General features: G+C 31.4%; 3 protein-coding genes across 3 annotated transcripts; all 3 read right to left on the bottom strand.

Moving 5' to 3' along the window:
* Window positions 1–23,871: 23,871 nt before the first annotated feature.
* Window positions 23,872–24,603, bottom strand: LOC110651363 (zinc finger protein ZAT11-like). Its single transcript, XM_021806672.2, has one exon. It carries the CDS (start codon window positions 24,572–24,574, stop codon window positions 24,026–24,028), a length of 549 nt encoding a protein of 182 aa, XP_021662364.2. The 5' UTR covers window positions 24,575–24,603; the 3' UTR covers window positions 23,872–24,025.
* A 9,834-nt stretch (window positions 24,604–34,437) lies between these two features.
* LOC110663290 (kinesin-like protein KIN-5B) lies at window positions 34,438–41,816 on the bottom strand. The gene is made up of 24 exons (XM_058147129.1): window positions 41,668–41,816; window positions 41,327–41,548; window positions 40,978–41,107; window positions 40,716–40,871; window positions 40,279–40,616; window positions 40,032–40,170; window positions 39,158–39,255; window positions 38,897–39,053; window positions 38,744–38,813; window positions 38,545–38,621; window positions 38,303–38,356; window positions 37,972–38,052; window positions 37,748–37,859; window positions 37,568–37,654; window positions 37,013–37,188; window positions 36,771–36,932; window positions 36,575–36,682; window positions 36,340–36,498; window positions 36,174–36,257; window positions 35,884–36,089; window positions 35,540–35,641; window positions 35,297–35,406; window positions 35,058–35,209; window positions 34,438–34,852 (listed from the first exon to the last, which is right to left on the bottom strand). Exons 2-24 carry the CDS (start codon window positions 41,503–41,505, stop codon window positions 34,649–34,651), a joined length of 3,141 nt encoding a protein of 1,046 aa, XP_058003112.1. The 5' UTR covers window positions 41,506–41,548; window positions 41,668–41,816; the 3' UTR covers window positions 34,438–34,648.
* A 15,742-nt stretch (window positions 41,817–57,558) lies between these two features.
* LOC110663289 (diaminopimelate epimerase, chloroplastic) lies at window positions 57,559–61,834 on the bottom strand. Its single transcript, XM_021822547.2, has 6 exons — window positions 61,488–61,834; window positions 60,833–61,309; window positions 59,612–59,696; window positions 58,563–58,622; window positions 58,337–58,410; window positions 57,559–57,836 (listed from the first exon to the last, which is right to left on the bottom strand). The coding sequence occupies exons 1-6, from the start codon at window positions 61,794–61,796 to the stop codon at window positions 57,720–57,722; spliced, it is 1,122 nt and encodes a 373-aa protein (XP_021678239.2). The 5' UTR covers window positions 61,797–61,834; the 3' UTR covers window positions 57,559–57,719.
* Window positions 61,835–72,089: the final 10,255 nt, after the last annotated feature.

The following is a 72,089-nucleotide window of genomic DNA, read 5'->3' on the forward strand; positions in this document are numbered from 1 at the left end:
AGAAATAAGCTAAGAAGATTAAGGGGAACTTTCCAAAAATCAATTAGAGCATTAATTGGGTTTTTGTTAGATTTGAAATACCGTGAAAACAGGGTTTGATTTAATGAAAACCAATTTTGAGATGCTTGAAAAAGGTTTCAAAAATTTAAGAATTGATTTCCCTCAAAATTGCAATTCTCATGTGTTTGGCTAAATTAGGGAAAAATCACATGCAAACAATATTGAAAATCCAATCTCTAGAATCAATTTATTTTTCATTGAAATTAGATATAAATTCTCCAAACCTCATAAATAGCAATTTCAATTTAAATCCAATTTAAATTTAATTCCAATTTAAATCCAATATCTAGAATTACTTTATTTTTTTTTAGATTTAATTCTTCTTAATTTCATAAATAGAAATTTCAAATTAATTTTTGGTAATCTAGTTTAATTAATTTTAGTTAATTGATTGATCTAGTTTTAATTCCTCAAATACCAATTTTAATTCCAAATTTCATTTTACATCTTTAATTTTTGTCTTAATTTTAATTTTTAGATTTTATTTTTAATATCTTTTAATTTTTGTCATTCTAATTAGCTTATACTTTTATTTCCAATTTAAGCACAATTCCCTGTGGGATCGATATCATTTTTTTAAAACTATACTACTGTGACCCGTGCACTTGCGGACACACCGTATCAAGTTTTTGGCGCCGTTGCCGGGGAATTGTTTGTTTTAAATTGGATTTTAATTGTTTTAAGCTAATTAGAATTTTTATTTTCTTTTATTTTCACTATTGTTCCTTGTGTTTTTCAGGTACTTTTCTTGTTTATGAGACGATCGAAAAGCACAAGTGACACTGAATTGTTGTTCAATCCTGAAATTGAAAAATTCTGTCGAGCCAACAAAAAGGAATACAAAAGAAGAAAAGAAGCAGAAAAAGAAGAACAACAAAGATTTGAGCAAGAGGTGACCATTGAAAATATGGAGAATCAAAATAGAGCTATTGGTGGAAACAATGGAGGAAATGAGCAAAACGGGCAAAATGTAGTTGTTAATCAAAATGATCCTCAAAGAAGATCCATGTTAGATTATGCTTTTCCTAGATGTACTGATGTGAGAGATAACAGACCTATTATTGGAGCTAATCAATTTGAATTAAAAACTGGTCTTATTCAAATGGTTCAGAATTCACAATTTGGAGGTAGCCCACTTGAAAATCCTCATTCTCATTTGAAGAAATTTTTGATGATATGTGGTACACAAAGACAACCTGGAGTTTCTGATGAAGTTATTCGGCTCACCTTATTTCCATTCTCTCTTGATTCAAAGATTGGAGTGGTATGACTCACTTCCACAAGCTATTATAGCTACTTGGGAGCAGCCTATCTCAAGCTTTTCTATCTCAATTTTTCCCACAGGAAAACTACTCAGTTGAGGAATTTGATGGTAGATTTTAAAACAAGAGATTATGAAACTTTGTATGAATACTTGATTAGATTTAAGGAGCTATAAATGCAATGTCCTCATCATGAAATAACGAAATGGATGATTGTTCATAATTTCTACACTGAGTTACTCCACCATAAGAAACACAATTGATTCACACGCAGGAGGAGATTTCATGAGAATGACAAGTGAAGAATGCTATGATCTATTAGAGAAGATTGCTCATAATACCCATTTATGGGGAAATCCTAGAGCACTTGAGCCAAAGAAAGCTGGGATCTATGAACTAGACTCAGTTAGCTACATGAATGCAAGATTTGATCAGTTGACTCAGCTTCTTAGTGATTTTTGCACAAAGGCAACAAACTCAACTCCTACAACTATGCAACAAGTTGCCTTCACAGATGGAACCCAAAGTTGTGGAGTTGATTACTCTTCTTATGGTGATGATTATTTGCAGGAGCAAGCTGCTTATGCAGGAGGTTATCAACAAAAACCTATGGGAAATTCTTATTCTAATGTGAACAACTCAACATGGAGGCCACAAGCAACTTTTGCTCAACAAGGCCAAAGCTCAAATTATCCTCATAACCAGCAGTATGTGCAGCAGAATAGACCTCAATTTCAGCCTCAATTTCAGCCCACAAGGCAGCCACCTCCTGGATATCAAGCAAGAGCACAACAATCCCTTCCACCTCATGAACCGAAGCCAACCTTGGAGAGCATGATGGAGAAATTTTTTGCTGAACAAAGCAAGATGAATAACAAATTGGAGGAAGAAATGCAACACATGAGACAAACCATGGATCAATTACAAGTCCACAACCGCATGTTGGAGACTCAATTGGCGCAACAAGCAAGCTTATCAGGAAGCAATTCCTATGGGAAACTACCTAGCCAACCACAAAACCCTCATGAACAATGTAAGGCTGTAACCTTGAGAAGTGGTAAAAAAGTTGGTCAAGAGAGTGAAAACAAGAGAGAAGAAAAAGAGAGCACAAAAGAAGAAAATTCAGTCGAGAGCAAGAAAAATGAAAAAGAAGAAGAAAGCAAAAGTGAGCAAGATGAAGGAGAGAAACCATACATCCCACCTGAACCTTACAAACCCACCCTTCCCTACCCTCAAAGATTCATCAAGCATAAGCTAGACAAACAATTTGGCAAATTCCTTGAAGTGCTAAAGAAATTGTATATCAATGTGCCATTCACTGAGGCACTATCCCAAATGCCAAGTTATGCCAAGTTTTTGAAGGAGATTCTTTCCAACAAGAGAAGGCTAGAAGATTATGACACCATCAATTTGGGAGAGCAATGCAGTGCTATAATTCGAAAAAGTTACCTCCCAAACTCAAAGATCCGGTGTGTTTTCCATCCCTTGTCATATTGGTGATAATTGTGTGGCAAATGCTTTATGTGACCTTGGAGCTAGCGTCGACCTAATGCCTCTTTCAATATATGAGAAGTTGAATATGGGAGAGTTGAAGCCCACAAACATGTATCTTTCATTGGTGACTGCTCAATTAAGTATCCTAAGGCATTCTTGAAAATGTGCCTATCAAGGTTGGGAAATTTTACATTCAGTGGACTTTGTCATTTTGGATATGGAAGAAGACACAAAAGTTCCTATCTTATTGGGAAGACCCTTTTTGGCAACAATGGTGCATTAATTGATGTAAAGGGTGAGCAATTGACACTTAGAGTGGGAGATGATCAAATGATATTCAACATCAATCCAGCCATGAAAAGGAAACATGAAGAAGTTGAGTCTTGTTTGCGGGTAGACATTATTGATGAGATTGTTCAAGAGCATTTCAGACAAAGCTATCCACAAGACCCACTTGAAAATTGCTTAGTCCATGGTGGGAGCATTGATGATGACAATCACAACATAGCTGCTTTTGCACAACACTTGGAGAGCTCTCCACCACATCCTGAAGCCACAATTTTTCAACTTGAAGGAGTGCAAAATTTGGAGATCAAACCACCATCATTAAAGGTAGAGGATGCCCCAAAGGTAGATCTTAAACCTCTTCCTTCCAACCTCAGGTATGCTTTTCTTGGACCCAATGAAACATATCCTGTTATAATTAATGCATGTTTGACTGATATTGAGATTGACAAATTGTTGAGAGTTTTGAGAAAATATAGGAGAGTTTTGGGTTATGCAATTGATGATATAAAGGGAATTAGTCCAACAGTTTGTATGCATAGGATTTTCCTTGAGCCAAATAGTAAACCTTCCATTGAACACCAAAGAAGATTGAATCCTACAATGAAGGATGTTGTGAAAAAGGAAATCCTAAAATTACTAGCTGCTGGAATTATTTACCCTATTTCTGACAGTGAGTGGGTTAGTCCTGTGCATGTTGTACCAAAGAAAGGTGGGGTGACAGTTGTTAAAAATGAGAATAATGAATTGATACCCACTAGAACTGTTACAGGTTGGAGAATGTGCATAGACTATAGGAAGTTGAACAATGCTACAAGAAAAGACCATTTTCCCCTTCCTTTTATGGATCAAATGTTAGAGAGATTAGCCAAGCATTCATTCTTTTGTTACTTAGATGGATATTCTGGTTTCTTTCAAATTCCAATACATCCTGATGACCAAGAGAAAACTACCTTTACCTGTCCCTATGGCACCTTTGCCTATCGAAGGATGCCATTCGGATTGTGTAATGCACCTGGCACATTTCAAAGATGCATGATGGCCATTTTTTCTGATTTTATTGAAGAAATTATGGAGGTCTTCATGGATGACTTTTCAGTTTATGGTACTAATTTTGATTCATGCTTGACTAATTTGTCTAAAATCTTGCAGAGATGTGCTGATAATGATTTGGTGTTGAATTGGGAGAAATGCCACTTTATGGTCCAAGAGGGAATCGTTTTAGGGCATTTAATCTCAAATAGGGGAATTGAAGTGGATAGAGCTAAAATAGAAATTATTGAAAAAATGCCCCCTCCAACCACTGTCAAAGGAGTGCGGAGTTTCCTTGGACATGCCGGGTTTTACCGGCGATTTATTCAGGATTTTTCTAAACTTGCTAAACCCTTAACAAATCTTTTGAATCATGATGTTAAATTTGATTTTAATCAAGATTGTATGGTTGCTTTTTGCAGGTTAAAGACGGCATTAACAACAGCTCCTATCATGCAACCCCCGGATTGGACTTTGCCATTCGAAATCATGTGTGATGCAAGCGAGTTTGCTGTTGGAGCTGTCCTTGGCCAGCGAAAAGATAGAAAACCTTATGCCATTTACTATGCAAGCCGAACCCTTGATGAAGCCCAAGTCAATTACGCTACAACTGAAAAGGAGTTCCTTGCGGTAGTATTTGCACTCAATAAATTTCGTTCTTATTTGGTCAACTCAAAGGTAATTGTTTTCACTGATCATGCAGCAATAAAGTATTTAATGAGCAAGAAAGAAGCTAAATCTAGGTTGATTAGATGGATATTGTTACTTCAAGAATTTGATTTGGAAATAAGAGATAAAAAGGGTGTTGAGAATGTGGTGGCTGATCACCTTTCTAGGATGAAAACTGAAAATAAAGATGATGAAATTGTGCCAATTGATGAGTTTTTCATGAATGAGCAGTTGTATGTGTTGAATTCTGCACTTCCATGGTTTGCTGATATTGTGAATTTCTTGTCTTGTGGTGTCTTGCCACCTGATTTATCTTGGCAGCAAAAGAAAAGATTCTTGCATGATGTTAAATTTTATTCTTGGGAAGAACCTCTTTTGTTTAGGAGATGCAATGATGGAATAATTAGAAGATGTATACCAGAGGAAGAAATAAATGATGTTATTTACCATTGTCATTCCTCTGAATATGGTGGTCATTTTAGTGTCTCAAAAACTGTTTAAAAAGTCTTTACATCGGTTTTCTATTGGCCTAATATGTTTAAACATGTGAGAGACTTTGTAAGCAAGTGTGATAGGTGCCAAAGGGTAGGCAACATTTCCAAAAGAGATGAGATGCCCCAACAGTCCATATTAGAAGTTGAATTGTTTGATGTATGGGGAATTGATTTCATGGGGCCATTTCCATCTTCTTATGGGAATAAATATATCTTGGTAGGGGTGGACTATGTATCTAAATGGGTAGAAGCTATTGCTACACCTACCAATGATGCAAAAGTTGTGGTGAAATTTCTAAAAAAATTTGTTTTGACCAGGTTTGGTGCCCCACATGCCATAATTAGTGATGGTGGTAGCCATTTTTGTAACCACCAATTTGAAAAATTGATGAGAAAATATGGGGTAAAGCATAGAATTGCCACACCATATCATCCTCAAACAAATGGCCAAGTAGAAATCACAAATAGAGAAATCAAGCAAATCTTGGAGAAAACTGTCAATAAGTCCAGAAAAGATTGGTCCCTTAAATTAGATGACACTCTTTGGGCATATAGAACAGCATTTAAAACCCCCATAGGAACTACACCTTATAGGTTAGTTTTTGGGAAATCATGCCACTTGCCCGTAGAGTTAGAACATAAAGCTTATTGGGCCATTAGAACAATCAATTTTGATTTACAAGCTGCTGGACACAAAAGACTTTTGCAACTTGATGAATTAGAAGAATTGAGACTTGATGCTTATGAAAATGCTAGGATCTATAAAGAAAGAACTAAAAAATGGCATGATAAGCATATCAAGAAAAAGGACTTTAAAGAAGGAGATTTGGTTCTCTTATTCAATTCAAGGTTAAAATTTTTTCCAGGAAAATTAAAATCAAGGTGGTCAGGTCCATTCAAAATTGTGAAAGTTTTACCTCATGGTACTGTTGAAATTTTTAGTGAAAAATCGGGTAATTTCAAGGTAAATGGGCAAAGGTTGAGGCACTATTCAGTTGGTGAGCCAATTGAGAAAATAGCAACTTGCTATCTTTCTCATTCTCCATAACATTTTGAGTGAGTATGGTCAAGCTAAAGACCTAAACTTAGCATTTTTGGGCATAACTCATAATTTTTCATTGATTCTTTATTTCTTTCATATATATATTTGTTTTAAGTTTTTCTATACTCCTTATTCAGAGTTTAACATTGTTCTAATTTCCTTGTGCAGATGGGATGCAATTCATTGCAAGCAAATGAGCATAAAAAAAAATAAAAAAATAAAAAAAAAAACATTTCATGTCTTTAATTTCGTTGCTTAATTAATTAGTATTTTGAACTTATTTAGTTAATATTTTGTTTGTGTTGTTTTTCTTGAACTGTTTACTTATTCAGTTTTTTTTTAGTTCCTCATAACGTACATTTTTCTTTTATATCTTTAGTACAATTGCTCACTTGCTTTGATTTGCTATTTCGAATTTACACTAGATGGCTATATTTTTGAGCTTAACTCTTTATTTCAACTTTTTGAGTTTAATTGATTTAATGGCTTCCATTGCACTGTTTCTTTTGCAATGAGTGCAGCAGCTGTCCAAATTTTACTTAATTAAATTGGCTGCACTTCAATGAGGTAACAATTCTCATCTCAGCTTGTGTCACTTTCAACACAAGTTGTGCTATCGCTTATACAACAGGGTAATAATTCTTTATGCACATATGAGCTACCCATTTCTTTATGCACATAATTATCCCATTCCTTGCACTCTTTTAACATTGAGGACAATGTTCATTCTGAGTATGGGGGAGAGGGTAAATTTTTTGCAAAAATTATTTTATTTTATTTTTTTTTTCCTTTTTCATTTGCATATAGTGACATACTCATTCATTACTTCATACTTGTACATATTCACTTATATACACTGCATATAGCTTCATTATGCATACTTAGTTACATATAGGTTGACTATACATTTATACACTCATGCATTTCATTCATTCATTCACAATTTTTGGATTTTTAAACCAGTCTTTGGATTCCATAAGCCACTTATTCAAGCAATCCAACTTGCCTTTAGATGGTTAGTGGAATGAAAGTTCCAGCTGGGTACAAAGTCTTAAGCATTATTCTTTCTCTTACTTAATAGCTGAAAATTAATATATCAATCTAGGTATGCAGTGCAAGTTAGTTATTTTGAGTTTTGAGTGTCTGGATAAGCCTTTAAGGAAGAAAATGGTCCTTGTCGTCTCACCATTCCTAGAACAAGCATCTTAGATCTTTCAAAGCGAAATTTTTAACTTGCATTTGATAAGAATATGATTTAGGCATTTCTTCATATTTTAAACCTCACATTTAGCCTTAACCTACCTTAATTTCATTTTAACCCTTGCAAACCCCCTTGAACCTTAATTCCCTAATTTCTTTGGAACCCAAATCATTTACCAAGTCATTAAACCTAAACACTACCACCTATCTATGAGAATAATATTTTAGCAATTAAGTGCATAAAAAAATAAAATAAATAATGATATATAAAAAAAAAAAAAAAATCTCGGAGGATTGAAACATCTTGAAAAGTGCTAGAGTAATTGTGAAAAGTTGAAAAGGTCACCAAAATATCCCAAAGGTAATTTTGGGTGTGACATGAAATAGGGACACATACAAAATAAAAAATATATTATAAAAGTAGTCCCTTTATTGTGTTAGCACTTAAGATTCATTGTGAATTTCTTTCCTCTTGATAAAAAAAATTAGTATTATATAAAAAAAAAAAAAATGGATGCACTTTGAGTTTCATGGTTAATATTATTCTCATATTTTGTTTACCTTATTCCCTTTCTTTGTTAACCACAATCTTACCCTATTTGACCCCATTACAACCCTTAAAAAGACCTAATGATTCTTTGAAAAATGCTTGTTACATTAGTAGAGTTAGATCTTTTATGCTTGCATATGGGTTTGGCAATATAATCTTTCATACATTACTCACCATCTATTTGAGACACATTGGCTATCTATTTCATTTAGGTTTGTTTTGGCACAATTGACTCTTGTAGCTGGTTGGTATTTGTTGCTTGGGTTGATTGGTTAATTCTTAGCTATTCTGTAATAGTTGAGAGTGCTTGCTTCATTCTTTGTGCTTCGTTGGTGGGAATTTGGAATGTTGGTGGCTAGAGGTAAGTTGGTAGTTTGGATTAGTGAATTTTGTGTTTTCAAAGACTGATTCTATTCCCTTCCAAATGAGTTTTAATGAAATTTTGCTTGAGGACAAGCAAGAGTTTGAGTATGGGGGAATTTGATGCATGCATTTTAGATCATCATTTAGGAGTAATTTTTGCACATAATTTACCCTTATTCATAGCTATTATTTTAGATATTAGTATATATTTAGTCAATTTTGCAATTTTCACTTTTCTTAGTTTAATTTTTGGAATTCATTTGTTTTGTAGGATAAATTTGGAGAAATTTGATGTATTTTGATCAGAGTAGCCATTTGGAGGAGATTAAAATCGAATTGCAAAAATTTTGAAGTTGAGTAAAAAAATGGCCGAGAGCGACACAACTGCAAAGACAACCGAATTAGCTTATGTCGCAGTTGTGTCGATCGTCGATATTCACGCCGAGAGCGACACAACCGCGACACAACCGACTCGGCTTATGTCGTTTTCTTGGAAAATTGTTGACGTGGCATTTCCGTTACTCCACCTTTTTACCTCACTTTCTCTGGATCCTTCCCCCTTTTACCCATTCTAGAACAGTCCCCTTGCCTATATAAAGTGCCCTTTATCACTTTCTTTCCATAGAGAGCAAGGGAGGCATTTTTAGAAAGATAGAAAGAGGGAAAGGGAGGAGCATCTTCTGCATCTTTTTCCAGCAGCTGCAGATCACGTTTTCTGCACTTTTGTGCGTGAGAATCTCTTTGCAAATTTCTTTGGGTTTTTCTACCCCTTTTAGCTTACATTTCCATTATTTCTTCATTTCTTCATTTGGGTTTGTCTTTAAACAATGATTTGTGAGTAGTTTATTGAGATTCTAGAGATGGGTTTGTAAATATTGATTTGTTTTGTGGTTTTGAACTGATTTAGCCATTTAAATGAAGATTGTTATATTTTGATTTATTGCTTGTGTGCTTATTTCCTTGCTTGATGAATGGGCCCTCATTAAGTTAAGTTTTAATCCTTAATAGATGGACTGAAAAGTGAATATTGGGGATGGATAATCTTGCAATAAACTTTATTTTCTTGGTGTTAGAAATAAGCTAAGAAGATTAAGGGGAACTTTACAAAAATCAATTAGAGCATTACTTGTGTTTTTTTTAGATTTCCAATCCCGTTTAATCATGGTTTGATTTAATGAAAACCAATTTTGATATGCTTGAAAAAGTTTTATAAAATTTAAGAATTGATTTCGCTCAATATTGCAATTCTCATGTGTTTGGCTAAATTAGGAAAAAAATCACATGCAAACAATATTGAAAATCCAATCTCTAGAATCAATTTATTTTTCATTGAAATTAGATATAAATTCTCCAAACCTCATAAATAGCAATTTCAATTTAAATCCAATTTAAATTTAATTCCAATTTAAATCCAATATCTAGAATTACTTTATTTTTTTTTAGATTTAATTCTTCTTAATTTCATAAATAGAAATTTCAAATTAATTTTTGGTAATCTAGTTTAATTAATTTTAGTTAATTGATTGATCTAGTTTTAATTCCTCAAATACCAATTTTAATTCCAAATTTCATTTTACATCTTTAATTTTTGTCTTAATTTTAATTTTTAGATTTTATTTTTAATATCTTTTAATTTTTATCATTCTAATTAGCTTATACTTTTATTTCCAATTTAAGCACAATTCCCTGTGGGATCGATATCATTTTTTTTAAAACTGTACTACTATGACCCGTGCACTTGCGGACACACCGTATCATTAATCTCATTTTTTATAATAAAATTTGGTAATTCAATAATAAAAATTATAACGTAAATACAACATAATCTTCTCATAAGAGAAAAAGAAAATATAAACATAAATAATTAAAATTTTGTATTCGTAGATAATATGGGTAAAACAAAACAAACTAAAATAATAAGTCATTTTTCATTTTAGACGATAAAAAAAAAAATTATTTCATACTACTTTTTGGTTCTATTCGAAATTTTTAAAATTTTCCTACATATGAGTTAAATGTTACATTGATGCCTACATATTACATAAGATATGTTGTTGTAGAAATTGAATTTTTATAGATTTTTTAAAATTATTTATTAGAAATTATATGTACTTTAAATTAGATGAAATCTTCCAGCGACTTTTACTAAATCGGTATTAGGAAAAAAAATATATGAATATTATGGGAATTGGGAAGTTAGAATGAGTGTGTGAATATGATGCACGCAATTAAGGATTTTGAGATGGAAGAATATTAGAATGACATTATATAATTAAAATAAATTATTGAATTTTGGTGATTTATGAATGGTAAATGTATATTTTGTTATTGCTAATTAAAATTTGTTGTGATATTAAAATGAAATTAAGAAAAATAAATTATTACTTTCGTTTTAACTAAGAAATTATATTGCTAAGCTATGTGTAATATATATGTTTTAGCAATTTTTTCATTTTAATTTTATATTTTGTTATAACAAATTCATATATCAATATATTTTATTTGTAATTTTGTTAATTAATTTTTTTTAAGAATGTTAATTCAAAATTCATATTAGAATCGGAACATCTTGAATCAGATTAGGCTAGGGCTTAACTAGAATTATAATTGTATAAAAATAGAATCAAAATCGCTTCAAAACCAAACTAAAATCAGATTGAAACTGTGAACGAATTAGAACCTATTCAAACCAGCCACTCAAGGACCGATTCCGATTCAAGTCCATTGTCAAAAACTGTTGATCCTGAGCCAAAACTGGCCCTTGGACGGGTCTAAGTTGTTTTCCTTTTCCTCTATTATTCTTTTCATAATTTTGTAGTTTTTACATCTAATTATGTTGAATTGAATGATAAAAACTTGTTTTTTGATTATGCTATTTTTCTTTCCACTATCCACAATTACCGAAAATGATGAAACACAAACAGAAATCAAAGATGAAAATTTTTATGTTGTTTTTAAAGGAAGATGTCTTAGAATTTATAGTTCATGGCTTGAAAAACTTGTTCAAATCATATTATATACAAGAGGAGGTTGTTATTACCCACAATGACTTCATATTTAAAAAGAAAAAAAAAAAAATTGCAAAGGGTTGTCCCTACCATGTTCGTGTTGGCTATGGAGATATATGATCTTTTATCAACAACAGTTGAGTTGCCCCTAAATTCTGAAGGAAATACTAATTATGATTGTGAATTGAGATTGCAGCTTGATGACTTTCAATATTCATATCTGAATGAATAAGTTATTGCCTTTGTTGATGTAATGTTGTTTGGGCTTCATATATCTATGCTAGAGTAATGATGAATTACTTGTTCTTCATAAACAGTTATGTGTATTGGAGCTTGTTAATTAGTTTGAAGTGGTTTCTCCTTTTGGTTTTTGAAACTCTATGATAAATACATGATATTTTATTATAAATTTGCCCCTTAAATTTTCTTATATTAGCATTATTGTTCTTAACTTTTGATGAATGTTCTTAAGCAACCAAATTTGTTTTCTTGTGCTTTAATGTATATTAAGTCCAAATTGAACCTTAAAATTTTCATTCCATCACTATATTGCATAAGTAATTCCAAAAGCATAAGATAACTGATGTTTCTAACAAAGTGAAAGGTACCATGGTCTAATCAGCTATGTTATATGAGAGTGAATGTTGGATATATAAGGTACAACATTATCACAAGATGAGTATGTTAGAAATGCAGATATTAAGATATAGATGTCTAACCTGATAATGGATAAAATTAAAAAAGATCACATCTGTTAGAGAATGCATATAGCACATATCGAAAATAAAATAATAAAAAATCATTTAAAATAATTTAGTCATGTCCAACATAGATACTCAAATGCCCCAATATATATAATAGAGAATTATTAAATAATTTATAATTTATATATAATAGAAAATGATACGTGACAACACAAAATGCCGCCACGTGTTAGCCACATAATAATGTTATAAAAGAAAATATCATGTAAAATTTTTTTGAAAATATATTCCTAATTTTTATATATATAGATTAGAAATAATTAACATTTCATTAAATGCAGGGTCTTTGTCAATTTACTATAAAGCCATAAATATCTCTTGAGATGAGCCCAAGAAAATTAAAATTAAAGAATGCAATTAGAAAGAAAGTCGAGTTTGAGATTGCAAAAAAGAAAGTTGAGATTCAGTGACACGAGCTTGCAACAAATCTTGGTTCAAGTAATTATAAAATTTGGCAATCGTTTTCATTGAAAAAGCAATTTTGACAAGAGCAATAATAATAGTAATTAACCATTAATTATTTCAAGTATAAATAAATAATTTATACATAAGTGATAAGTATAACAAGTGATGGTCATAATCATGTTCCCCATCCCTACCATCAAATATAATTTAGATTTGTTTCATAGGAGATTATGTATATTTTCATATTTAAGATTTATGTGGAGCTTGCTTTTATATGTCGTACTAATGCAAGTACTGTCCCAATCATATCTGTGTATATAATCACAATCTTCTTTTTATTTCAAAGAGAAATTGATGATAATTTCAAAAGTTGGTTGGATTAACAAATAATTTCGCTTCATATTTTTATTAATTAGGGTTTAACTTTTAATATAAATTATATATAAATTATAACAGGAAAAAAATATAAAATTCAACTATAAAATTTATATACATAGATATATATGAGAGAAAGAATTTTATTATAATAAAAACAACAAGTTGTAAAAACTCAGCTGATTTCAGCGAACTTATTTAAACTTTAACAATTTATTAAGATAGATAAAATATATAATATTTATATTAGAGGAATGGACTTAAAACAATTTATAAAAAGCTGACTCATGATATCTCATCATATCATAATTAAAAAAAAAAATTGCAAGATTTGGAAATCATTCCTACTTAATTGAAATTTTGACCTATTAAAAATAATATCAATGTTTTGCTAAATATAATACTACCTGTGATGTTGAAAGATACCTTCCAAAGGGCACGAGGGCTGTTAAAAAAAAAGGGTCAGAGAAAGCTTTGTAATTTGATAGGATTTGCAAATATATTGTGTGTAAGATTTTGCAGTAAAGGAAAAGATGATGAGTATCAAATGACAAATGCTTGAAAGAAATCTTTTTCATATAATAATATAGAAATGTGATTCTGTCATTTTCATTCTAAGAAAATTTCACTAATATAGAAATGATGAATACATGCGTTTGCCCTAGTAAAATAACTTAATTTTTCTGCATTATCTTCTTTAATTTTTTTAATAAATTTTAATAATTCATTAATAAGAATAATAAAATAATTAATATTATATAATTTTTTTATAAAAAATATAAATAATTAAAATCTTATATTCAAAGATGATATGAATAAAGCAGAATAATCTTTTGGATAACTCATTTTTTTTCATTTTGTATGAACAAATAAATTTTTTACAACCCTTTCGAAAAGTTATTATCTCTTTTGTAACCATTTTATAAAATATGCATTAATAGTTTTATTTTTATCTACCACCTTGTTAATTTTATTAACTTGAATTAAAAAATATATATGTATATATTAGTTCGCAATTCACATATTTACATGAGTACAAAAGTAATGACCTCAAACTTCATTAAAAAAAAATTGTAAATTAAAATTGCACAAACACATAATTATAACAATAAAACACAATTAATAATTTAGTTAGCAAAAAATAATAAAAGATTAAAACTTTAAAACTCAATAAAATCCTATAAATAAAGTTATCAATTATAGAATATAATATAAAATCAAAAGGGAAAGATAAAACCAATAATACAATTATAAAAAATAAAATATAAATAAGTAATTAAAAATCAATAAAAAATTTTATCAATTTTCTATATATGCTAATTTTCAAAGTTTAATAAAACTATAAATAAAATTATCAATTATGAAATAAAATATAAAATTAAGAGGGAAAGGTTTGTGAATGGTGAAAAACAAGAGGTGGAAGGGGTGTTCACTAACTTAACTTTTATGTCATAGAATATAAAGAGCCAAATATCTTAACAATGCTATAAATCTAATGAATATAATAGGCTGACTTTTAAGTTGTAGGTTAATGGGCTAAATAGAAAAAGACTTTTAAGTTATATATGTAATGGGTTGACTTATAAATTGCCATAAAAAGTTTGGGTTAAGTTATCCTTGTATTTATAGTGTTTTCCATCCTAATTTCAAGTGCATGTTGTAAGTGACATTTTCAGAAATATTTATTAATGGTGTAATATATGTGAGTGATTATATCTATACCTAATACATATTATTTTTGAGATAAATTTAAAAATTTAATGAGTAAATTTATCTAAGAAGAGGTTACCCTAATTAGTTTTCCTCCTTTTTTAAGATACACGAAGTGAAAAAATCTCAAATTTAAGTATTATCATCTACTTATTCTAAAATTATTCACTTTTATAGTGAAGAAAGAAAAATGACTACTTTCCACCATATATAGCACGCCAATTGCTATTCGATTCATTGTGTTTTTATTGAATAAATTTAAAATTTTAATGGAATAGAATAAAAAAAATGAATGTAATTAGACTCTTTTTAATATTGAGGTTCTAGGTAAAATAATACTTTTAAGAAAAAAAGCACAATTTAAAATGCTTTAAAAAAATGATTTGAAAAAATTATTTTATTATTTTAAAATTATTATAATTAAAAAATATTAAATTTAATTTTGAATTAATTTTTAATATCTTTTAATTAATATATTTTAAAAATATTTTTCTCGACATCGGTTTGAATAATAATGCAAAAGAAGCCTATGATGTTGAGCTCGAGTTGGAAGCTCTGTCCCACAGTACCTATTTATTTGTTTGGAAATTTCTATGCAGTACATGGGCTGGGCTTTTGTACTCTTTGGGTTCAAACCCTTTATGCTTGGGTTACGTTGTTTTTCACCTCTTAAAATTACAATTGATGATTTGTTGTTAAAAAAATTATAATTTATAATTTAATCTCTAAATTATAATAAAAATTATAAATTAATTCTTTACTTTTAACAAATAATAATTTAATTTTAAATTTAAATTTTATTAATAAAGTGATCTTTCCATTTAAATTTAACATAATTACATATTAATTAATTAAAATAATCTTATCTTATTTTCAATTAGAAACAATTTCTTTAACAAAATAGTTCTTTCTATTCAAATTTTATATTTATATAAAATATATTATTTTGGAATAATATATAAAATCTATTTATTTAAAATATAAAATATATAACTAAATAATTAAGCTATATAATTATTTAATTAACTAAAATAATATGTAATTATTTAAATATAAAATATTAATAGTTAAGAATATTTTTATTATAAAGATATTTATATGTTTAATATATTTATAATACATTTAACATAAAATAGTTAATTATTATATAATATAATATTTTAATATAGTAAGAAAGCTAAATTAAAAAATATTTTCTTAAAATTATTTATACATTACAAATAAATTATATATTTTAGACTATTTATGTATAATTATATATTATTAAAATAAATACTCTCAATCATATAAAAAATTTCTTATATAATTTTTTAATAAAATCACATTAACAATTACAAATCATAATTTAAAAATTTATAAAATTATAATATTTATTTGGAAATGAAGAAATATTAATTTCTGGATAACTTTTTTTTCTAATATTTTTATATATAAATAAAATATATTATGAGGAATATTTAAATAATATAAAGAATGTTTAAATGTAATATTTAATAAAAATAATATATTTATTACAAAATTTTGAAAATTTTATGAAATTAAATGTACTCAATCTAAAAATGAGCAGAAGGAATTTGGGTTAAAAGGGCCTAAAAGCATTAGTATAATTATATCTTCATGCATACGTTAATTCACTTTCATCTTTACACCACGTATACATTAATATATTGACATTTATTAATATTGTCCAGGGAATAAAGCACATTTTACATCTTAATTTTTTAGGGAAGGTCCAATTAAATTCCAAATCACCTTATTGATCCAATAAATCCACATCTTCCTATTTAAATTTAATTGAGCACGATTTATATATATATATATATATTTTAATAATAAAATATTATTTTTATATTTTAATTCCTCAATCTCTTCCAAGACCAACAAAACCACCTTAATTGCTTCTTCCAAATCCTCAACCTCTACCAAACACTTTCCTTCACTCAAACCCTTCCCAATTCTTGCAGCACCATCTTCTTTTTTAGCATCAACAAGCTCTAAAAGTTTGCACGGTATTGCGGATATTATTATTTTTATTTGTTTTTTAATATGATTAATAAATAAAAAAATATTTATACTAAAAATATGTTCAATTTTATTTTATAATAATAATATAACTATTATACTTATAAATTATAAATAAAATTATTTTTTCAATAATTATTGAAATCATTTAATCAATTTAAAAGTAAATAAAATTCAATTATTAGTTACTTATAAACTAAATTCGCATATTTAATTAGGAGTAAATAATATTTGGTTTCAACCGAATAAATCAAATCAAATTGTCTTAATTCAGTAATTCAATTTGATTTTTAAGATAATTTAGTTCGATTTGATTTTACATTTTATGAATTTTGATTATTTCGATTTGATTCGGTTTTGAAGAGTAAAAAATTAGTTGAACCGAACGGAAACGAATTGCTTTATTTATTTTTAAATTAATTTATTTTTATAGAGAATTTATAAATTATATGTAATTATATATATATATAAATGATTTAATTTCATTGATTAATGGTTATTAAGTTCAAACAAAGGTCAAAATCAGACCAAATAACTTGAAAATAAATCTAAATTAAAAAACCAATGAAAACTTAAAAACTAATCAGTTCAAATCGAACCAAACCAAAATAGAGCGATTTGCTTTAATTCATTTTTTATTCATTTCAAATTTGGTTCGATTTCTAAAATATGATAATTTGGTTAATTCAGTTTAATGATTCGGTTCGGTTCGGTTCGAACTAAATGCTCAGCCCTATATTTAATATATTGAACAACTCTAAATAAATATTATGAAAAACTTTATAGATATTAATTTTTAATATTTTTTACCTAATAATAATTATATTACTATTTTAAAATAGTGAATTGTAAAAAGAAAAAATGTGGTGTAAATAATATTAGTAAAATAAATTAACAACATAATATGGAATTCTGATATTTCATTTATATAATGTTAATATATAAAGTGAAAGTCATTATATCATAAAATAAAATTATCGATAATAATAATTAATGTAAATTTAATAATGAAATAAAATAATAAAAAAATTAAAATGATAATAAAAAAAAAGGAAAAAGAAAAATTAATTTGAATTTATGTGCTTTAAAAATTAAAATAAATTAATAAATTTTGAAAACAATAATTAAATAAAATATCCAAATGACTTGAAGGGCACTCATTTATTTTAGTTTAAAAGATTCAACTAATTAAAAAAAGGAAAAAATAATAATAAGTTGGCATTTCAAAAGATTTCAAAATATATCATTGAAAAATTGAAAAGAAAGTTTTTACTTTTAACAATAAAAAAATATTTTTAAAAATTAAAATATTAAAAATAAAATGTAATTCACTTTATTATAAATAAAATTATTTTTAATAATAATTAAATAATTTAAAAACAATTAAAATTGAAATCAAAATTTGAAAAGGGAAATAATTTGAATATATATATATATATATACACTGCTCTTTAATATGTTATCATTTTGGGAATATTAAATTTCTTCAAAAAAAAAAAATGAAAAGAAATAAAAATGAAAAGGATAAAATTGCCCTTTTACTTAGGAACAATAAAAGAGTTGTTTGTTTTAGTTATATGATAACAAGTCTGGTTTCATTACCAATAATATCTCTTAAACCCTCTTTTCCTTCAGCATTCACCCTAAATTCTCACTCCCTCTCGATGCCCTCTATGACGATGTTGGTATCCTCACCATAAGTGATATTCTCATACTCTTCAGCAAATCCTCAACTGAATTGGAGGCTAGGGAAGGCTTTATGGTGGCTAGAGGGGGCGGGGAAGGGAATGTAAGGGTGAGATTGCCACTGCTACACTTAAAACTACAGGTAATAGACATAGCTATCTCTCTTTCTCCTCCCATTCAATGTAGACTTGGTTCAATACAAGATACTATCCCACCACCAACTTCTCTTTTGCCTCGTTTGATTAGGGCTAAGTGAGCTAAGGAACTTCAAGTTTTCATGAAGTACAAAAAATTGACTTGTTTGGTTGAAAGTAGTATCGATTTCATGGAAATGAAAAGCTATTTTTCCTTTACTTTTCAAACAGTAAGTTACTTACACTAAATTAGCTAACTTACTTTCTAGCAAGTAGAGTTCTAAAGAAATGGTTCATTTGAACTAAACAAGGCGTTACCTTCAATAAATTTCATTATCTCATTTCTGTTAACATTTTAAGGATTTGAGATTTGCCAAGGACTCAGGATCTACATTTTGACAATTTGCATTAGATTGCACTTTTGTTGGTTGAGAAATTATGATTCTTCATTCTTTTTTTTTGAATAATTTAGTTTTGAGAATTTGTTTGAAAATATGATAATATTTTATTATTAAAATTAAAAAATATATATTTTTAATTTTTTAACAAAAAATGAGCTCTATTAAGCTTAAATAGAGAAAAAAGTGGACTTATTAAGCACAAAATATTATTTTAAATTTAATTAGACATTTTCAAAAGTTTAAGAGGCGAAATGACTTCTCTATATTATTTGACATTGAAAGGTTTTATAGCCTAATTGGTTATGCATAATATATGGTTATCGATCCAAATTATATATTCATCATTCTCTTTCTTTTCGTACGCATGACTCATAAATCGAATATGAATAATATCTCTTATCACTAAAAGGAAATTACATTATATGATAGAGTTAGGGACAAATCTAAATAGTAAATGATAGAAATTAGCTTGTATTGATTAGCAATTGCAGAGTTGCCCAAATTACAATAACCCAATACATTGCTATTCTCTATCATATGATGGCCAAACAGGAAATGAGAATTGAAAATAACAAAGGAAAAATAAGAGAATAAATGGTTGACAAGCAACCCCAAGGAAAAGTTCTCATGCTAGCAGAGCTAGCCTCAACTCACAGTTGCCAAAATAGAAATAATCTTCTCTCCTCTCCTGTAGAAGCCTCTCTTGCATATATATAGCTTTTTGGGTCCTCCGAGCTAGCATCATTTTCATGGGACTTTATCCCATAATTCTCTCCAACTAACCTTATCCCTTCCGTTATTTCCTCTTCTAGAACACTCCACATTTCCTAACGTCATACACTTGAAGAAAAGATTAAGCATAACCAATAAAAAAAAAGAGGGCTCCCATACACACGCACGCAACATCGTATTCATTAAAAAAGAAATTAACAAAATATATCTGTGTTAGCTCCATAGTTTAAAAAGGCTTGATTTTGATGATGACAAAATTTAATGAAATAATATCTAACTTTGGAATAAAGAATCTTTTGAAACATTTTAGATTGCCCCCAGTAGATCAAGCATCAAAATAGAATAAAACAAAATGCCATAAAGATGTCCTTGGACGTGTAAGAACAGGCATGGAGTTTGATTAAAGATGTTAAAGGTCTCCATTAAGTTCTTAAGTTTTTAGTTCATAGACTTAATGTTAAAGGTGCGGGACTTGCTTTAGAGGGTACCCAATATTATAGATGTTTTCTATTTTTTGTTTTTTGCACCTTAGATGTGCTCTTGGTAATGGAACTCACAAAGATAAACTTCAACTCTAAATTTAAGTTTTGACATAATAGGCTAGGTTGTTAATAGTGCTTATGTTGCGCAATCAAATGAGCCTATATGTGTAATCAGTATTATGACATAAAGATAAGGACATTAAGGACCCCATGGAACATTAATGGCATTTAATAAAGCGAAGACAAATATTTTTGGACAATAAAGAAGTTAGGCACTTGAGTTAGGATAATTTAAAGGAGATTGATTTGTTTGATTTGGCAAGCCTCAAATGGACATTGTGAGGAATGTTATGTGCCTAAGCCCAATTTTGAGTTGATTGGCTATATAAATTGTGTTTTTTTATAGGAAGTTAAGTCCTAAATATAGGAAAAAATCTGCAGGATTTTTAACATGATCTTAGGATGTTTTTTTTATTATGTTAATATATTAATAGATTATTCTTTATATTTGCTTTGTATATCTGGATAGGTGATATAAACCAGTTATCTTCTTCCTTCCAACCAAACTAGTAACAATTTACATGATTCAATCTGTGAGTTGATATTTAACTCACATTTAGTATCAATATTATTTATATTTTACCTTGTCCATGCCTTATTTTTTGTTTATTTATATGATAGATACATATTTTTGGATATACGATTTGTGATATATTTATTATTTTGTCAATGTGCTATGGGTGAAATGCCTTAGGAATAGTTTGGAACCCTAATATGTATATATGTGGACATAAATTGTATAAATTGTTGATTAAGCTAGGCTATCTGATGAGGATTGTGGATGGTGAGAGATAGGCACAACACTATATTATCTCTAACTCTCATAGATGTTAGTTGGTGCTACATTTCACAATTAGGATTGCAATAAAGTCTAAATAGTTGCTATTTACTTATTCAATATTAAACTTTATGAGTCGAATGTTCATTCTTATTCAATTATTTTTTCAAGTGGCAAAAAGAGCTATTTTATTGAAGTTTTTCCTACAATCTTCTTCGCAGGTATTGTTGTTTAGTTTAGGGTGTGTGCATGTGTAGTTTCATAGTGACATTAATTGTTTATTTGAGGATAATAATATTTTTATATATGATTTAGACGATGGTATTAGGATTGAGTTATATTCCCTAGTTATTAATATTATACATCAATTTAAGGTTGAGCTAGGCTACTTGAGTTATATTATTCTATTGATGCTTTATGGGTTTTGTGGTTGAATGAAGCTCCCTCTGTTATTTTTTTACTATATACTTAATATGTCTAATTGTATGTTGCCATATATGCTGAAGATGAGTTGAGCTCCCCATTTCATATGATTATAGGGAAGGACCTAGAAAATTTTTATTGGGGGGCTAATTATGGATGTCTATTCAGTTAATTGAACTAAAAAGAAACAAATTTTTTTACTAATGGATTTTTTGATCAACTTTAAAATACTAATTGAATCAAGTCAAAATTAAGAAAAAATCAAACTTAATTGCATATATATATATATATATATATATATATATATATATATATATATATATATACTTAAAAATATTCGACTTTTAGGTTGACTACTCGTCGACCCTTGGAACTGCTGACCGGATGAACTGTGGGAAGATCATACGAGCTAACTAGACAGGTATGATAAATTATGAGTGGGGTAATTTTCGATATCGAAGATCCACCTTTTCAGGAGGCAAAATACTCCCTCTGGAGGAAGAGTCATTTATTGATTATGAGACAAGTGCATTAAATGGCTGAAAAGTCATCGAACCAAAGCCACCATAAATAAATTATTACTGACACAATAATTGCCATGGCAGGTGGAATCGTGTACTTAATTAAAGACAAACCCTGAACATCATGCCGTAAAAGCTAAACACTACAACTGAGCTAGTAGCCCATTTGACACTGTCCCATTGAGTCAAAGGTTAGTATATAAAGTCTCACTTCTTTAAGGCAAATCAATTGAATTCTAACTCATCTCTTATTCATTTTCATTACTTATCTTCTTCTAGACATTCTCTAATTTAAGCATTGGAATCCAATGAGAAGAGACACCCAATTGGCTTTCTGATCTTCCTCTCTTGTAGATAACACCTAGTCATTTCTATCGATCGGATAATGGTCTAATACATCAAGAGTTGTCCAACTACCATTCCTTTATCCTTACACATACCTTACTATACTTTGACACCAGTCCATGTGTCCTCCATCCACGATACTGGTATCACCAAATATTATTAACAAAATTATAAAAAAATATGTTTATATTAATGAATTAGCTATTAATAAAAATATATTTACGCTCATTTTTATTTTAAAAAATTGAACTTCATTTTGCTCACTTTTTGGCAAATCATTCTCTCTTATCTTTATTAGCTTATTGGAATTTGTATTTATGAGTTGAGAGTGATCAAACACCGAAAGCAAACCTATATATTGAGACTGTAAAGGTTTTTCAAACACCTGGGCAAGTTTAAGGGAAAGATAGTATGGGAAAATGCTTTGTGAAATGTTGATAAGCACCTATAAAATTTATTGGTGTAAAAGATTTTTTATTGCCCACAGTAGAGTAGAGCGGAAATCTCAAATGTGTTTTTTGAAGAGCGGATATAAATTAGAGAGAGTCAAAACACTATAAAATCCTTGTGTTTGCCCTTCTTATCTCTTCCTTTTTTACTTATAGCTCTTCAATTTGTTATTGCGATATTTATTAGGGCTGTGGAGAGACTTGAACCAAACAAATAAATCGTATCGAACTTATAGGAACCGTATCAAACCGAAGTTATTTTGATACTTTGATTTGATTCTGATTCTTTACTAAAAACTGAACCAAAATCATACCAAAATCAAATCGCAATCAAATTTATACATATGTTTTTTTGTAGATGTATTATATACTTTCATTATAATTATATATATTTATATTTGTATATATATTATAAATTAAATACAACTTAATATTATATTTCATTTCCTTATATTTTCTTAATAATTTTAGTTATAAATATATTAAATTACTTTATAATTCTTGATTACAAATTCACTATTACTCTCTCTCTCTCTCTATCTCTCTCTCTCTCTCTCTCTCTATATATATATATATATATATGTTAATTCATAGTTATATTTATATTTTATAGTTAAATATTACATAATTAATAAATAATTAAATTGTATATTATATGATATATTATGTATTAATAATTCAGTTCAAAATTTAAATGCTAAGTTAAGTATGACATTTTAAGAAAATAATTATTTAAAATTATTTTGGAAATCAAGAACCGAATCGGACTCGTACCAAACTGAACTAGAACCAAAGAATCGAAAACCATGCTGAACTGAAACTGAAGAATTTAACTAAAACTGTATCAAAATTTTAATTTAGTTTTTGTTCCTCGATAAATCCCGAACTAAACTAAAATTACACACCCCTAATATTTATATGCTGAGCTGCTTGATTGATAATTTAATACGTTTTTACATGATAAACTAAGTTGTTAGTTAAGTTGTGTCAAATCATTTCTCTGTCTTTCTCTCTCATATCATAATGCTATATTGTTTATAAAGTGTAAACTTGATTAATGTTCTTATAAATCATTTCTACAAATATTTTAGAATGCTATACTTTCAATTTTCATAAAGCTGAAAATAAGAGTCGAAAAATTAATCATAATCCAATTTATATAACTGAATGATTATACGTAAATAAATTAAAAAAAAAGTTTTTAACAAATGAATTAAGATACAAGGAATAATTAAGAAAATATAAAAACAAATTAAAGAATACAATAAGAATGTGGACATCAAATGAAAGGATCCACTTTGGGAGCCCTCTTCCCAAACAAATATTCAAGATCATTCTCTAAAGGAGTAAGATTCAAGTCCAAGCCAAAAACCCTCTTGCTACTATTCGACCTCCTTAGTACAGGCAATTTCGAAACCACACAAGCATGAGAAGAGCCCAATCCTTGTGTCATAGCAGCTCTATGCTTCCTCATATGACCACCCAAAGCTTGCCCTAAAGCAAACGCCACCCCACAGATTGAGCACTCATGCATCTTCGGCTTTACTGTACTACTTTCTAAGCTCATCAAGAGTTTCTTACTGCTCGGTTTATTCTCTGTCGTCATTCTGGGCTTCTTGTGGCTTGCTCGGTGTCCTCCTAGAGCTTGAAATGAAGGGAACCTTCTGTTGCAAGTTTTGCACTCAAAGAGATGGCAGTCGTCGTTGTCGTGGGTCTTGAAGGGTTTTCTGGGATTGTTATTCTGTAGGGTGTGAGAGAGAAGTATGAGACACTTGGCCATGTCCAAGCTCTCCATCTCTGCCCTCTCTCTTGTTCTCTTCATGGCCATTGATGAATATGTTGAAAGTAAGGTGGTGGTTGTTGCTGAGTTTGGGTGGTTTATATAGGCGTTGAGTTTTGAAGTTTGAAAATATTATTTTTGACTTCACCAAATGCAACTAATGATTGTTTATATGCACTTTTTGAATTATGCATGGGAACATCAAACATGGTCAGTGGCGTGCGCTGCGCGGTCGTTTTAGTACTATAAGAAAAGTATGACTGTTCTTTGACTTTCTATCTATAGTCACCAACATACCGTTCTTCCTTAAGAGTTTCAAGGATGATTCCATGCTATACATGAGCTGACAAAATAGAGATATAAATAACTATCACTAATTCTATTGTGAACGGATTAAGTATTCAAATGCAAGGTCACCCTTACATCTTTTAAAAAATAATAAATGTTTTAATTAAGCATAATAATAAGCATTTAATATATATATATATATATATATATATATATATATATATATATAATTTTGAAATTTAAAAATTTAAAATTTTAAAGATTATTTTACTACATTAAATCAAAATACTAATTAAAATTTAATTGTATTAAATGTATTTTTTATTTATTAGAAATAAAATTTACTAAATAATAATTGAACTAAAAGAGATAATATTTTTTTTCTGATAATAAAATTAAATAATATTAGAATAAATAGATGAAGCCTTGAGTTTAATATTTTTTTATTTTTTATTTTTAAATTAAAGAAATATTAATTAAATCTTATTGTCATTAAATGGTACAAAAGTATCCGTAGTTTTTAAGGGAAAAAATAATTAAAAGATAAAACAATTTTAAATTAATTGATTAAATGAAGTAGTTCCAGTAAGGCACTAATTTTGAAATAAATATTAATATTAATAGAATTAAAATGATGATGATTGATGAAGGCCGATTACTTAGTCAGAAAATAGAAGTATTGTCCACGTCAGTAAGAAGGTAACTAGTTGATGCCAGCCTTACTAGGTCTAGGCTACTGAGGAGAAAACGACAGTGGGGTCGAAGGTGCAAGTAAAAAATAAAAGAAAAAAAAAAAAATTTGAAAGGGTCACGAGTGGCGAGCTTTGATTGCTCTTCCTAGAAACTTCAAGGGACGGAAATTTAAAAATTACATTGAAAATATTTTTATTAGTTGCTAATTATTATAAAATTAATTTTATATAAAAGTAAATTTTATAATTTTTAAATTATATTTGTATTTATTATTTTAATTATATATAAAATTTAACATAAAATATTTAATTAAAAATTACATTGAAAATATTTTATTAGGTGCTAATTATTATAAATTAAATTTTATATAAAAATAAATTTTATAATTTTTAAATTATATTTATAGGCAAATTGTGTATTTATTATTTTAATTATATATAAAATTTGACATAAAATATTTAATTAATATTATTAAATTTATTTTTATATAAAATAAAATTTATATTGAATTCATTCTTATCATACCGAGTGTGTTCCGTCTCCCTATTTCTTTCATAATTTGCTTAAAATTTATAGCACAGCAATGACGTAGTTTATTTATTTTTAAATTATTATTTTCTAATGTGCGTTATAAGTTGTCTATGCACGTTATATTTACTTATAATTTAATTTTCTTTATATATAATTTTTAAAAAAATTTCATGTTAATTAATTAATAAATTTTAAAATTAATAAAATTTTCTTTTAAAACAATTATAATAATAAAACAAAACAAAAAAAATTAAAGTAATGATTTAAATTAAAACTATGGAAATATTAAAAAAAGGCACTTTTATTATATTATAATTTTGTGTATTTAAAAAAATAAGATGCATTTTTATTCATTAATAATATCTTTTATTTTGTCTAAATATGATTGGAAATATCCATGATACTTTCTACTTTCAAGTTTTTTTATTATTCAAAAATTTTAAATATTTAAATTAGTCTTATGATAAAAAATTTATATTTTTCAACTTTTTTACTATTATAATAAATTCTTTAATTTATGAAAGTTTTAACTTATTTTTAAATATTTATTATTTTTAATGAGTAATAAAATTGATAGTCAAAATTATAATATATTAATTAACTAAAAAAAGATTAACAATCAAAATTACGTCATGTTAATTGATTTAAATTAATTTTCATTATAGATTAGAAAAACTTTTAAACCATGCTAAAATTTAAAACAAATAATAAAAGAAAGAATTAACTATAATTGTAAAAGTTTGAAAAAATTAATTTTTTAACATCAATCCTTTAAATTACATATTATTACTAACTACTAATAAAAGATGTTTATAAATTAGGATTTTTATTTATATAAGTATTTTTAAAATAAGATTTATAAAAAGACAAAGATTTTAATATATTAATTATTATTTATTGTTATATAAATAATTTGATTATTTCATAAACTTTTTTCATTTATATTTTATATCTATTAATTAATTATTAGGAAAAAAAGGACAATTTAGTAAATAATTAAATGAATTTTTATCATATATATATTAAAAAAAGTTGAAATATTTATAACCAAAAAGATTGATGAAAACTTAAATTTTATAATTTAAAAATACATTGTTATAATTACATAATATATATTAATTTTATTCTTTAATATAATTTGTATATTTACATAATTAAATATATTCAAATAGATAAAAATTTAAAATAATAAGCATTTAAATTTGATATTGTGATTTTTTATTATATTATGTATAAAATCAAAATTTATTTTTATTTTAAATAATTAATTATTTAAATAAAGTTTAAATAATTTCTGAGTAGTATTTTTTTAATTTTTAGTAAATTTTATAAATTAAATATTCAATAGATATAAAAAATAAAATTTATTTAACAATAGGACTAATTAATAAAAAAATTCTATGCACTTTTTAATTTTATTTGAAATTTTAACTTACTAATTTTATCAAAATTATAAAATTAATGTTATTTTTTTCTATTTACTTAAATTAGTAAAAACTCAAGTGCAATTCTAACAATTTTATCAATGGTTTCAATAAAAATTATTTTAAAATTTGTTATATTAAAAATAATTTGAGAATATAAAAATATTTTATTTTTACTTTCATTTCTATATTAAAATAAATTTCAAATTTGATTAAAGTTATATTTTTATTAGTATCAATAATTTTTTTAAAAAAACTATAAATTTGGAACAAATAAAACAGTTGTTCTGCTTAAATTGGATAAAAATTTAAATTCTTGATATGTAAATATACAAATCTGTAATAGGTAAAATAATTATCATTAAATTGGATTAAGATTTTATATCTATTTACATAAATGTAAATTTTTTATCTAAGAAAATATTTATTTTTTTATTAATAATTTGATAATTATATGAATTAAATAGTTAATTTTTTAATAATAATTTTACAGTTATATTAAGGATACTTTTTATTTATAAATTAAATAAAATTTAATATTATAAGTTTCTAAAACATTTAAAGCAATTAAAGATTTAGTGTGTTTAAGATTTTTTTATTAATTTTATTATAATAAATTAAATAATTTTAATAAATTAATAATACTCATAGAATTAAAATATAGAATCACTGTATTACAAATTATAATAGAATTTTAGCGTAATCAAAATTATTATTAAAATAATATTAAAAATTTAATTTATATTAATTATTTATAATATTAAAAATTATAATTATTTAGGAATTTAACAACAGAATATCCTTCATTAAAAACGACAAAGATATTGTTTGGATTAGTCTCTCACACTCAAAGTATTAATTAGCAATGCAGATTGTCATTAACAATTATTAGCGACAAAGTAATTTCGATTAGCAACATAGTTTTGTTACTAATTATATTATTAGTGGTGAATAATTTATCCATCACTATAAATAAATTTTTAATATTTTTATAAATAATAAAATAATAAAAAGTATTTGGAGAAATTCAATATCCCCCCTATTCAATAAACATGCTTTCAATCATTCAATCAAATCAGCATTTAATCTAATAGTATATAATTTTTTTAATAAAATTCAAAAAGGAACGTGTTTCTATAATATTCATTATTTCATAATTACACATTTTTTTTAGTGACTTAATATTTTTAATTCTTATAAAATTATAAAATTCTTATATATATATATATATTAATTAGATTATATTTCAATCCATAACATTGTGAAATTCAGTTGCAATTGAATTGTATACTTTGATCAATTTATACAATATTTTAATCCTCAAAAATCTTATAATATCACTTAATAAGATATAAAATTAAAATTGTTAATTTTCAAAATAATAAAAATCAAAATATACATTGTGAAAATTCAAGAGGTTCTTTATATTTCAATAACGGGATGGCCAAGATGGGAAAAATATATAAGTTTGACCTTTGAAACTCTAATAATAATAATAATAATAATAATAATAAATTGAGAAAAAGTATACTTTAGTATTCTATATTATAACACTTTTAGTTTTCAATGCTTGTATTTTGTTTTATTACAAATAAGAATATGTACTTTTACGCCAGTTAACTCTTTAAGGATAAACTGCCAATGTCACTAAGTATTGCTAACGAGACATTGACTTGGCATTCTGATGTTAGATCCACGTTAGCGTAATGTCATCAGATGTTAATGCAATGTCACTAATTTTAAAATGTTAATCATTTTTTCTTTATTTACAAGAAATTGAAAGTACACGTCTTAAATTGTAAAAGAAAAATTAAAAGTTTAAATCCTAAATATTAAAAGTACAAAAGTTTCGAAGTAAATTGAAAATTTTAGAAAAGAGAGGGAGATAAAAAAAAATTAAGAAAAAGGGAGGCATGGGAGAGAGAGGATATTAGAGGCATGAAAAAGAGAGATAGAGTGGGAGAGATATAGGAAGAGAGAGAGAAAGATACACGGTGAGAAAGGAGAGAGATAGGGAGAAGCATGGAAGAGTCACCCCTGTCTCTCTCCCATGTCTCTCCCTCCTCCTATTTTTGTCTCTCCTTTCATAACACCCTAAAATTTTAAAATTTATGAGCATTTTTGGTATTTTAATTTTATTTAAATTTTAGGAATTTTTTTGAGATTTTTTCGGATTTTAAAAATCGGGTTCGATTTTCCGAAAATATAAACTTTGATGATTTTTAAAAATTAATTTAAAGACCACGTGGCAAAAAACTAAAAATATATTTGGAGTCTACGTATTTTTCTGAGTTTTATGGAATTTTTTTGGAATTTTTGGACCTCGTTTTCGGTCCCGAGGCAGAGTAAAAATTCAAAATTTTGTATTTCGAATCGAACCGGCCGAATCGAACCGGACTGGATCGGACCGGTCGAATCGGACCGGTCTTCTTCTCTTTTTCTCCTCCCTCCCGCGCGCGATGGCCCTCTCCCTTTTCTCTCTCGTTTCTCTCTCCTCCCCACCCCACGGCCACCACTGACCCCAGTGGCCGTGCGCCATTGACCACAATGGCGCCACGCTAAACGGCAGAAAACGCGCGGTAACGCCTCGCGCACCGCTTCAGTTTCCTCGGCCAAATCCGGCCGATCCGGCCACCGATTGGATCGGGTCTTGTGTCGAAAATCATCTACTCGGCGAGAGCTTTTCATAGACACCAAGAACGCCGAAATCCATCGAGCGGTTTGTCCGATTTTTGCTCGGGAAGATTTTAGCCCATTTCGACTTTTGGGCTAGATTTCTCGAAAACCGTGAATCCCACGAGAAAACCGAGGCTACCAGCACGCTCCACTCGTCGAGAGCTTCGCAACGACATAAATTTCGAATTTTTCCGACACCGTTTTTCGGTGGGTCCCACGGAACTTCGCAGTATTTTTCCGAGCATTTAATGAGCTTAGAAAATTCTGAAAAATTTATGTACTAACCCCCGTGTTATGGGCTTCGTGTAGGTATCCTCGATTCGCGGAAATTCGACAGTTGACCGGGTTTGCAAATTTCGGGCCAGACAGACCCGTTACCTGAAAAGTCACCGAATTGGACCGAGGTTTTGGCTACCCCCCATTGTCAGATGTCCCGAGTGCGTTCCCGAAGTCAGAATCGGCAAAGGTAAACCCGAACCTTGCTTTTTCATAATTTTCTAGTGCTTAAATAGGATTAAAAATCCATAAAATATTCGTGGTAGCTTAGAAAATTACGATTCTTTTTGCAATAGCTTAGTAATATTGCTAAGGACCGCGGGGCGAAGTTTTATAATTTTTAGAGCTTGTTTGGGCAGTTTTTGCAAAAATGATCAATAATAAGGACTAAATTGAAATTTTGCGACAGATGGATGATCGATTTGATGGGCCCAGGAGGGGTGTGTGATATGATTGAACTGTTGATATGTGGATTGTGAATATAGAAGTGCGTTTTTAGCCCTTTGCAGTTGGGTAGGTCCTAGGTACAGGGAGACTCAGGATTTTCGGCACGACTTAGGACGTATTTGGTCTTTTTCTTTATTTGTATTGAGTCAAATTTATTAAATGATTGTAATAAAATTGTCAGGTGAGCCGGGACAGCCTTCTTCCTCCGCCCAGCCGCCACAGTAATTTGTCGTCAAGTTTGTGAGTAAAATATTAATTTTAATTGTAATTTCGATATTATTATATGTTCAGCATGCCCATGCATCACTTATATGCATATATTTATGTAGTTAAAATATAGTCACGAATTATGTTGCATTCATAATTGTTAATGTGACATGAGTGTTGTTGTGGTAATTTGGAGCAGCAGCGTGCGTTGGCGTGCGTGTGATGTGGTGTGGACTATGGATAGGACGGGGTAGTCACGGCTTGAGTTCTTCATTGGACCTGTTCCTTCGAGGGGTAGTCACGCTTGAGTTCTTCATTGGGACCCTCGATTTGGTTTATTAGCGAAAGTCCGTTTGAGTTCTTCACTGCACTGGTTGGGTTTAAGAGAGTCAGATAGGGATCACTCCCAATATATTATGATTGATGCTACAGGGTGTGTGAGTGCTCCAAATTACCTTTTTGATGCTATGATGTGAATATGATGTTGATGTTGCATTTCACTCTACAGGGTGCATTAGTTACAGATAGTTATAGAGATTATGGTTAAAATTGATATTTTGCTCTCTGGGTCGAACGCTCACTCCTGTTCAAAAATTTTTACAGGCCGCAGGAGGATATTTTATTCTGGGTTAACCTGCTTTTATACTTCGCAGGTTGTTTATCGATATTTGTGTAATTTTATTTACTCCTAGAATTTCCGCATGTGTTAGCAATAATTATTTGAATTTGGTCTGTAATATTATTATCATGTTGGACCTGTAAACTTAATATTTTAAGTCTGTTTTGATGGATTGGATGAGGGAGCTGAGCTCCCATTTATTATTATGTTAATGAGTATGTGGAGGGTGAGCTGAGCTCCCCAATGGATTGTTTATTGTGTTTACAGGTCGGGTGAGTCAAAAACTCCCCGTTGGTAAGTCCATTTTATGGCCGGACTCTGTCCGTTTGTTTTCTTGAAATTGGGCCCAAATGGGCCTCAGCATTGGGTAAATGAACAGTTAGGCTTACTACGGGCCTCGGGGGCTTTAGGCTGGCCCAGGTCCTAGTGCCGGTCCGGCCCATAGGTTGGGTCGTGACAATCTCTATCTTTTTCCTTCCCTCTTTCTTTTATTTTTTATTCTTAATTAGCCAAAGTGAAAGAGAGAGGGAAGAGTTGAATAAAAAAAAAAAAATTGGGACATAAAGGGAGAGATGGAGAGAGAAGCAAATATGAAAAAAAAAAGGCATAGGAGAAAGAGAGATAGAATGAGAAAGATAAGAAGACAGAGAGAGATACAAAGTGACTCTCCCATGCTTTTCTCATTCTCTCTCTCTCTCTCTCCCACTTTATCTTTATTTTTCCCATGCCTCTCTCTTTTCTTATATGCGTCTCTTTTAACTTTCTCTGTCTCATGTCTCCCTATCGTTTCTTTTTTTTTTTTCTCATTCCATCTTTCTTTCCCTCTCTTTCTTAAATTTTTTCCGATATATTTTTGAAATTTTTGCATTTTTAGTATTTAGGGCTTAAACTTTTATTTTTTTGCAATTTAAGATGTGTACTTTCAACCTATTGTAAATATGGACAAAATGAATAACATAATAAAAATTATTACTATGGTGCTAACGTCAGAAATAATGCAGATTTGGAGCTGATATCAACATGCTATGTCAATACTACGTCAGCACCACTTAACCTATTAGCTCTTTATCTTTAAAGTGCTACAAAGTGCTTACAATGCGAAAGTAATGCCTTTATTTGCAAGAAAGCAAAGTATAGGTGCTGAAAGCTAAAAGCACTATAGTACAAGGTACTAAATTGTACTTTCTCTAATAAATTTATAGCAAATCATATAATTGTTTCTTCACGTGGATGGATGTTGTTAGACCCTTGAGCATGAGTTGGGTGGCATTGGCCTTGGTTCCACCACAACTCTATGAGGCAGTATCTATTAACGTACAAGCATTGGCAAGGCAATTGGCAATCAGGTGGTGCTGGTTGGTGTACAAGTTGTTAGGAGCCTTCTGTTGAAGTTAGTGTTGGACGGGCAATTTTGGGCGTGCGCTTGCAAGGACTGAGGGCTTGGGTGTCAGCTCAGTCCACATGCTCTGCAGACTTATGAATTTGGCTTTCATAGGAGGTCTAGGCCATGTTAGGCAATCAGAGGTAGTTATTGGCGGTTACCAGAGTTGAAACAGGTACATGTGGGTGTTTATTTTGGCTGTTGAGCAGTTATTCACGTAGTGGTTAATTTCCCTAAGTATGGCTGGGCGCGTCAGCCGTGAATAGAGTAACTACCAGGTAATTCGTTCTTTGTACAGTTTTGGGGGATTTTCTGTATCAGGAGTCCCCTTCGAAATGTGCTTTTCCTTTTTGTTGTTGGTTTCAAGGTTTGGAAGTGTTTTACTGTAATTTTCTGGGTTGCCTAAATTTATTTTCATGCAGACAAAATTCTGTTACTCTTTGTTGATTTTTGTTAGCTGAACCAAGTGGGATTACTTGGCTGCCTAGCAGGCAGTTTAGGTACTGCTACGTGTGACATACTTAGACACTGTGGATCGAACACCAATAAATTACTAATGCATTGATACTTAGTAGCAACAAGTAAAAACATTGACAAGTTTATTATCAAATTAGAGATGACAAACAGGTTCGGCGAGATGAAATTATTTTAAATTATGCGTGTTATTAAATTTAGTTTCTTTTTTTTATAGCTGAATTGATGGCTGTATAATTTGGAAAGTGATAATTTGATAACTATTCAAATTCTGCAAGATGGTCCAATTGTTGATTCTTATCATGATATGCGCATTGGTAATGTCAAGCATCTATATTTATCCCTTTTTCATGTTGATTTTTGTTTTAGAATAATTATTTTAGCCTAAGCTTGACTAGAAAATAAATTAGAGGAAATGGCTAAAAAAATCTCAAATTTTATTCTTTCATAATTGCAAACATCAGGAGATATAATTGCATTGTTATCAATAGTTCAGGTGCAATTGTTAAGAAAGGTTTAGTAAACAAAAGTAAAGAAAATAAAGGGAAATGAAAATGATAATTGTAAAATTTTCTTGTGAAAAGCATCTCATTTTTTATATATTTTTTTTTATTTTCTCTTTAAATTGATTTTTTCCTTTTACCTAAAAAGGTAGTTTTTTTAATTAATTTAAATTGAATTATTTCAGTCGCAGGATGATCCATATTATTCATTCAGCCACTATTGAATTCTTAATTTTTCGAATCATTCAAATTCACATATTTAAAGGTGAATGAGTTCTGGGCAAGTTAACGAGTGGGATCAAAATTTACCGTCAATTTTGTGAAAAATAGTTCATCAGATATGTCTCAAAATAGTATATATGTCGCAGGAGACTATGGAGTAAGTTGTGGGGTTGGTAAAAATTGGAATGGTGGACTTGCTTATAGATATATAATAATGTCTGACACATTAAACCTAACACAGAATTCTGGATGAGCAAATGACATCATCTCAGACTTTACCATTTTAAATAAAATCCTAAAATTCTTACAATGGGTTTGTGCACTCATCAGTTGATGAGCAAAACCTTACTTGCATGTAAAACCTGACTTCCATAATTCTTTTCAGTTAACATCAGCAAAAGGAGCTCTATTAGGTTGTGCTTGCAGAGAGACCTTGATCTCATTATGGCCCCATTTTGAGCCGTTCTCTATATTCTTCTCTTCTTTTAGATTTTCTAAAGCAGGTGTTCTCATCTCCTCAATGGACGCCAAGCTGGGCACTGGTATATCTCGCCTTCTAGGTGTTGCGCCAGAATGTTGATCAACCTGTAAGCAATTAAACAAACTACCCTTTAAAAAATACTGCAAAACCTCAAATCTCCCCAATCCAGAACAAATTTTCCTTACAAATGCTAATGTCCATTTTGTAAATCACAAACTACTAATCTCCCTCTCTCACACTCTCTCTCTCTCTCTCTTTTTCTTTTTTCCCAGGCTCAATTTCTGAATGTCTTTAATCAAGCAAGCCTACCAGATAATCTTTTGTAAGGTACTTTTCTGCTTCACTTCTGACATATGCTATGCTTTGACCATGTTTCTCTTGTATTGACTTGAGCTGATCCAGGCAGAGTGTGGTGATGGATTCCATTTCTTTCTTACTTTCTTGGTCTCGGATCAGTGAATCTACCAGGTAAATAATTTCAAAAAGATTACAAGCCTGCAAAATTTATGAAGAACTGAATGCAATGAGAAATTAGGAATTAAAATTACCATCAACAGCGGACAACACATCACAAGTTCTAGAATCAAAATCTACATCCATGGCAGATGATGCAGACAGGAATTCTTCATGTGCAACATGATTTTCGCTGATATTTTCCCTGCAGCAGAAACATATTATTTAGTGGATAAAATCCTAATTTGAGAAGAAAATTAATATATATATATATATATATATATATATATATATATATATATATATATATATGAATAAAAAATAGCAGTGGAGCTTACTTCACAGCAGACTCTATCTCCACTACACTGCTCTTACTGAAATTATTAATGTATGATTGGGTATTCCCCCATTGCTTCCAGGAGTAGTCAACCCTCTTTGAGCTACATACCACGAAAAGATACAATTTTATTTGTAAAACATGCATTATATTATAATAAACATTAAAACTTATAAACATAATTGATTGATAATGTTTAAGGTGGAATTGCCAGTTTGGGCTTGGTTTATTTATTTAATTTTGTAATATATATATATATATATATATATATATATATATAGAGAGAGAGAGAGAGAGAGAGAGAGAGAGAGAGAGAGAGAGAGAGAGAGAGAGAGAGAGCGGTACCATTCCTGGTGGACATTTTCCATAGCCACCCTTGATTCAGCCACTGAAAATGTATCTTCAATGAAATGCATTTGCGCTTTTTCTGCATATCTACTTATTTCCTCCTTAGCATCAGAGGAAACCTGCTGCATGCTGTACATTGCTTGCTGAAATCTCTTAGCCTCTTGTATGGTCAAGTCCTGAATGTTCCTTGATATCTCCGAGACCTAATAATGCACAAAATTTTAAAATGTCAAGCATTTGACAGTAGAAACTGTTCAAACTCAAATAGCCTAAGGGATGAGTCTCACCATAGCTGTTTTTCTTGATGTCAATGCTGCTAAGATTTCTGCAATATTTTCAAATGCTTGTTTTTCCTCTCTGGCAGCCTCTTCCTGTTTGGAAAAAGTTTCTTCATCAACCTTATGTATCCTCAACATCACCATATTTTAATATGTCTATCAAAAGATAACTTACTTTAAACATCTTCTCAAAATCTGCTAACTGGTGGATTTTTTTGACTTGGCTTTCCTGAAGAGCTGTCATGACCTTGGATGCATGACAACTGAGGTCATTGAAAAAGTCAACTGTTGCCTTTGAAATTACTTGGGATGAAGCCAAACTTCGTTTTAGGCCCTATTAAAAGAATTGGATAAATTTCAAGTAAAAGCAGAAACCAAACAAGAAAATAAGACAACTGAATGCACCCTACCTCCTCCTGTTGTCGAGCGGATACAGCTACCAGCTGTTTCTGCTCATCAAGTAAATTCTGGATATGGTCAATAACTTCCTTTGCCTCCAATAAGGCAATAGCAAGAAACTGTAAAATTAAGGACACAGCCATTCAGAATATCATATAATCATAATTTATGTTAGAAAAAAAATTTCTTTTTCCTGTGACCGCATACATGCTCAACAGCCATCGTTTGAGACGAGATTGTAACATTTATATGCTCTAGGTCAGAGGAAGATTTTCTTTGCATTGTGCTGGCCAGTTCCTTCAATGCTGCTACCCCTGAAGTGTATGTCTCTCTCATTTTGTTAATCCGTGATTCTAAGATTTCTGTTGCCTGTAGTTATTATGATGGATGTTATCAAATGAGATTGGTAAATTTCGATAAAACAGACAAAGGACAACTTTTTGTCTTACATCACATTTACTAGCAAGAAATGATCGGGCATGTTCTTCCATGCATCTTATTCGTTGTTGTTGTTGAGAGACTGAACCAAGGATAGTCTTGTGCAGGTCTTTTAAACTCTGGTCGAGATGAGAACCAAATAGCAAAATTAGTCTTTGATTTTCTGCTTCCATTTTGTCTTTCTGATCTGTAGGGAAGAAAGCAATTTTTCACGAGATCAAAAAACAGCTAAAGCATAAGTAGATTATCTTATTTATTATAAAAATAAGATGATGAATAATAATTTATTAATAATTTAAACATCAACAAAAAATAATTTAAATTTTTTTAAGTACTTTATAGCAATTATTGTGCATAAATATCTTACATAAAATACTTTTGCACATCGTAATTTCAAATTTGAAAGTATCATTAATCTAATTTATTACTGTTTGTCCAAATTATATTTTACACATCTGTGTGTAAATAGTGTTGCATCCTAGGTTGCCAACACATATTACTTGTATACGAGATTAGTTATTATAGTAATGCATGTGCTGAGTGCTCATAGGAAGAGTTGTTTTTACCTAATTTTGCAAACAATGAACTTATGTCCTCTGATGCAGTTTGCAAATCACCACGCAACTCCTTTGCCCGTGCAATTAAAGAATTTTCTGATGATGAAATTAAATGAAATGATTAATGTTATGCACTAGCTGGAGACTAAAAGGAACTAAATTCTAAAAGACGTTAATCAGTTGACCTACCTGATAACAACAACCTGGAGATAAGGAACTCCTTTTTCTTCAGTGTTGAGATCGCTACCTTATGATTCTCTTGAAGATCAACCAGTTCCTTACTATTTTTCTCTAGATTCAACTAAATGAAAACAAGATTTGACTGCAATCAGATTCAACTAAAAGAAATTTCAAATCAGATATAGTTGTCTAGAAGAGCTAACTAAAACAAACAAATTTCAAATCACAAATACCTTACAATCCCTTAGCTCACTTTCTATATCAAGTTTCTGCTCCTGTTCAGTGAGATAGAGCTCACGGAACCTATCAACTTGCTGGCATTAAAGAGGGAAATCATTCATGCAGTACAAGTATTATACACAAAAAACGAAAATTAAAATAAAAAATAAAAAAAATAAATAAATAAAACACCACTAAGTCCACAACTCACGGAACCTATCAACTTGCTGGCATTAAAGAGGGAAATCATTCATGCAGTACAAGTATTATACACAAAAAACGAAAATTAAAATAAAAAATAAATAAAATAAATAAATAAAACACCACTAAGTCCACAAGTTTTACGTTCTCAGTAAGGTTGAGATCATTCTCCAACTGCTCTATCTTCTCAATCCTTGCCTGCAGGTGGTCGAAAAAGTACTCAATTTAAATTCAAGCAAATGAAGCTGCATTGTGGTAGAGTAAAATTGACAACTACAGAATTCAGATTAAATTTATGATTTGTATTCAGCATTGATTTTGAACCATTCTGCTACTATCATATTTGTGGGAAATAGCAACATAGAAATTCATTGCAAATATCATACCTTCTTTTCAGCTTCATCCTGGACAAACCTGTCATGTGGAACGTAAACTCCATTTTTTTCCCTTGCTGCTCGAACATCTGCGTAAATTTTAATTTTTAAACAAACATTTTCATTTTGATTTTTGTTTTTTTTTGCTTTTTCTAGTTATATATATATATAAAAAAAAAAAAAAAACTCTAAGAATGCTAATGCATCTTACCTTCTTTCATTCTCTCAATTTCTATGTATAGATCCTTGAGCAATACAGCCTTAGACATTTTTTGGTTTGCCTGCAGGTTAACTGTGATTGGCACAAGCCACAAAGTACTGATATTAAACCATAATACTATTTTGAAGAGGCAAGCAAACAAACCTCTGGTTTGTTTTTGATGTTTTTAGCACGGTAGGCATAATCTAGTGTGCTTAATGTTTCTTCCAGAGAATGAGCGGAAGGAGAAATTGTAGCGATGATGCAAGTTTTTGTCTTTCCTCCCAAGGAGTCTCTTAATAGCCTTGTCAACTTACTATCCCTGCATTGAAATAGAACAAATTTGGGCAAAATCATAAAACATAAATAGAAGAGAAGTTTACCATAATGAATGAACTGAGAGATAGAGAACACATTGAGATGAACCTGTAAGGTATATGGGCTGAACGTTCCACAAGTGCATTTATAACACGGCCCAGAGTTAGAAGGCTCTTGTTAATTTCCCCGGCTTCTCTTGCACGTCCCTGCATTTTTATTTTAAATTTGATCAAATTCTGAAAGCTGCTCCTACTAAAGAGCCAAAGCCAAGCATGCTACTTATTTGATATTCTTCAGACATTGTAAAAGATGCATCTCTAAAATTTGAAACTTGTAGGTCCATCAATTGCAGCGGGAAAATACTAAAAAGTCAAAAACAGGACAGTGTAGAAGACATGCATCAGAAGTTATAGTTTAGCATTCATCAATGTGAAGAAAAGTTTGATAATGCCTAATCATCAAAAACTTTTTTTTCTCATCGAATAGGGAAAAATTTTGCATCTATATTCAACTAAAAATTTGGCTCGCTTGTAAAAAAGTAAAGAATGTGAAAGTGAAACACATATTGTGTTGCCTTACGCGTCTAAAGCTCTTTCAGTTCAACTGGCCAAAATTTTCAGAAATTTGAGTTACTTCAAATGAAATGAGGAAAACCAATCTAATCATAAATTTAAACATGAACTAGTTTGAAAATCCGACAAAAACCTATTTCAAATTCAAAGCTTATTGTTCCTGACTAGAACGAACTCAATAACTTCAAACCTACCAAAGTTTCAATAATTTACCAACTCCTAGAAGGCAGAGCCTTTTCTTAAGTTCAATGGCTGATGAATGGGGCAAATAATTCCCGGGCAATGATACCTATCCTCAAAAAGACATTTCCAGACACCTCCAAATAAAAATTAGCATCTAAATATTAAGCTACTTAATAACAACATACGTACCAATGCATGCTAGATAATGCTAAGGGTTATTTTTATACCTCTCTTGCACCTGAACGAGATATATTCTCTGATCCTGCCAAATCAACAAGGTTAAGCTTGCCGCATTTAATTAGTTCCTCATCGCCAACGGAGGCCTCTTTTACATGGACAGTAATGGAAAAGACAGAATGAGAGCGACTGCAATAGAAATGAAATGAATTTAGGAAAACCCATTCTTTATCCATGATTCTGACATCATTGGCAAAGTTGAATCATTATAGATGAAAAAAAAAAAAAAAAAAAAACCTGCTCCGCTTGTTTAACAAAGTATCTGCTGTACGCCTTTTGGCTGCTCCTCGTTCTAACAAAGTATAAATTTCATTCGCACTGTACACAGCTTCTTCTTCAAGGCCTCTAACAACCACACAACCCTTCCCATCCTCCATCAAAGAAATGGGTTTCTTTTGCCTATCGTCTGTACACCTCAAAGTGTCTTCCGGAGCTAGTAAATCAGTTATTTCTTCATTGTAAAGTTCCAAAAAAGTCACTTTCATGCTGTAGTCAGCATTTTGGGCCTCTAGTGTATCAAAAATTTGGCGAACTGCTCGTGGAATAACACCAGCCTCAGCAGGCAAATCCCCACCCTACAATTATGTAAATTATTGTTTCTGGATCAAGAGAAAAACTTACATATAATGCCAGAATTATAAAAAGACCATGAGTAAATCCCGCATCTCCCTTACCTTGTTTCTCATTCCACCTTCCATTGTATAGGTTTTTCCAGTACCTGTCTGCCCATATGCAAAGACTGTGCAGTTAAAACCCTCAAGAACTTCATTAACGATAGGTGCAATGGCTTGATCATAGATTGATCTCTGTTGTGCTTTTGGCCCAAAAACCTGATCAGCATTTTAAAATTAAAAAAAGGAAAAACCTGTGAATTAATCTTCATATAAGATAAAAAAAAAATATTGTTAAAATCCATAAAGGAAAAAAAGATCATACCTTATCAAAGGTGAAAACTCTATCTACTTGTTTGTTAGCTACACTTTGCAAAACAGTGACTTCTTTCTTATGTTCATTACATGATATCACTTTTGGAATGTTCGTCCTTTGCTCTTCATCACTGAGTGGCCTGGTGATAGAAATATAGACAATTGTTGATTGAGTGTTTCATTATCATACACTAGAATTTTCTGAAGGAAGCTTATTGGGAAGTAATTAACGGGCTTTGGACATCAATTCCTAAGTTAGGAGCCTAAAAGCCCCAAACACAGTGTAGATGGATGAGTTCAGAAAAGACAATCCCCAATTATGTAATTAAGAGCAGTGAATTAAGAATTGAAAAACACACCTGCATCGGAGCAGAACTTGAACATTAACCTCTTTGTCTCTGTCATGACGGTTATTGTTCCAATCGGAACCTCTCGATTCTGGGCGGCGCCTCTCTGGGCGAGGTGTCAGGAACGGAGATGGAGATGGCGTCACTCCCAACCCTACTTTTCTAAACTGATCTGGAGTTAGAGACATCATTTTCTTCCTAAGATTAAAATCAAAGACTCTTCAAGCTTTAAACCTGCATGAAGAAAACAGATCATTGGTAATTTATCACACAAAAATCAATCAGTTTCCAATTTCAGGTTGGATTATAATTTAAAAAAATTGAAATTCTGAATCGAAACATTCAAAAATTACAGTGACTCGGTTGGAAGCTGAGAAGAAAATGGACTCTTTTGTGAGGCCTTTTTTCTTGAAAGCCTTGATGGATCGGTTGAATCTGGAGAAAGAGAGATTGGAAAGAGCTTTTTGTTGGGTGCTTTTGGTAAGTGAACGTTGTAGTGCCGTTTTCAAATGAGGGGTTTCGTTTTAACGGCTAGTTGGAGAACATGTGTGTTTTGGTGGAAAAGGGTCGTTAGGAAACGCTGCGGTTCTTGGACATTTTGAAAATGTGGGTCCTACACTTAAAAATTCAAATGAGCCGCCCATTTGCCCATGATAAAGAGTACTACTAATGCTTGTATTAAATTTGAAAGAAGAGCAATGTGACTGATTATATTAATTTAAATTATGCAGGTGAACTTAATAGAGGAAGATTCATTATGTGTTATATAATTTGTCTTAGGCAATTATGCTATCAGTTAAAAAATTAACTTATTTTAGAAAAAAAAAGAAAAAAGATATCTTATAGTTTACGAATGCATTATCCACCGTAGAAGTAGAGTATGTAGCTGTGGTTGAAACCATAAAAGAAGTTATTTGATTAAGAGATTAATTTGGTGAGCTCAATTCAGTTTCACAAGTCTTTTTTTGTGATAGCAAAGTGCTATTCACCTGACATTATTATTAAAATATTGATGTCTAATATTTTGTTAGAGATATTATTTCGCCGGGCGATGTTATTATTGAAAAAATTAGTTTTATAGACAATCCAATTGATATAATGACCATCCAACTTGGACTTGAATAGTATTTGTAATAATTGAGTTTGCCGATAAATGATTATATAAAAAGAAAGTGGAGAGAAGTCTTCTAATTTTTTTTGGGTGCAACAGAATTTAAATAAAGGTGGAGATTTGTTGGAATTTGTGACTTGAATTCATGAGAAATAAGATTTAACTATTGAAAATAGCATCCAACATTACAAAGTATTTGATTAAGCTCTTTGAGATATGTGAAAGTTGATGGGAATATCAACTATCTTTGTAAAGCTTTTATTGCTTGTGAACTTTCCAATGCTTTGCTTTTTTTGTAAGTTGTTGAGAGTACTAAAAAAAGGGATAAAAGCCTTTAAGAGATAGATGTAAACATTGAGTGATGCACAATGAGACACTTTGAGAGCATTTAGATTAAAAGTTATAAGTGTTACTCTCTTGCTCTTGTACCATTTTTCATTTTTTAGTAAATTTCTACTTCCCTTAACTTGTGAATGTAGGCTTATAATGAATCATATAAATTAAGTGTGTTCTCTACATATATATTTTGTTATTGCATTTATTTAGCCTAGATAAATATCCCATCAGCAAAATTTCCCTTACAATTATATTAGGAAGAATTAACTATTTAGTCCATGCATTTTAAAAAAACTAACTATTTAGTCTTTGTATTTTGAAAATACATTATTTAATCCCCTTATTTTTAATCCATTAAATTGTTTAAAAAATGCAAATTCAGATTTAGTCAACTCATAACAAAATTTTTCATTTTTATCCAGGAATATGTTTTTTCAAAATATAAAGACCAATAAAAAATTTGACAGGAGGAATTAAAAAGTTTAACTGAAGTAAAATACATGACTAAATAGTGTATTTTTCAAAAAACAGGATAGATAATTAGTTTCATCAAAATGCAGAGACTAAATAGTAATTTTTCCATTATGTTATAACATTTCAATGCAATATCAATTCCCCATGACATCAGTATAAATCAATAATATTAATTGATTTGCTCTTTAAATGCTAATAGCATAAAAATAAGATATTAAAATATCATAAAAAGGTCTTACTCTTTATGAGCAGCAAGTTTTCCCTATCGCCTTTCTCTGTAAGGGTTAACCTACTTTGAAGTTTGGCTGTGGATATTACAATGAAGAATCTTCCTCTCTCCAATAACGAAGAGAACGAGTTGAACTTAGATTTTGGGGGGGGAGGGGGGGGGGGGGGTGGGTGTGCTAGTAACCCTGAATTCTACCATGTTGGCCGGTTCTTAACGAATAGGGCTATCAATCTTAATGCACTGTAGAATACCTTTGCCAATCTTTGAAGGCTAGGCAGAAGAGTGTAGATAACCAAGATTGGCCCCTAATTTTAACAGTTTCTGTCCTTCCATCTGGTAGGTGTCAAACTGGTTATTGATAGAGGTCCTTGGTCATTTAACAATCATCTCCTTCTCACTCATTAATAGTAGAAGGGTGAGGTGCCAACACAAGTTTTGCTATCTCATGTTGAGTTTTGGGTGCATGTATATAATCTTCCATTTGGATCGCTTTTTGAACATGTAGCGGAACAACTGGGTCAGTTCATTGGGTCCTTCGTTGATTATGACATTACGAACATAATAGTTAGATGGAGGAATTTCATGAGGATAAAGGTTAGAGTGGATGTGAATAAACCTTTGAAATGATGGAAGAGCATTAAGAAAGGTGAAAGGGAGGGATTTAGGGTGTTGTTCAAATATGAAAAGTTGCCTCTATTTGCTTCATCTACAGTCTTCTTGGCCATACAGAATAGTATTATGAGAAACCCTTTGAGTCTTTGGAAGGTTAGGAATCAAAAGGGAGTGAGGACCTTGGTAGCCGATGGCATAGAAACAATCTCAATCCTTTGGTAGCCGATGGCTCAAAAAGAATGAGGGCAATGAGTTATATTTCTTGGCTGAATTTTAGGCTTTTGAAAATATGGCAAGGCAATATGAGTTGGCATTGTTTATTCAGTAATCACAGCCTGGTTTAAAAAATAACATTTTTATTAAAGATTCCATGCAGACATGGGGAAAGTAAACTATTATGATAGGCCAAAATGAAGATTTGAGTAGGCAAATCAATATGGAAAAGCTATCTCGGTTGATTGGCCTCAATCTGAGGATATAGAGGATGGCATTTTAGATTTGGCTAAAGGAAAAAAAAAAAAAAAGGTTCCTTGGACTATTTTGGCCCAATTTCATAGTGATGGATCTTCATCTGGAGTGGAGTCGTCCAAAGCCATGCAATGCAGTATTTTTAAAAATGTAACATCGATGAGACCTATTGAGCAAGGTTGCCAAAAGCCATGAATTGCCTAAGTTGGAATTGCCAACAACTTGGTAACCCTCAATTAGTGTTAGCTCTTAAAGAGCTTATAAAAATTAATAAGCCCTCTACTATATTCTTAATTAAAACTTTGGTTCATTCTAATAAAATTGAAGAGCTCTTTTGCAGTGTGGTTTTGATTTTTACTTTTTGTTGATTGTGTGGATAGAGGCAGTGGTTTGGTGGTGCTTTGGAATAAAATTTTTTTTGCTCTGATTGTTGGTTATTCCCCTCATTTTATTAATATGCTTTTGTCTAATCGAAGTGGTTATGATTGGCATTTAACTAGTTTTTTTAGTTGCCCTGAATGTAGTAGGCAAAGAGAATCTTGGAACTTGTTAACTCATCTCTCATCAATATTCTTCCTTGGTTTTGTATTAAGGACTTTAATGATCTCCTTTTTGTAGAGGATAAAAGAGGGGGTGTAGATCATCTAGAAAGATTGTTCAGGGGTTTTAGGGATGTTGTTGACACTTTTTAGTTAAAAGATTTATCATTGATTAGGCACCATTTTACTTAGGAACAGGGTAAATGAAGAGTATCATGGGTTCAAGAGAGGTTGGATAGGGCTTTGGTTAATTAGGAGTGGTAGGGTTTGTTTCTTCATTGTAAACTATATAATTTGATCACTACAATTTCTAATCATTCCCTTATTCTTCTACACTTGGATGCTTCTATTTTGATTAGTCAAAGGAAGAGATTTAGATTTGAAAACTCTTGGCTTTTGAACTCAAATGTTTGGGATGTGGTGAAAAATAGTTTGGCAACTTCCTCAAGTAATATCATTGGTCGGCTTGAGCATTGTATTCAGGGCTTACAATCTTGAAGTCGTGGGATGAATGCTAAATTGAAGAGGGAAATTGATATTAAAAGGGATCAACCGGAGAGATTTTAGAATAGCATTGCTTTGAGTTCAAGCTTGGTTTTATCTACTACTAAAAAGGAGCTTAATAATCTCTTAACCTAGGAAGAATTGTTTTGGAAGCAAAGAGATAAAATCTTTTAGTTACGGCATGGGGATAACAATACTCATTATTTTCATGCTTGGGCTTCTGCCAAAAAGAAAATTAATTCTATTTCCACTTTGTAGAAGATAATGGGTGTTGGTTTAAGGATATGGAAGGTATGAATAATTTAGTTTATGATTATTTTAGCCAGCTATTTTGTTCCCACATTGTGATGAAGCTTTGTACAGTAATGTGGTGAACCTTATGAATGCTCGGGTTTCGAATGATGGTAATGAGATGCTTTTAGCTCCTTTTTCTAATGAGGAGTTGCACTTGGTAGTGTTTCAAATGCATCCTAATAAAAGTCCAAGGCTTGATTGTTTAAATCTAGGCTATTTCCAAATTTTTGGCTTGTTATAGGAAAGGAGGTGGTAAAGTATTGTAAGCTTTGGGTGGAGTCTAGGTCTTTTCTAGAGGGGCTTAATGACACCATTGAGGTCTTCATTCCTAAAGTAGAGGCATCTGCATCTCTTAAGGATCTTAGGCTTATTTCTTTATACAATGTCCTTTATAAAATTCTTGCTAAATCTATGGCTAACAAGCTTAAGAGATTGTTACCTAATGTGATTTCATTGGCTTAATCAGCTTTTGTTCTCAATAGATTAATCTCAAGCAGTATCTTATTGGCTATTGAGGTAATTAACCACATGAAAAGGAAATCTAAAGATAATAGAGATGAGGTAACTCTAAAGATTAATATCAGCAATATATATATATATATATATATATATATATATATATATATATATATATATATATATATATATATATATATATATAGAGTTGATTGGGAATTTCCAGTTCGTATGCAGTGTAAGCTAGGCTTTGCTCAGAGGTTTGTAGATCTTATAATGTTGTGTGTTTCTTTTGTTATATGTTCAGTAGTTTTGAATGGAGAAAAAGTGGGCCCTATAGTGCCAAGTAGAGATTTAAGGTTGAGAGACCCCCTCTCCCTTTTATTTATTCATCATCTGTGTTGAAAGCCTTTCAGCTCTCTTCGAAAAGCAGAATCAAAAGGGCAACTCCATTGTTGTCATGGTAGTCGGAAGCCCTAGTATATCTCACCTCTTATTGGCACATGATAGTTTCTTTTTCTTTATGATGAATGGGAGAGAATGTTCAAATGCGAAGCATATCCTTGCATCTTATGAAAGGGCTTCAATTCAGGCTATTAATTTTCAAAATTTGGGTATCTTCTTCAATACAAATGTGCCGAGTTTAGTTAAGGTTAATATTTCCAAACTGTTAAGTGTTCATACGCCTCTCAACCATGGAAGATTCCTGGGCCTTCCTTTTCTTATTGGCGAGAATAAAAAGCAAATATTTTCTTTTCTAAAGGATAGGCTTTGGTGTAAGTTGCAAGGGTGGAAGAGTATGTTCCTCTCAAGAGCTAGGAAAGAATTTTTACTTAAAGTTGTAGCTCAAGCTATCCTAGACTATTGTAATGGCCTGATCCACTAGTGATATTGTCCGCTCTAAGCCAAAGCCCTCACGGTTTTAAAACGCGTTACTAGGGGTTACAAACCACCAACTTATAAACCCAGCATCTCTCCCGTATTTTGTCGATGTGGGATTTGCCTAGGGTGTTACAATCCACCCCCCTTATGGGACTCAGCGTCCTCGCTGAGGTTTGCCCCACCATCGTTCAAGGTTGCACGCGGAGCGGCTCTGATACCAAATTGTAATAGCCCGATCCTTCTCCAGTTAGTATTGTCCGCTTTGGCCCATGGGCCTCACGGATTTGTCCCTTGGGAGGTTTCATTCCCAAAAGCGCGCTGACCAGGTGAGGAAGGCTCCCACATATATGGCCCAAATCTTTTCTTCCCGTTTTCGATGTGGGACACGAAGTTTTCACCCCAGTGCGTAGCTGGTTGAACAAGCACGTCCCAACCCCATCCCTGGGTCGTGACAAGCCCACCAGCTTTCGCCTGGTGCGTCCTCGCACCACACACCGTACTAGAGGGAGTCCAGCTCTGATACCATAAATGTAATGGCCCGATCCACTAGTGATATTGTCCGCTCTAAGCCGAAGCTCTCACTGTTTTAAAACGCGTTACTAGGGGTTACAAACCACCAACTTATAAACCCAGCATCTCTCCCGTGTTTTGTCGATGTGGGATTTGCCTAGGGTGTTACAACTATTGTGTGTTTGCCTTTCTTGTTTTGTTCCCCTTGTGAAGAGTTACAGAGGACGATGTAGTCTTTTTGGTGGGGTACAAAGAATGATGGTAGAAGAAATATGCATTGGTTTTCAAGGGATGAAATGTGTTACCGTAAGGAGATGGGTGAAATTAGTTTCAGAAACCTTCATCTTTTTTAATATAGGAATGCTTGTAAAGCAGGTTTAGAGAATTATCTCTTAACCAAATGCTCTTCTATCAAGAACTTCTAAAGATAAATATTTTACTAAAGGAGACTTTGTTAAAGCTAAGGAAGGGCACGACCCGAGCTTTACTTGGAAGAGTTTATAGCATTCAAAAGAATTGTTGATTAAAAGGATTAGGTGGAGAATTGGTAATGGGTTGGATGTTCGGGTGTGGGAGGATCCATGGATTCCAAATAATGACAAGTTTTTTTATCTAGTCCTCAATAGTCACTGATTTAAGGAATTAAAAGTGGCAGATATCATTGATTCGAGAATCAAGACTTGAAATATATCTTTAATTCAAGAATTATTCACTTATGAGGAAAGTAACTCTATTCAGAAGATTCCTCTTAGCTTTAGAAGTTGCTTTGATTTGAGATTCTGCATCATGATAAGAGAGACTTGTATACAGTGAAGTTGGGTTATAAGCTCATTTCTCAAAGTGTTGTTTTTATTGCTAATGGACATAGTTTTACTGGTTGAAGGAAATTATGGGAGCTTCAAATTTCCCTTAAGGCTAAAAGTTTTATGTGGAGGCTATGCAATAATATTCTTCCAACGGTGGATAGATTGTCTCAGTGGGCTATTAGTGTGCAGGGTCAATGTTTGATCTATAGGGCTGATGAAGATATTGTCCATGCTTTGATTTACTACCTGAAGCCTATGTGTTGTTGGATATTCCTATTATAAAGGGGTGGTTGAGTTTTATAGACTTTTTTCCTTAGCTTTTTGATACTCAGAATTTTAAAGCTATTGCTAGGCTGAGTATTGTAGCATGGAGCATTTGGTCTTTTTTGCAATATTCTCCTGTGGAAACAGCAATTTAGATTGCCCCAGGAGATTGTCTCCACTTTCTCAAATACTTATAGGAATGGGAACAAGTGAAGATTAGTTCTAACATCCATTTATCTGCTCCCCCTTCATTGAATTTGGGTTCTCGTTGGTGTAAGCTAGTTGCAAGGAGGGTTAAGGGCAACATGGATGCTGTTGTTTTCCTAGATGAACAATGAATAAGCTTTGATGCTACATGAAGAGACAGTTCAAGCATTTTTGTGGCTACAATTAGTGGCCATTGGGCAAGCTATTTGGTGCTTAAACTGGTAAAGGCCCTGAGTTATTGGTAAGCTTTATCTTGGCTATTGAATAATGAGGTTGACCATATGGATATTGAGTTGGATTCTTAGCTCATTACTTTAGCTATGGTATATTCTAAAGAGGACCATTCAGAGTTTAGAAATGTTATTCTTGATTGTCGATTCTTGTTTCAGCATGAAAATTCATTTTTTGATAACTGGGTGAATAAGTGGGTCAATAGAGCAGCTCATGCTATTGCTAAAAATGCTTTTTCTCATAACAACTATTTTCATTGGATTGATCCTCCAAGCTCATATCTTGTATTGTTTTGGAAGAGAGTTGTCACGACTCAATTCTATGGGCTGAACCGAAACTAGGTGTTGTGTTGATATAAAGGCCCAAAACTCGTAGTAAGTCTTATTATTCTCTAAACCCATAAACAGACCAAAACTTAAGGTGCAACATGCAAGATAAAATATTATAACTCAATTAAGGGAGTCCAACTCAACCTAATGTATAACACAATAATCTGGGGAGCCCAGCTCAACCCTAATACCCAACAGGCATAATACATTTAATACCATATATTATTATACACTAGTGTCGTGGTGAACACTAAGATTAGAATAAATAAATAAATAAACACAATAAAGACTACTAAGCAGTACCACAACCTATGGAAAAAAAAATACAAGTTACTCTGAAAGAAGAATGCTCGTCCTGCGACCCAAGGAAAAATATTGAACATGAATGACCATTGCTTCAAAGAGTTTAGATATTGATTATGATTATAAACTCTATAAATATCTATTTCTAATGTAGTCCTATTAATAAAAATTCACCTAACAAACAAATCACTAAAATCCTCACACAATAAGATAAATTGGAGCTACACATGTACACCTAATACATATTAGGTGCTAACCTTATACTCTAACTCTCTAAAATTCAACATATTCTTTTAATCCTCTTATGCGAGTGTTAGCAATCCATATGGTCGTCGTACCAACCCTGCAGTGGCGAGATTTAGTCGATCCATATATTCGTCATATCTACCTCGTCCATCCATGTCCATATTCACGTGAGTCAATAAATTTCTCATGCTGTACCTACCCTAGGATTTTTCACATCCATAATACATATATATAAGCTCCAATTTATCATCAAGTTGGCATAACTCCAAAAAAAAAAAAAAATTATAGTGTAACAAGTAGGGGATGCTCCTAATGTAATAGCTATATATGTTTGTATATAAGTGAATGCATGAACATGCTAGGAAAATATAAATAATATTGAAATTATAAAAACAATCTATCTCAAATGTAACACCCCAAAATTTTAAATTTTATTATTTTATGAGTATTATTGATATTTTAATTTTATTAAATTTTAAGAAATTATTTGAGATTTTTCGGATTTTAAAAATCGGGTTCGATTTTTCAGAAATATAAACTTTGATGATTTTTAAAAATTTATTTAAAGACCACGTGGCAAAACTAAAAATATATTTGGAGTCTATGAATTTTTCTGAGTTTTCTGAAATTTTTTCAGAATTTTTGGACCCGACCCGACCGGATTGGACTGGTTGAATCGGACCGGCTCCCTCTCCTTCTTCTTTTTCTCCCGCGCGCGTCTCCTCCTCCTTCTCTCTTTCTCCCGTTTTCTCTCTCCTCCCGCCCCAGCCCGCCGGCCAGCCACCTCCCTCGCCACCCCAGCTCACCGGCGCGCCGCCCCACCCCTTCGCGCGCGAACGCCCCTCCCTTGCGCGCGCGACCGTTCGTCTTCCCGGCCAAAATTCGGCCGATCCGGCCACCAATCGGATCGGGTCTTGTGTCTAAACTCATCTACTCGTTGAGACTTTCCATAGACACCAAGAACACTGAAATCCATCGAGCGGTTTGTCCAATTTTTGCCCGGGAAATTTTAGCCCATTTTCACTTTCGGGCTAGATTTCTCGCAAACCGTGAATCCCACGAGAAAACTGAGAGTACCAGAGCACTCCACTCGTCGAGAGCTTCGCAGCGACATAAATTTTGAATTTTTTCGACACCGTTTTTCGGTGGGTCCCACGGAACTTCGCAGTGTCTTTCCAAGTATTAAATGAGCTTAGAAAATTCTGAAAAATTTATGTACTAACCCCCGTGTTGTGGGCTTCGTGTAGGTATCCTCAATTCGTGGAAATTCAACGATTGGAAGATCTATGAATTTCGGCGAGACACTTTATTCTGGAAAAGTCTCGGGTGGATCGAGGTTTTGGCTACCCCCCCCCCCCCCCATTTCTAGACGTCCCGAGCGCGTCTCTGAAGTCGGAATCGGCAAAGGTAAACCCGAACCTTACTTTTTCGTAATTTTCTAGTGCTTAAATAGGATTAAAAATCCATAAAATATTCGTGGTAGCTTAGAAAATTATAATTCTTTTTGCAATAGCCTAGTAATATTGCTAAAGACCGCGAGACAAAGTTTTAGAATTTTTAGAGCTTGTTTAGGCAGCTTTGCAAAAATGATTGATTTGATGGGCCTAGGAGGGGCTGTGTGATATGATTGAGTTGTGGATATATGAGTTGCGAATATAGAAGTGTGTTTTGAGCCCTTTTGCAGGTTGGGTAGGTCCTAGGTATAGGGGAGACTCTGCCGGATTTTTGGCACGACTTAGGACGTATTTGGTCTTTTCTTGATTTGTATTGAGTCATTTGTATTAAATAATTGTAATGTAATTGTCAGGTGAGCCGGGACAGCCTTCTTCCTCCGCCCAGCCGCCACAGTGACCGTTGTCAAGTCTGTGAGTAAAATATTAATTTTAATTGTAATTTCACTATTATTATATGTTCAAGCATGTCCATGCATCACTTATATGCATATATCTATGTAGATAAACTTTAGGCACGATTTATGTTGCATTCATAACTGTGAAAGTGCTATGTATGTTGTTGTGGTAATTTGGAGCAGTGTGCGTGCGTTGGCGTGCGTGTGATGTGGTGTGGACTATGGATAGGACGGGTAGACACGGCTTGAGATCTTCGCTGGGACCCGGTCCTTCGGGGTAGTCACGGCTTGAGTTCTTCGTTGGGACCCCGATTTGGATTATTAAGCGAAAGTCCGGCTTGAGTTCTTCGCTGGCACCAGGTTGGATTTCAGAGAGCTATATAGGGGATCAGCTCCCATATATTATGATTGATATTATTGGGTGTGTGAGTGCTCCAAATTACCTTTTTGCTGTTATGATGTGAATTTATTGTTGATGTTGCATTTCACTTTACAGGATGCATTAGTTTTAGATAGTTATAGAGATTATGGTTAAAATTGATATTTTACTCTCTGAGTCGAACGCTCACTCCTGTTCAATATTTTTCCAGGCTACAGGAGGATATTTTTGAGGTTAACCTGCTTTCTCCCTCGCAGGTCGATTATTAATGTTTGTATAAACTTGTTAAATCTTAGAATTTCCGCATGTGTTAGAAATATTTATTTGATTTGGGTCTGTAAACTAAATTGTTATTTTGGACCTGTAAACTTAATATTCTATGCATGTTCGATGGATTGGATGAGGGAGCTGAGCTCTCATTTATTTTTATGCTGATGAGTATGTGGAGGGTGAGCTGAGCTCCCCAATTGAGTATTTATTGTGTTTACAAGTCGGGTGAGTCAAAAACTCCCCGTTGAAAGGTCTATTTTATGGCCGGACTCTGTCCGTTTGATTTCTTGAAATTGGGCCCAAATGGGCCTTAGAGTTGGGTTAAGTGAATAGTTAGGCTTACTACGGGCCTCGGGGGCTTTAGGCTGGCCCAGGTCCTAGTGCCGGTCCGGCCCATAGGTTGGGTCGTGACATCAAACTCACAGAGCTGATGACCCGACTATAGCTGATTCGACTAAAAAGAAGAAAACGGCCAACTAAATCACTTATAGAGACATACTGACCTTTATTAATTGACTACCAAACTAATTAAAATAAATTAAAAAAGCAAAAATTTAATCCTAAGATTTTGTCAAAATTTCATCAGAGTCTTCTCTATAATTAGATCTAATCCCCTGCAAGAAAACTCAACAATTCACAAAGAATAGCAACACACAGGGCCTTAAGCTCACAACAACAATTCCAATACCCACCAAGGCCTACAAAAAGCCTAATTTTATGTCCAGTTCCTCCATATCCAACTCAGGTCCCTAAACATCACTACAATCCAATTAATTATCAAATACCCTCTAAAAATTTCAAAAATATTCTTGGGGGTCCTTCTCATCATCTTAAAATCCATACAATTTATTATAATTGTTTTCAACATGTCATATTTTATCCATTTATCAGCTACCTTAAAACTAATGAAACTACATAAGTTAAGTTCATATTTACCTTTTCCAAATATGTTACTTGGAACGTCTAACAACACTGGAAATGACTGTAAGTATGACCACCTTTAGAGACAACTTACTAGATATCCAGATTAGTTCAAAGATTTAGTACCAGGTACCGATGAGCTATCACCGCACCTAAATAAAACCCATAAAGTGTTAATAATTATCATATAATTATTTTTTATTTACGGGAATAAAAAAGGCTCAAATTTCTCACTGTTCATTATAAGCCGCTAATGGTCACCTTTTCTAAACAACATCCGATCAGAGTGGGATTAGTCCCATCTTGAAGATTTTTGCATGCTAAATTCAACGATGGTCTCGGATTGTCATTCTAATTGCCAAATCGTTGGGAAAATGGTCGAAAAGCCGCTGCCATACCTATTTTCTCTCTCCTCTTTCTCTCGCCAGATCTCTTTCCTCTGACTACCATTTCAGGTGAAGTTGGTCCCATTAGAAAGCTTGTAATCCCAAGAGTCATTTGCCACTAGTCCTATCACATTTGACCACCGGACGGCATTGGAAACACGTCGAGAAGTTGTTGTCCCACTTGTGCACCATTCCTCTTTTCTCTCCTCGCCATTTGCTCTACCGCTGACCATTATAGCTTCTTGCGATTGCCACCATCCCTAAAGTTGGGGAAAGCCTCGCCGGTAGTCGAAGCAAGGGAGGGTCACCCGAGAAAGGAAGGAAAAGGTTGGGGAGGGGAAGACACATGCATGAAGAGGGGGAAGGGGGAGGGGGCTGAGAGCTGCACGATTTTTTATTTTTTTTCTCTTAATTACATATTAAGCCCTAAACTTTTGTAAGTTTTCAATTAAGTCCAATCTTCTCCTTTCATTTAGGTGTAAATTTATTTTAACTTATTTATAATAAAACTGAAGTAAATTTAATAACAATAATAATAATAATTAACTTTACCTGAACTTAATTAAAGAAACACTATACTTAAAATAATAATACACATTAAAATAAACTTAAATTAAATTATAAATTTGTTTTAATCTTTTTAAATTAAAAACACAAATCAAGACTAAATAAATATAGCAATATAACCACAACTAACATTTTAAATTGTTATATTTAAATAAATTTTTGAAACTGTCCATAAATAATTCAATAACACTAATTTAAAATTCCATTTAATAATACTAATACTTTAATACTTGATATAATATTAAATTTTAAGGCTAATCATTTAAATTAAAATTAAAATTTTTAAATAATTTCATAAAATATATTTAAAAGAAATAAAATAATATTAAAATAATTAATTTTAATTATTATTAAATTTTATAACTTTTCAAGACATTACAAAAGTGTAGAATAAATCTTCTTTGTTAAAAAAAAAAAAATCTTATGGAAAAGAAGTCATAATTTTGAAAGTGTAAAAAGCACAAAATGATAAGACAGATTTTTTCTATTTTTTAATAATACAATAGCTATAATTAATATATTTATTTCTCAATAATAAAACACATTTTATTCCTTTTTTCCAAATTTTTATTATAATATATAAATAGGCTTTAAAAAAAAAATGATTTTAGTGGGTTCCACATATAAACTATTCAACTTTTGTAATTCTAGAGTGAGGCATCGTTAAGCCTGATTTCGGACACTTGAATGTCTCGAATGCTGAACTGGCAGAGTCAATTCTAAATTCTGACAACGATGCATACATCAGATAATAAAAACTGATATTAAAAAATCATTAAAAAAAAAAAAAAAAACTGACCTCTTGCTTCTCATTGTTGCAAACCCACAATCCAAATTGCGAACCCAACATGAAGGGGCCATTGTTATTAAATCTAGCAACTAATAAGTCAACTTAATGCATTGATAATATGAAAAAAAAAAAAATTGAGTGGATTTTTTCGTTGAATCGAATAAAGAATTGATATAAAAAAAAATTAAATGACCTAAATAATGATCCGATTTTTCCCAAGGCACGAAAGTCATTAATATTGATATAGCAAATAGGCTAAAGCCCATATACAAATGGCTTAAAAATGCCCAATGGATGGGCTAGATACAAATGACACCCAAGCTCACAATAAAACGCCCACCAATGTAAAAAGGACACCTAGACCCAGCTCTCTAAAGGCCCAAGCCCATCACTCAGAACCTAGCAAGGGCAGAAAACACAGAAGAGGAAAATAGAAAATGCAATATCGTCATCTCCTCTACAGCCATCATCGGGAATTAATGTTGCCGAGAAAAGAACATGGCCGTTGAAGGCAAATGTCGGTTAGAAAGACCCAAGGATAGCATCCACAATGATGGATCAAGCTAGACTAGGATTGGAGACAAACCATAAAATAGAGAAACATGGGTGAGCGATAGTCACAGAGCCAAGATCCAAAGGTTGCGATAATCGATTAACCACAGCCCGCACCAATAACACCGATCGCCAAGCGTCCCACTTGCGCTATACCTACTTAGTCACCAACGAACGAAAACAAACAAACACTCGTGCCTCTAGATAGTCTGAACACAAGCAGGGTAACAACTAAACCTTCTTCTTTCAACACAAACACCTGCATCCAAGAAAACCAACCAAACAACACAACATGGTAGACCAATGACCTGTCCTCGCCAATCAGCTCTGGGTCTACCTCCAAAAAAAAACAAAAATCACACAGAACCTTATTTATGAACAAACCCCATCCGGAGGGAGGGAGGACGCAACCAACCTTCTAGACAAGGAAGGAGGTTCCCCCTACCCAGATGTGGCAGAAGAACCGCTGGATGACAATCAAAATGAAGATCGACTGTCTCAGATGAAAAACAGAAAAAAGCTAGAGAGAACCCCGAGGATGAGTTCCTACGATGATTTTGGACTCTAATAATAGGTCGGATTACTCTAAAACTCATTGAATCTATTGATTTAAAATTTTTTAATTTAAAAATATCAATTATATTAGTATTTTAAAATTTAAATTTATATTTAATTAATAAATAATTATTTTTTAGCTATTATTTTTTTTATTTACAATAATACAAGAAATTTGTTAAAATGATATGTTTATTTTTTTATTTTTAATATTTAATTAATATTTCACAAATATTATTAAGAAGGTAATTAATTTCATTATATTATTTTATATATCAACTACAAATATTAAGAATAAAAATATTAATAATATTATTATTAAGATATATGTAAATATAATCTGAAATGTTAATTTTAAAAATAAAATTTAATTGATTAAAATTATTTAATTATATTAATAAATGTAATATTTAATTAAATTTTTAATGATTTATTGATGGAAGCAGTGGTCTGCCGGTTAAACCAGTAGCTCATTGATTTGGTCCCTCAACCGGATCAATCTTCAAAACGGATTTAATAACTATGGATGGGATTGCAAACTAGTCCCCTACCAGCAAATAATACTGGAAATCTCTCTTCCCCTTCTCTCAAAAACCTATCTCGCCCTCTATGCCTGGTCCTGTAAACTGAACTCATCTTGCCCAATCTTCAAATCATAACTCACCAATCCAAACCATATATTTTTCATTCAAAAAAAAAAAAAAATCAAACGACACGTTCAAATACTCACAAATTCCGCTGGATTGACAAGGCAGCACTACCCAATAAGACAACACGGCCAAAGATCGTGCAGGACCAATGCATATCTTTCTTTCTTTTTTTTTTTCTTATATATATATATATATATATATATATATATATATATATATATATATATATATATGAGTGTGTGTGCATAACAGAGCAAGAATATTATTCATGAGGGACGATCACAACCATCCTAATGCAAATCTTCCACATAAGACTTTTCTGTTACTGTTATGGTTTAAGACTTTTTTCCCCTTAAAATGTCCCTACCAGCCGTCATTTCCTCCAATGGTCATATTTGGAGGGCAATGACCAAATGACATTGTTTGCTAATCCAATGGACATTGTTTTATTTTAGTTATTAGCTCAAAAAACTGGACCAGAACACTCCAGATCTGGGCCAATTTGAACGCATAAACCGTCAAACTGATTTCGGTCCAAAACCTCAATATGGCAGAGTAGAAATACAACAAAACACCAGTGACTCAACCAGGAGCACATGAAAGTTACAACCTAAACTTTTTGGGTTCCATTTATGTTTTATAATCTGGTGAAGTTTGGATAAATGAATCTAATTCATAGGACATATCAGAGGGACAAGGATCCATAAAACACTACTTCAGCTGGGCCAGTCATATATACATGGTTGTCATCTTCCCTCCACTCAATCTCCAAAGGCCCTCCAGGTAAATCAACTGTGCATTTCTGTTTAACAAGAACATTCACAAGATGTGAGGAAAAAAAAATAAAAGATAAAATTACATGATGATAGTGAAAAAGATTTGCATATAGCCAATACCCTCTACCAGTTGAAGGAATCTTCCCAGGAAAAACATTGAGAAGAAAGAGAAACTGGAAAACTAAGGATTTAGAAATTTGAATGCCATTTTACAGGAAATAATTTTAAAATTTTCTATTAAAAAATATCTCAATAATTTAGTTTTTTTTAAAAAAAAAAAAACAAGATAACCGATAGATTTAACCAGAACTTCCAAAAAAATAAAATAATAAAAAAAAAAGAATGAACCAACTTAACAAAATTAGATTGTTTTGGTGCAGTTGTTAATTCAAATATTGCTCAGCCCAACATTAAAGTTGCATCATATGTTAATTGACTGGCTATAATATTACAATGGAAGGGCGGCTATCGCAGGCTCTCACAGCAAAGCTATAATTTCCCACAATGGCCCATATCCTGAACTTACCCTCCCAGCACGACCCTCAAGAACAGCAGCAACCACTGTTGCACAGGCTCCAGTTCCACATGCTAGTGTTGCCCCTGCCATTACAAAGTAACTGGGTGAACTTTCAAGTCAAACTATAAAAAAGGATTAATAGATGCAAAACTGCATATAGCTAACCAATGATTTATAAACTATGCAAGTTGAGGTATCTACATTACAATCATAAGTTAGTAGCATATAAACTAACCTGCCCCACGCTCCCATACGTGCATTTTAAGGTGTGAATGGGAGTGAACTTGCACAAATTCTGCATATCAAATTAAAATTAACAAAATTAAATGTGATAGAAAAAATGTTTGTGACAATGGAAATAATGTAGAGTGCAATTCCAAGGAATCCAGGAAAGAACCAAAAGTTTCAAGATGTGGAATGTGTAACAAAATTTTCACTATTTTACATGGTTAAATGTTGCACATCCAATAAAGGTTTTCTCCATCAATCTCCCTCCCTGATTGAAGTTCTAAGGTATTAGTAGCTTATAACTTCTCAAAGACCTGAATGATAATGATATAGTTTTATGAAGATACAGCATGTGGAATTTCTGAGAAATGTGCATGCAGCTGCATACTGTAAAAGGAAGCAATAATACAAGGCATTCATAAAATCACAAGATCTACAAATCATGATTCTTGAGGATGGATGCATAAACATCAACTGCACCTTGTCAACAAGACACTTGTACAAGCCCATTGACATGCAAAGGTGTGATCAACCATGCACTCTGGCTAAAACATCAACCGTTATTGGAATTGGAAGCATATCAGAAAATGTATTTGTCTTTTACCCATCACCTATACCTCATTATTACGTCTGTGTTTTCCTCACAAGAAATAATCTCTTAACTCCTAGTTCTTGCTGACCCAAGAAAGGAAGACCATACTTAAGAATTGTCAAATGCAGAACTTTAAGATTTTAACTTATAGAACCCGTAGAATTGCAATATTTGCACTCGTTTCAATTGTTCTGGAAAAGAGGTCCGAGGTCCTTATAACAGGATGCAGATACACTAAGAACTGACTAAATGTTCAATTATTTGATAAAATTTAAAATACGTAAAAACCCGAATTATAAGATTTCAAGTTAGCATCCTATAGGCACTTCTAGTAATAAATAAGCCAGAAACCCACAATGATGTACCAGGAAAAGTTATTGTTTCAATGTATATACATACAAACAGATTGCAAAATAAGCATTAGAATCTGTTCCAGTCGCAATAGTGACCACATAAAAGCTAACCTGTGTTTGTTCGTGCTGGGAACACATCATGATGCTCAAATTTGGGGCCAATTTCAACCAAGTTTAATTTATCAACCTGCAAATCCTGTCCAATTACAAGCATAAAGAAAGAACAAAAAAGTGGGTATGAGTACAGTAAAACAACATTTCAACAACCAATCATTTCACCTCAACAAAGTATATAATATATCAAGACATTTAACCCCAAATAATGAGAAATGTGCTCACTGTTATGAGACATTAGGTAGTACAGCAAATATTAAATTTATTGGAATAAATTTATATGCAAGCTTCAAGCTTTGGATTTTTCAAAGCAGTTCACCTATTCCTATAACATCACTAATGGAACAGAAACAGATGTCTAGATCTAATTTTGTTTTAGAAATAACTAAATAGAACTTAATGATATTCTTAGAATTATAGTTAAAAATAAATGGTTTTTTACACCTAAATTCAAGTTATTAACACATAAAAATATCATAAAAAATTTGGATTCCTTGTGTACCAAACAAGAAAATGGAATCCTAATATAGGAATGGATGTAATGGAATCCTAATATAAGAATTACATACACTCCCATTGCGTGAACCAAATGTAACCTTGTGGAATAGTTAACTCCTCTATTTGACATTTAACTGCAAGAAGTTTTAAATATTAAACTAGGAGAACTAGATTAATGGCCTGAAACTCATCACTATCACCACCACTCGATCCACTGCCAATAAGTTTCAGTCATTTATAATATAAAATTTTTATATAATTGACTAACCCCATTTCAAAAAATTTAAAACACATACAAAAATAAAAAGAAAAAGTAATTACTAAACCATTAGTCCAGTGACATTTCATCTCATTCCTTTAACTCCATATCACCACTAATCTTATATAATGAAGGAAAAGTGAAACTAATAGATAGATGACTTCCATTTGGCATGTGTTTTCCTATAAGAAGAAAATTAAAGCCACATAAAATTAAGAAAAATCAGCAACCATTAAACCTTTTCTTTGGTAGCACTTTATCCATTAACTCCATATCACCCTTTGTCTTATATAATAAACAAAAATTGCAGCTCAATGATAGATGATTTCCATTTGGCATGTGTTATCCTATTAAACGAACTATATATGCAAAAATAAAAATGCATCAAGCAAAATATAAAAAATGGATCTTCACATAATCATTAACCGTAGCACATTCAATCAGTTGGCTATGGTACACACCTTGCTTTCTTTGGTCCCAAATGTTACACAATGAGGATTTCCCATACTAACACAAGTCACATGCCAGGTTACTCCATCCACATTTAGCTCTGAATGAACAACGGCATCATCTTTATTTGCAGGCAATTTTGTTGGTACATCTGATGCTTTAAGTGTTGGCTCACCCATATCAACCCTAACTTTTCCATCCTCTTGAATTTCAGGAACAATTAAACCAGCACCAGTATGTATAGTAAAACTCTGCTTCCCTTGTAAATTTTCTAGCTCAGCAATGAACCTGGCAAAGCACCGCACCCCATTACCACACATCTCTGGCTCACTACCATCTGAGTTAAAAATCCTCATGGTATAATCAGTGCCATTGGTCCCCGGCATAGCGAAAATAACTCCATCAGCACCAATTCCAAAGTTCCTATCACATAGCCTCACTGCTTGCTCCGGAGTAATCCTAGGCTCAGTAGAATCCCTATTATCGACCTAATCGAAAATTGCAAAAGATAGAATTGATAACACGTTGTGAACCAAAACCAGCAAAGTTAAAACAACCTTGAATCCTGAAACTAATAAAAAGGATAAGAACTTACTACTGCTAAAAAAAAATCTAACTTTCTTATGCTTATCTACATTTTCTCAGGAACCAAACAAAAAAATTTACCAAAATGAAGTCATTGCCGAGGCCTTGATACTTGACAAAGTGGAGGACACCACTTTCTCTGCGATCAAGAAAAGACGAAGGCGAGACCTTATCGGTAGCTTCAATATTCATAGCAGAAGATACCAATAAGTTAAAGTTAGGGTTTTTGGAAGAAATGATTGGAACGAAAGAATGGGATTGAAGTGTAGGAAAAGAAATAGAAGTAGAAGAAGATGACGAGAGAGAACTGAAACGATTAATGGGGGTAAGAGCCTGGCGAATTGACGGCGTGAACGAGTTGGAGATGGCAACTGTTGCTGCTACGGCCATGGTTCTGTCTTCTGTTTGGTACAGTCAAAGGACTTGCTGACCGTAAATTTTGTTTTCATTAACCGAGGTTCGGGGTGTAAATAAATTGAGGTGAAGTACTATTTAGCCGCAATTCAAAAAAAAAAAAGTACTACTTCGCCGGCCAAAATTAATAAATCAGTATACATATAAACTGATGATAATTTTAATAAAATTTTTATACTCAAATAATTTATAAATATATTTTATATTTTTTATTAATTTATATATATATATATTTTATCTATTAATAAAAAAAAATAAATATACACTTCACATCACCACATACTTTAAACTTCATTGAAGAATAGTATAATTTATAAAATACCTATTAAAAAGAACTTTTAGTAGGACTCATGCTCCTAATCTAATAGAAGCGTTAAATATATCAATCCTTGTTTGCAATATTTTATTTTTTTAATAATTTAATATTTTTGTCAATTTAACTATTACTATTGAACTAGTTAGTTAGACCCATGAATCAATATTTTTTTAAAAGGTAGGAGTATTCATTGATTAAAAAAAATTGTTTGAATCCTAGTATATATGAGACTCACAACCAAAAACACATGTTATAAAAAACAGGGCTTGAAGACGACAACTATTGGAGGCCTATGGCTTTAACAAATAGAGTCAAACAGTACCTAGTCCTAGTCCACAATTAAAATCCATGAAAAGAAGCCCTAGCTAAGGTGGGTGGAGGGTTTTGGTAGAAGAGATGGAGTGTCATAGAAGAAAGCCATAAAAGAACCATGTTGCTTCTTCATCGAACCTTTATCATTGGGAGGGAAACGCTTACTGAAGCACATCATTAGGGCCATGCATGGCAATTTCACTAGATCTAAGAGGCCCTAGCTCAATAGAAGTCTAGAGATATCCAACCACCCAGTAAGGCTTCAACCAAATAAGGGAAGTACAAGACCACGGGCCGTGGCTCCCAAAAAATGAAAGAGAAATGCACAAATTGCAAGAACAATTCATCAATAGGTGCAAATATTAGCAATTTAAAATTTTTTATAATCTAGGGTTTCATGCATCATGTAACCACATTAAGCTATTGAAAAACATATTATTTGGTCATACTAAATCACGTTTCAATTGTTAATCAAGCCTAATTGTCATTAGAAAACAATTTTCCCAAATTATAATAAGTTAGAGTTTTGGAGAATTCTTACCCTAATAGGTGTAGAATCAGATTCTACATACCTAATCCAAGAAGCAAGGCTACCAATTACTAGCCTTCTAGCTTGTTCACACAAGCTCTTTGATCAAAACTCTTTGATCAACCCAAAACCTTCTCCTTGTGCTTCTTTGTGGTTCCGCCAAGATTAGGAAGGGAGGGAGAGTATGTTATTTCAAGGTTTTTCTCTTTTGGAAGTGATGAGAAATACTTTCTCAATTGTGATTCTAGAGAAACAACACTTGATTCTCTTGAATTCTTTGTCTCAAGGATGAAGATGAAACTCAAGGAAGGGAGGAGAAGTGGCCGGCCAAGAGATAAGAAGAGAAGATGATAGTAATTTCTTCTTATCTCGTCTTTTAAATATCTTGATTTCATAATTAATAAAAGCTAACAAGTGTGCACTTTCAATTGGCTAATTAAAAGTGTTGTCTCAATCTTATTGGTTCACTTGTCCAACCTTAATATTAATTAAGAAATTAAGATTTGATTAATTAATATTAATCATGTCAATTAATTAATTAACTAACCATTAATTAATTAATTTTCCTCCTATATTTGACCAAGTCAACATAGTCAAACTTTGACAAGTCAACTAGTCAAAATTTATTTTCTTCCTTAAGCTAATTTTCAAGTTTATATTTAAATACTTTAAATAATAACTTGAATACTTCTATAGATAAATTTAGCTTCAAATCATGTTAGGGACTTTACAATCTAATTGTAAACTAAATTAGTTAATTTAATTAATTAATTAAATTAATTTTACTTTGATCAAATGGCTCTTATGTGGATGACTTATTAGGTTTATTACTAATTGACAATGAGAATAATATTAACTTCTTAATATTATTGAAACCGTTCCAAACTCAAAATGAAATTTCTTTTTCATTCATGTTCCCATAAGTCATAGTTGACATCTAGCATAATGTGCTATGACTACCTAATTAGTTATGAACTATTTCTCCAATTCATGAACCTTTGATCATACATACCATTCACTAAAATCTCTCCATTATAAAATCCCAATTCAAGCTGGAGTCATGGTTTATGTCAAACTCCAATTATATTAAATAATATGTTTTCGTTTAATTCCAATTCTTGATTAATAAAACTTTTCTGTCAGAAATTCTTTTCTAATTAAGTCTATTTGTTCTAGCCAAGAACTTAAATTATCAAGAACAATTAAATGAACATAGGATTTTATCCCTATTTACTTAGGGTAACGGATCCCATGTTGACTAACATCTATCTCCATGTATAACTAGTCGGAGCTAACACATGCCCATATACCCATGCATAGTACAAGTATGAAAGCAGTATCAAACTCAAACCACATATATACAAGATAACTATGTTATCTCAGGTCAATGGATTATATGCACTATTATGATCTAGATGAGTTTGTATTAACAAGAGTAACTCCATATACAAGTCATCTTGTGTCACGGGTTCAACCTACTTATCTTATAAGTGCTCACCATGTTTGTCCTATGGCATGAGACTCACCATTCCATCCCATTAGTATCTCATACTAATACATGAAAACAAACATAAGTGATAATCTTTCTAGATAAGTCATGCCCAAATGAAATATCCTAGATTGTGAACCAAATTTATAATACTTGTACCAAATTGTTCTGTCACTCATGTTTTTAACAACTTAAGAATAAAATATCTAACTAGATATTAAAGGACCTTTTCAATTAAATTCAAACTATTTAAACATAATTGAAAAGAATAATTGCCATTAAATGAGAATAAACATTTACATGATACAATACAATAATATGCTCTAGGGCATACTGCTAACAAAAAACACAAAACTTATGAGAGAAGAGAATAGAAGATGAAGAGAGAGAGCCCTTATGGCTTCTCATTCTCTTTTAGTTGGACGGGGAGGCAATAGTCTAAGGACGATTAACCAACACTTAAACCTTCAGGATCTCTATTCCTCGGGATCAGCTTTTAAAGCTCCCTTTTCCAAAAATTCGAAGATTCCCACACCATCTACATGCAAACACCAAACAACAAGTAAATTAAAAAAAGTTCCCTCCACTTCCCAAAAGATAACCTTATTCAGAGCTTATTTAACATTACTGTTGAAGCTGCTGTTAAGAAAAACACTTTTTTTAAATATATTAATTATATATTATTAAAAAATAATTTAAAACTAAATTTGATAAGTTTTAGTCACAAGAACACTAAGATAGTAAAATAGTTTCTTTCAAACTACTTTTTTGACAGTTTCTAAAATGATGTTTTTTCCTAAAAAATAATTTTGACTCTCTAATCTCAATGCCAAACAAGTACTTATTCGCACCAAACCACTCAAAAAGTTAGGGAGGGAAGAAATCCACATCTTTGAGTATGGAACCTGTCGTCCCTTACCCAGAAGGGGCAGGGGAAGACCTTGACTAGGCGTAAAAAGTGGACTAATTTTGCAAAAAAAATAAGGAGAAAATAGATAATCTCTCTTTAGAAAGAACTATAGCGAGAAACTCTTTTTATTTTATTTCCATAAATCAATGATTCAGACTCAATTGATCTGAAATTATAATCTAATATAGTAAAAAAAGTGATGTGTAATTCGTTTGATTGATGTGATTCATTTGACTTGGTAAGTTGATTAGTATCTATATTTTTTAGGTATTAATAAAGAGAATTGAACTCAAAACTTTATGAGTTCTTGAAACTCACAACTAATTAATCTAATTTGATAATTATATATATTTTTTTACACGCAAAATATATATTTCTTATTTCTTAATAATTATTTTATTATAAAATTTATTTGTACAATTATTTTCACGACCCAACTCTATGGGCTGGATTGACACTAGGACTTAGGCTAGCATAAAGTTTTCGAAACTTGTAATAAGCCTTACTGCTTCTGAAACCATGACTAGGCTCAATTTCAAGGCTCAACAAGCAAAACAAAATGAAATAAAGTATTATAAATTAATTTGGGCTAATCAACCCAATAACTAACATAAATCCATAACTAGGAGAGCTTAATTCAACCCTAATACCCAGCATGCACAAATCATTTAATACTATTAATTTTCATTAATTAATACAATATATTTATGCATTGGTGTTACAACGAGGTTTAATAATTAAGTAAATAGATAAATAAATAAAAAACACATTAAAAACTATTAACTAAGAAATACTACAATCTGCGAAGAAAAATGCATGTTAGACCCAAAAATAAACTTGCTCCTTCTACAACCTGGGAAAAATATTTGAATAGGAATGGACATTCGACTTAGAGAGTTTAGATATTGATTATAGATGCAATTTCTATAACTACCTAAAATTAGAGTAATCCTACTATGAAATGTACATCCATCATATATAATAAATAATTCATCTATTATTCACATGATAAGACAATTTGGAGCAAAACACACACTCAGTGTATCATGTCAATACATAAATATGGGAGTTGATTTTCTATATAGCTTTCTTAATCCAAATCCCACCAGTGAGCTTAACTCAAGCCGGACTTTTACTTAAATTTATGTGTGAAGCTACCTCACCCCAACTTTCCATATCCATAAGGTTCGGCTTCCAGCGAGACTAGCTCAAACCGTGACTATCTGTTCAATCCATATCCATCATATACCATGTATATATAAAATACACAGCTCAAAATTATCCTCAGGGCGGCAAACATAAATAATTATAATAATTAAATATGCAACAAGAAGAATATATATAAGCTAATTGTATGCATATTAAATGCATGAACATGCCAATATAAATAAATAATATTAAAATTACAAAAATAACTAATATCTAACTCACAAACTGATTGACCCATCTGCAACTAGTTCAGCTAGAGAAAAGAAGGCAGTTGGCCCACTCACCTAAATAGGCACACTGACCTCTATCAACGGATTGACAAAATAATTAAATTAAATCTAAGAAACAATAATTAAATTTTAAGGTTTTACTGAAATTTTGGCAAAGCCTCTTCTATAATTAGACCTAACCCCCAGCAAGAAAACTCAAACAAACACAACACACAAGGCTTCAGGTCCACGACAACAATCACAAAGCCCATCCAAGGCCTATAAGAAACCTAATTTAGATCCAATCATCCAATTCTAATTCGGATCCCTAACTCATTTACAATCCAAACAATTATTTCTAACACTTCAAAAATTATAAAATATTCCTTCGGCTAGAGAAAAAAGATGGTCGACCCACTCACTTAAACAGGCACACTAACCTCAATTAACGGATTGACAAAATAATTAAATTAAATCTAAGAAATAATAATTAAATCCTAAGGTTTTGCTGAAATTTTAGCAAAATCTCCCCTATAATTAGATCTAACCCCCTACAAGAAAACTCAAACAAACATAACACACAAGACTTCAGATCCACAACAATAATTACAAAGCCCATCAAGGCCTATAAGAAACCTAATTTAGGTCCAATCATCCAACTCCAGCTCGAATCTCTAACTTCTCTATAATCCAAACAATTATTTTCAATACTTCAAAAATTATAAAAATATTTCTGGAGCTCCTCTACATCGTCCTTTTATTAATTAAATTTATTTTACTTAATTTTTTTTGACCAATAATATTTTACAGATTTAACTAGCTATATTTGAGTTAGGGACTACCTTTGCAAATTTTGCTACCTAGAGCAAATCTAGAATGTTTGAAAATGCTAGAATCTATTGTAATATTAACTATTTTGGGACGGACCGCCGAGCATCCAGACTGGATCGAAAACTCAGTTTCAAATATTAGTGAGCTATTGCTGATCCAATCACACCTAAATAAAACTCATAAATTGTTAATAATTATCATATAATTATTTTAATTTACGAGAATATAAAAGGCTTGAAAATTTTATTGAGCGATCTAGATCGTCCGATGATTGCCTTTTCTAAATGGTGTCTAATTGGAACAAAGTTGATCCCATCTCGAAGGTTTCATTACACTGAGTTCAACGGTACTCTCGGATCGCCGATCCGATGATTGGATCGCCGATCCGATCATTGGATCGCCAAGAAAATGACCAAAAAGCTCACCACCCACCCATTTCCTCTCTCCTCTCACCTTCGCCAAAGGCCCTATTAAAACTGGTAGGGAAAGCTACTAAATACTTCCTTGGACTGAGGTACTTTGAATGAGGGTTGTATTAAGGTCAAGCAGTAGCTGAACGGTGGCCGGTAGTTTTCAAACCCGCGGTTCACTTCCCTTCGCTAGACCCATCATGGAGCTACCCGTGCTCGTCGTTTCCGTCACCTAAACAACACTTGGAGCAGTTCATGTTAGCTAGTTGCATGGTGGGCGTTAAAGGCTGGCCGAAGTTGCTAAAACGAGAAGGAGAAAGTGGGAAGGGAAAGGAGCTGTGACGTGAATGGTGGGGAGGTGGAGAGAGTTTTGATTGGTGAGTTCGTTTTGTTCTCAAATTTTGATTGGCTGCTGTGATATTATTATTATTATTATTATTATTATTATTATTATTATTATTATTATTATTATTAAACTTTGAAAATATCTATACAGCTCTTTCATATCAACTTATAGTTTATTTCCTATACTGGTAATACTAATCAAATTAATAGAACTAAGCAGTCCCCCTATTCTGCACTTATTAATACTAATCATAATAATATTACAATTAAATTTAACTTTATCCAAATTAGCTAAAGAAATTTCCAATTATTCCATCTAATAAAACATTACTTAGCTAATATAATCTTTAAGATGTCTCCCTACTTAGTAATTTAATAATACAAGGTTATAAAGTATATTATAATTTAAATTTTTAAATTTCTAATATACTTAAAATATCATTATATATATAAGTTATTCCCAATAAAATATATCATTAAAATAATTTGACAATGAATCTCTAATATAATGGCAATCCAAAATCAACAATTAAAATTTACTTTTAAAACTTTTTTTAATAATTTATAGAAATATATTTGAATAGTAAATAACAATAAAATAATTAAAAAAATAAATTATTTATTTATTAAATTTTGTTTAGGGCATTACAATTATTTTATGTTAGTTAAATCATCATATATTAAATATATTAAGATTATTTTTAATTTAATTAAAAATATTTTTATAATAAATAATAATAAATAAAGTTAACTAAGCTAATTTTAAATTTCAATAAAAGTTTTAAATAATTTATAAAACTAAATACATTTTATTTATTTTCTAGTATTATTTAATAATTTTTTTAAAATAACTTAATGAATATTGGAAATTTAATTAGGAAATAGGGAGTCCTTTCATGAAGAACACATCCCACCACTAATGTCATCTCATGCGTTTTGTTTCCTTAAAAAAGAATCTCGACTATCTTACAGCGTACGGTTTGTGGGCGTGCCAGTTGCAGAGTGTTATTACCTAATTTATGCTATGACTTTTAGAATCAAATGATTGTGGGAATTGACTCTATTGTGCACAGTTTTATCAATTTCACAGATAATTAAATGAAAAAGGACTAATTTAATTGCTTAAATAATAAATACAAGGATTTGAAAATTAAAAACGACAATTGGAAAATGAAAGACATATAAAGTAAAGATAAAAGATTGTTAGAGTCTGATTTGTGTTGTTGAATTGAGTTGTTGGGACCGTAAATATTGCTGCTTGTCTAATATTTATAATTCTCCTATAGGTACCTTAGGAAGAATCTGGAGACTACTTTCACGTTCTGCCAATGTTGTTAGTTACTAGCCCACTACCTCGTAATTCCCAGAATTGGTAATAATCTCTACTAACCTCTCTCTCAGCTAACCACTTGATAACTTCCCTAGATTTTTACTTAATAATCACCATAAGCCATTGATTAATCAAATTAATAAAATAAAATTAATCAAATTAATTTAAAAAAAAATTAATTTAATTAATCTTTAAGCCTAAAAATAATTAATAAATAAAATTAATCATTTAATGCAAATAATTGCCCCCAACACTAGACTGGCTGATAAAGCTATTTTAGGTGGACAATTAATCAAGATACTAAAATTTGCTTATCTCCATGCTGTTCAAATTTGTAAATGATTCTCCAGTATTTCCTATACTTCTTTTGGAAATTTAAAATTTAAAATGATCTTATCTTAGCAACTCTCTAATTTCCCATAAACTTCTAATCACTGCGAATCACGTTTCCCCATGCCATTAATGGCATCAAATAAAAGAACCATTTCTTCTTTTTATTACTTAATCTCTTCCTCTTTATTCAACCCTCGACAACTAAAACCTCCCAACAACTACCATCCCCATAACCATCATGTTTGCTAGTTTACAACCACCGTAAGTGCACGGATCGCTAACAAATAATAAAGTGATGAGTAGAGTATCGTTCCCACGAAGAGTTATAGGCATAAGAATTAAATTACACAACAATCTTAACTGTTTAAACTACCAAAAAATTGTAAGAGAGTAAATTCTAAATTAAGACAGATAACTTTTGAGAATTAAAGAAAGTGAATCTGAAAACTTAAAGGGAATTCTAATTATGTGAATAATTTAGGAATTTTAGATTTCACACCTTAACTTTTTTATATTTTTAATCTTACTTTATTAATGGATTTAGTGTTTGTTTCTTTGATGGAAATTAATCCTAAGGTATCCTAGATCCTCTCTCAAGGTATCTAATACGTATTTCAATTAGAGTCAAACCATACTTTGGTCGGTGATTAGTCCTAATCAAAACCCTTTGAGATCTATGATTAATTTTGGAGCTCCACAAAGGTTATTAGCTTATCTCTAAGTCAGATTTTCTAGGTTCAAAATCTTGATTGTCCAATACTAATCTTCACCTCTCAGTTCTTTAATTAGTATCTTAGACCATAACTAGGTGGGTACTAACACATAGCATGCATTAAGAACACAAGAGATTGAATCAAAGAACAAAACTCAATTCCATTAAATAAAACTCAATATATGTCCATAACAAAAGTTAAGAATGCTATTTTCTAAATTCCAAAATTTTACGAATTACTCACTCATGGTGAGTTTAACAAACATAATGTAATAAAAGTGAAAGCTCATAAAACCAATCTGAAGACTAAAAACAAAAGAACCGAGGGAGGATTCTGCAGCTGTGAACTTGTGAAACTTTGGCTGAGAAGTCTGTCCTTGGCACTGATGTGATCTTCTTTAAGACGACTAGGGTTCCTCTGGAAGATTTCTCTCAAAACTCTTCCCTTTGTGTGTGTGTGTATTTAGCAATATCTCCAAACTCTCCTCCTCTATGTTTTTTATTGGCCTCTATTTATATTAAGTGTCCTAGGGTTAAGTTTTAAACTCCTACGGGAATTAGAAGTCTAATTGGTGTGCTAAAATAGGAGTTGAAATTGGATTTAGAAAGTCGCTAAAATATAGTACATAGCCCGTGTGTCACTACATGGCCTGGGGCGTGTAAATTTCTGGAGCTAATGGTCTCTTTTCGGATGGGGAGTAGTAAGTTACACGAGCCTTAAAGGCTGACACAGGTCAACTTACACTGCCCGTGTACTTTTGCATGCTCCATTTACTTCTTCAAGCCTTGGCAGCAGAAGTTACACGGGTTTCTGAAGGTTACATGGCCTAAGTTACATGGCCCATGTACTATGGCTTTCTCTTCACTTCTTTAAGTTTTGCCAGGTAGGAAGTTACACGGGACTGGGGATGTATTTACATGACCCGTGTAAAGTGTGTCAGTAACTTGCCTTGCGTCTTAAGTTCTTCCAAGCTTCCTTCTTTGTTCTTATGCCTTAAATTTTCTTCAGAACACCTAAAAATATACAGAAAATATAGATTTTAGTGTGGATCAGTGAAATTTACAAAAACTAATGTAATTATCAAATATACATGCAATTACCTATCTAAATGCCATGAAATATTATACAATTATGCTTAAAAACATCTATATAATACAAGCGTATCAAATACCCTCAAACTCAAACTTTTATTTGTCCTCAAGTAAATCAAAACTCTTTTTGAAATACTTTTTAGGGGAAACTTAGAAACATAACCAAAATTTCAATATGCATACAATTGAACTCCTGCCATCCTTTATACCAATTTCCCTCTTTCAAGGCATAAAGAACTCAA

This window comes from Hevea brasiliensis, chromosome 5 (genome assembly GCF_030052815.1).
Source record: "Hevea brasiliensis isolate MT/VB/25A 57/8 chromosome 5, ASM3005281v1, whole genome shotgun sequence".
NCBI lineage: Eukaryota > Viridiplantae > Streptophyta > Magnoliopsida > Malpighiales > Euphorbiaceae > Hevea > Hevea brasiliensis.

Bases quoted from the DNA above. Each gene is read 5' to 3' on its own strand.
- LOC110663290 (XM_058147129.1), bottom strand. From the start codon at position 41,505: ATGATGTCTCTAACTCCAGATCAGTTTAGAAAAGTAGGGTTGGGAGTG. The intron at 39,256-40,031 runs GTATAAAAATAA...ATAAAAATGCAG, and splicing joins CTCGTTCAGGTGCAAGAGAG to GGACGTGCAAGAGAAGCCGG. The intron at 37,189-37,567 runs GTAAAAACAACT...TCTTCCCTACAG, and splicing joins TTCATTGTTTGCAAAATTAG to ATCAGAAAGACAAAATGGAA.
- LOC110651363 (XM_021806672.2), bottom strand. From the start codon at position 24,574: ATGGCCATGAAGAGAACAAGAGAGAGGGCAGAGATGGAGAGCTTGGAC.
- LOC110663289 (XM_021822547.2), bottom strand. From the start codon at position 61,796: ATGGCCGTAGCAGCAACAGTTGCCATCTCCAACTCGTTCACGCCGTCA. The intron at 61,310-61,487 runs GTAAATTTTTTT...ATTTTCGATTAG, and splicing joins TCGGCAATGACTTCATTTTG to GTCGATAATAGGGATTCTAC. The intron at 57,837-58,336 runs GTAAGTTCAGGA...CTTGTTAAACAG, and splicing joins TTGAGGGTCGTGCTGGGAGG to AAATGCACAGTTGATTTACC.